Source organism: Coffea eugenioides, chromosome 1 (genome assembly GCF_003713205.1).
Source record: "Coffea eugenioides isolate CCC68of chromosome 1, Ceug_1.0, whole genome shotgun sequence".
NCBI classification, from domain to species: domain Eukaryota; kingdom Viridiplantae; phylum Streptophyta; class Magnoliopsida; order Gentianales; family Rubiaceae; genus Coffea; species Coffea eugenioides.
In genome coordinates this window covers 34175234-34247322 of record NC_040035.1, presented here as the reverse complement: position 1 = coordinate 34247322, position 72089 = coordinate 34175234, and the positions used below count along the sequence as shown (strand labels likewise).

The following is a 72089-nucleotide window of genomic DNA, read 5'->3' as shown; positions in this document are numbered from 1 at the left end:
GGGCGAATATTTACTCTTCCATTTCAATTTTAGGATTATCTCGTTACTTCTCAGAATAGATGAATTGGTCTCCTGTTTGTTCCGCCATCCTGACCGGCGAATGATTAAGATTCATTTTAATAAAATCTTTTGGATTCACAGTTTCCATCGTTCCCATCACTTCTTACTTTAATGTTTAGGTCCAAATTTTACAATGGAGCTTAGTAATGAAATTTGTTTTTGAGTCAATTTTCTCAGTCTTTATTGTCTCGAAGCTTTTTATTTTTTTGTTTTGTTCTATAATGTTCTACTATAAAATGTTCTATAAGAAGAGTCATTTAATTATGGATGAATCAGTATTGATGCTTTATTACACTGCCTTTTATGAGATCACTCATAGACCTTACATATTAGAATTCTATATCATAGATATTTTTTCTCTTTCTCTCATCCTTCCATTTTTCCACAACTTTCTTCTCTATTTTGCTTTCCAACTTAAAATCATATTTATTTTTGCAAGAACATAAAAAAAATTTCAGTTGCTACAAGGATGTGATATATCGGTCACATCTTGACTGGTTCTTTAGCTTTAGATCGAGATAATGCGAAGTGATGAGTTGGTTATTAGGGGGCCAATTTTTTGAATTCTAACCCTAAAAAAATCAATGAGTCACACACTAAGCATAGCAATTTTCTCAAATGATTAATCGAAGTTTTATTCAACCTTATAGAATTAAAACTAGTTTTGAGAAAAAGAATGAAGAGGTTTAGCTTTCTAAATTAGATAGAAGGAAAAGTCAAAGTTTATTTATTATTCCTCGTCTATAAATATCCAAATTTTTATGTCTAATACACCATAGATAGTTCGAACTATATAGGAACAATAATCAATTTTAGCTCGAATGGTTTGTAGAGGAACCCTACCCCTTCTAATCCATTTGACGCGTGCAATTTCTTTTTCGTCGATACAACCTGCAATTTGGACTTGAATTCCCTTTGTATTTGCTTGTTCAGTTAATTCAATAGCCTTTTTCATTGCTTTTCGAAATGAAACTCTATTCTTTAATTGCCCAGCTATATATTCTACAAGAATATTAGGGTTTCCATAAGGTATTGCAATTTTTGTGATAGCAATGTTAAGTTTTCTATTCAGAGAATTCAATTTTTTTTTGTAGATTCGTCTGTAATTCTTCGATTCCTCGTGGTTGATTTTCTAGTAATGGTTTTGGGAATCTCATAAAAATTATTACTTGGATCAAATCGATTCTTTTTTGAATCTCTATACGTGCAATTCCCTCTACCCCAGAGGATATTTTTGTATTCTTTTGAACATAATTTTTAATACAATTTCTTATTTTTGATCTTCTTGTAGACCCTCAGAATAATTTTTTGGTTGTGCAAACCAAAGAGAATGATGACCTTGGGTTGTACCAAGTCTAAAATCAAGTGGATTTATTTTTTGTCCCATACTCCTCCGCTACTATACATATCATGATATACCATAGCTGTATGTTTGTTTTTCCATCTAGGCTTTTTTAGTGAATTTATCTTTACGTATTCATCATCTAAAGATATATCTTTCATTACAATAGTTATATGGCAGGTAGGTCTTTTTATCGGATAAGTACGCCCTCGAGCCCGGGGTTTAAATTTCTTTATGGTAGTACCCTCATTGACTTCAGCTTTACTAATGAGCAAGTTGGCATCTTTGGAACCCATATTGTAACTAGCATTTGCTGCTGCAGAATAAACTAATTTAAAAATGGGATAACATGCTCGATAGGGCATGAGCTCTAGTATTATAAGTGTTTCTTCGTAGGAACGTCCACGAATTTGATCAATGACTCTTCGTGCTTTGTCAGCAGACATAGATATATGTTGACCTAAAGCATATACTCTTGTTTTTTTTCTTTTTTAGCATAAAGTTGCCTCCTATTATTTATTATATTAAATTAATAGTAATGAATTCTCATAAGCATCATTTTATATTTAATATTAACGACGAGATCTATTATCGCTTTTTGTATGTCCTCGGAAATTTAAAGTAGGTGCAAATTCTCCCAATTTGTGGCCTACCATACGATCTATTATATAAATAGGCAGATGCTCTTTACCATTATGGATACCAATGGTATGTCCTATCATTATGGGTATAATGGTAGATGCCCGAGACCAGGTTACTATTATTTCTTTTTCTGCTTTTGTATTAAGTTTATCAATTTTTGTTCATAAATAATTGGCCACAAAATGATTTTTTTTTAGTGAACGTGTCATAGCTTACTCCTATATTTTTTTTTTTTAAAGACGAAAAAAAAACTCTAACTTTTCTCTTATTTACTACGGCGACGAAGAATCAAAATATCACTATATTTATTCCTTTTTCTACTTCTTCTTTCAAGTGCAGGATAACCCCAAGGGGTTGTGGGCTTTTTTCTACCAATTGGAGCTCTCCCTTCCCTACCTTCATGAGGATGGTCTACAGGGTTCATAACTACTCCTCTTACTACAGGACGCTTACCTAGCCAACGCTTAGATCCGCCTCTATCCAAACTTTTCTGGTTCATCCCAACATTCCCTACTTGTTTGACTGTTGCTGAGCAGTTTTTGGATATCAAATGGACCTCCCTAGAAGGTAATTTTAATATGGCCGATTTACCCTCTTTTGCAATCAGTTTCGCTACAGCACCCACTGCTCTAGCTAATTGTCCACCCTTTCCAAGTGTGATTTCTATGTTATGTATGGTCGTGCCTAAGGGCATATCGATTGAAGTAGATTCTTCTTTTTGATCAATCAAAACCCCTTCCCAAACTCTACAAGCTTCTTACAAAGCACACGGCTTTCTGGATGTAGATGATGATATCTATACAGATGGATCTTATATCGTACAATAAAGTACCCCATGGGTGGATATATGAATCCAAATCTGCCGAATGACTCATGTTATGATCTTCTACATCTTAGGTCTTCCCGTTTCGTCATCTGGCTTATGTTCTTCATGTAGCATTCAGACCGAATGACTCTATGAAATTACGTCGATACTTCCACATATTATGGGTAATGTAGGAGACATCTCTATTTTTCCCCCGGGGAATCTTTAGAATTCCCACTGCTTAGCTTTCAATTCGCCTCTGACCATCGAATGAAATGTGAATACCCGTCCTCCTCTCTTTGAAAGAAGGGGCGCTTCCGGTTCTGTCGGTGCTTGAAACAATTTTGTCTTCTCCATATTACTATATCTCTAGAGTCAATAATTTTATATGAGGAACTACTAAACTCAATCACTTGTTGCCGTTACTCTTCAGTTTTCCATTGAGATCTATCCTGTAGAGGTACTCAAATTGGATCAGTGATCGATTTCTAGGTTTTGTCGTAAACCTAATTGGTTACTTCCAATTACATAAATCAATAGTTCAAACTGCACTCAAAGGTAGGGCATTTCCCATTTTTATAGGAACTTCTGTACCAGAAATAATGGTATCTCTAATTAGAGCCCCTCTGGGATGTAAAATATATCTCTTCTCACCATCCCCATAGTGTATGAGACAAATGTATGCATTTCGATTAGGGTCATATTCTATGGTTACGATTCTACCATATATGTCTTTTTCATTCCGTTGAAAATCGATTTTACGGTTTAGACGCTTATGACCTCCCCCTCTATGCCCTGCGGTAATGATTCCTCTGGCATTACAACCTTTACCATAACGATGCTGTCCATAGATCAAATTGTTTCGTGGATTGGATTTCACTTGACTGTCTACAGTTCCATTGCGCGTGCTCGGGGTAGAAGTTTTGTATAAATGTTCGAGTTACAACTCACAAAGTTTGTATCCTTATACATTAGGAAGCAATACTGCTCAGTTTCACGGTCCTTCTACTTTTACATCTGCAATCTTTCCTGCTAAAGGTAATTATTATTTCTCTTTGGCTAATTTTTTACCCTACAAGTATTCAACAGATTTCTTACATATATAGAAAAACCTAAGGCTTCTATACTCAGGTTGATCCACGTGGCGGTAGGAGGGGAGGGAGAAAATTTTGCTTCCGTTTATGCCATGGGAATATTGATTACTTCTCCAAACAGTATGTCATTCTTGAGGACATTTTTGCCCTTTTAGATAAAATAACTGCTCTTTCTAGTAGAAAAAAAGACTCTCAAAATAGTAGCCAACAATTTAGGGATGTTTCTGACTTTTTGCCTACCATTCTTGTCTTCTCTTTGGTAGTGTTTCCGCTTCGTTTTCTTTCTATTTCAGAAGAAGCATGATAGCAGATGAGCTACTGCTACAAACGGTCAAAAATTTGTGTTGAGTTTTTTTGCCTAAATTACGCTTGCCCTTGTGATTTCGAACCGCATTTTATCTCATTTTTTAACCACAACCAAAATGCTTGTAGATTTTTTTGTCTTCATGTTCAGCTCTACTTTTTCTTCTCTATCGCTCTCTCTCTGTTTCCGATTCCTTTCTTTCTCCTTCATTTTCCTTCTGGTTCGGATGAAGAAAAGTACCACTTCAACTCCTCCAATAGTTGGTCAACAAATTGACGATTTTTCCCTAAATGATGGCTTTCTTTTCCTTCTAGTTCAGAGGAACAAAAATACCACTTGAACTCCTCTACCACTTGGCCAACAATTTTATGATTTTTTTCCTAAATTATGGCGGTTCATATCCCAACCGTGAGATTGTTCCATAAAGAGTCAAGTATGAAATATGATTTCTATTCCTTACTAGAGATATAGGTTTGTCCTTTTGTCTTCCTTTTCGTTCCCCAGTTGAGAAATTATCAAGATTAAAAGAAAAATCTCGAACAATTCATCAACTTTGTGTCGTTATCTATTGTGGTCATGATGGCTAATAGCATTACTAGGGATAAAGGTTTGTTCTGTTGTTTTCCTTTTTGTTGGCCAGTAGGCAAATTATCAACAGTGAAAGAAAAATCTTTATACATTAGGAACACAATTACTGCTCACAAAAAACTCCACGCTTCTTCCTTCTTTTCCTTTACAACCTTTCCTACAAAAGGTAACTACTCATTTTCTGTGTCTAATTTTTTCTGCTACGAATATTAAAGAGATTGAATAATCTGTTTACTTTTTGTTTTGGTTGCCAAATTTCTGCAGGGGTTTAATTGCGCTATGAAAGAATTGGTGCAGAAGAGATTCTTATTTAGCGTTCACAGACTTCCATTCAGTAGTTGCTTCAATTTCAGGTCACTCTCTTCAGTTCTTCAGCCCGTGCTGCAATTTTTCTCCATAACTTTTATTGTGTTTCATATGTTAGTGATAGTTTTTCAGTTGTAAGTTCGTTTGGCCTTTTAGTATTGGATCAGTCTCATTAGTTGAATACGATAAGTTCAAACAATTAGTTTGTGTTTTGTATATATCTTGTTCAGGTTCTTCTATTTATCAGTTTGTTGGCCAGTTGGCAAATGATCAAGAGTTACAACTCAAAAAGTTTGTGTCCTTATACATTAGGAAGCAATACTGCTCAGTTTCACGGTCCTTCTATTTTTACATCTGCAATCTTTTTTGCTAAAGGTAATTACTGTTTCTCTTTGGCTAATTTTTTGCCCTATGAGTATTCAATAGATTTCTTACATATATAGAAAATCGAAGGCTTCTATGCTGCTCAGGTTGATCCACGTGACGGCAGGAGGGAAGGGAGAAAATTTTGCTTCCATTTATACCATGGGAATGTTGATTACTTCTCCAAACAGTACGTCATTCTTGAGGACATTTTTGTCTTTCAAGATAAAATTACTACTCTTTCCAGTGGGAAAGAAAGGCTCTCGAAACAGTAGCCAACAGTTTATGGGTGTTTCTGACTTTTTGCCTACCATTCTTAATTTCGGGGTGTTACTGTTTCTACCAACTGTTTAGGGGTGTTACTGTTTCTCTTTGGCTAATATTTTGCCTTACGAGTTGGCCAACAATTTTACGATCCCCTAAATTATGGCGGCTCATTCATATCCCAATTGTGAGATTGTTCCAGAAAGAGTCAAGTATGAAGTATGATTTCTATTTCTTACTAGGGATATAGGTTTGTCCTTTTGTCTTCCTTTTCGTTCCCCAGATGAGAAATTATCAAAATTAAATGAAAAATCTCGAACAATTCATCAACTTTGTGTCATTATCTATTGTGTTCATGATGGCTAACAACATTGCTAAAGATAAAGGTTTGTTCTTTTGTTTTCCTTTTTGTTAGCCAGTAGGCAAATTATCAACAGTAAAAGAAAAATCTTTATACATTAGGAACACGATTACTATTCACAAAATACTCCACGCTTCTTCCTCCTTTTCCTCTACAACCTTTCCTACAAAAGGTAACTACTCATTTTCTGCGTCTAATTTTTTCTGCTACGAATATTAAAGAGATTGGATAATCTGTTTACTTTTTATTTTGGTTGCCAAATTTCTGCAGGGGTTTAATTGCGCTGTGAAAAAATTGGTGTAGAAGAGATTCTTATTTAGCGTTCACAGACTTCCATTCAGCAATTGGTTCAATTTTAGGTCACTCTTTTCAGTCCTTCAGCCTATGCTGCAATTTTTCTCCATAACTTTTATTGTGTTTCATATGTTAGTGATAGTTTTTCAGTTGTAAGTTCGTTTGGCCTTTTAGTATTGGATCAGTCTCATTAGTTGAATACGATAAGTTCCAACAATTAGTTTGTGTTTTATATATATCTTGTTCAGGTTCTTCTATTTACCAGTTTGTTGGCCAGTTGGCAAATGATCAAAAGTTACAACTCGCAAAGTTTGTGTCTTTACACATTAGGAAGCAATATTGCTCAACTTCACGATCCTTCTACTTTTACATCTGCAAGCTTTCTTGCTTAAAGTAATTTCTGTTTCTCTTTGGCTAATTTTTTGCCCTATGAGTATTCAACAGATTTCTTACACATATAGAAAAACCTAAAGTTTCTGTGCTTAGGTTGATCCACGGGGCGGCAGGAGGGAGGAAGAAAATTTTGCTTCCGTTTATGCCATGGGAATGTTGATTATTTCTCCAAACATTACGTCATCCTTGAGCACATTTTTGTCCTTTTAGGTAAAATTACTTCTCTATCCAGTGGGAAAAAAAGGCTCTCAAAACAATAGCCAACAGTTTTGGGGTGTTTCTGACTTTTTGCCTACTATTCTTGCCCTCTCTTTGGTAGTGTTTTCGCTTCATTTTCTTTCCGCTTCAGAAGAAGCATGATAGCAGATAAGCTATTCTACAAATGGTCAAAAATCTGATGAGTTTTTTGCCTAAATTATACGTGCCCTTCTGATTCCGAGCCGCACTTTGTCTCGTCTTTGAACCACAATAAATATACTTGTAGATTTCATTGTCTTCATGTTCAGCTCCACTTTTTCTCCTCTGTTGCCTTCTCTCTTTTTTCTGATTCCTTTCTTTCTCCTTCGTTTTCTTTCTGGTTCGGATAAAGAAAAGTATCATTTCAACTCCTCTAATAGTTGGTCAATATATTGACGATTTTTCCCCTAAATGATGGCTTTCTTTTCCTTCTGATTCAGAGGAACAAAAATACCACTTGAACTACTCTACCACTTGGCCAACAATTTGACCATTTTTTTCTGAAATTATGGCGGCTCATCCATATCCCAACCGTGAGATTGTTTCAGAAAGAGTCATGTATGAAGTATGATATCTATTCCTTACTAGGGATATAGGTTTGCCTGTTTGTCTTTCTTTTTGTTCCCCAGTTGAGAAATTATCAAGATTGAAAGAAAAATCTCTAACAATTCATCAGCTTTGTGTCGTTATCTATTGTGTTTATGAGGGCTAATAGCATTGCTAGGGATATAGGTTTGTCCTTTTGTTTTCCTTTTTGTTGGCCAGTAGGCAAATTATCAACAGTGAAAGAAAAATCTTTAACAACTCATAAAGTTTGTGTGTTTATACATTAGAAATACAAATGCTGCTCACAAAAAACTCTACACTTCTTCCACCTTTTCCTCTGCAAACTTTCCTACGAAAGGTAACTACTCATTTTCTGTGTCTAATTTTTTCCCCTACGAGTATTAAGGAGATTAGATAATTTGTATACTTTTTGTTTTTGTTGCTAAATTTCTGCAGGGGTTTAATTGCGCTGTGAAAGAATTGGTGCAGAAGAGATTCTTATTTAGCATTCACAGACTTCCATTCAGCAGTTGCTTCAATTTCAGGTCATTCTCTTCAGTCCTTCAACATGTGCTGCAATTTTCTCCATAATTTTTATTGTGTTTCATATGTTAGTGATAGTTTTTCAGTTGTAACTTCATTTGTTCTTTTAGTATTGGATCAATCTCATTTGTTGAATATGATAAATTCAAACAATTAGTTTGTATTTTGTATATCTTATTCAGTTGCTACTATTTACCAGTTTGTTGGCCAGTTGGTAAATGATCAAGAGTTACAACTCATAAAGTTTGTGTTCTTATGCATTAGGAATCAATATTGTTCAGTTTCACGATCCTTCTACTTTTACACCTACAAGCTTTCCTGCTAAAAGTAATTATTGTTGCTTTTTAGCTAATTTTTTGCCTTACGAGTATTTAATAGATTTCTTACACATATAGTAAAACCTAAGACTTCTGTACCTAGGTTGATCCACATGGCGGCAGGAGGGAGAAACTTTTGCTTCCGTTTATGCCATGGGAATGTTGATTACTTCTTCAAACAGTACGTCATTCTTGAGGACATATTTATCTTTTAAAATAAAATTGCTACTCTGTCCTGTGGGAAAAAAAGGCTCTCAAAACAATGGCCAACAGTTTAGGGGTGTTTCTGACTTTTTGCCTACCATTCTTGTCCTCTCTTTGGTAGTGTTTCCGCTTCATTTTCTTTCTACTTCAGAAGAAGTATGATAGCAGATGAGCTACTGCTACAAACGGTAAAAAATTTGATGAATTTTTTGCCTAAATTACGCTTGCCCTTGTGATTTCGAACTGCACTTTGTTTCTTTTTGAACCACAACAAATATACTTGTAGATTTCAATGTCTTCATGCTCAACTCTACTTTTTTTCCTCTGTTGCTCTCTCTCTTTTTCCAATTCCTTTCTTTCTCATTCGTTTTCTATCTAGTTCGGATGAAGAAAAGTACCACTTCAACTCCTCCAATAGTTGGTCAAGAATTTAACCATTTTTCCCCAAAATGATGGCTTTCTTTTCTTTCTGGTTTAGAGGAACAAAAATACCACTTGAACTCCTCTATCACTTGGCCAACAATTTTACGATTTTTTCACTTAAATTATGGCTGCTCGTCCATATCCCAACCGTGAGATTGTTCCAGAAAGAGTCAAGTATGAAGTATGATCTCTATTCCTTACTAGGGATATAAGTTTGTCCTTTCGTTTTCCTTTTCGTTCCCCGGTTAAGAAATTATCAAGATTGAAAAGAAAAATTTCTAACAATTCATCAATTTTATGTCATTATCTATTGTGTTCGTGTTGGCTAATAGCATTGTTAGGGATATAGGTTTGTCCTTTTATTTTTCTTTTTGTTGGCTTGTAGGCAAATTATGAACAATGAAAGAAAAATCTTTAACAACTCATAAAGTTTGTATGTTTATACATTAGGAACACAAATACTGCTCACAAAAAACTACACACTTCTTCCTCCTTTTCCTTTGCAACCTTTCCTACTAAAGGTAACTACTCATTTTCTATGTCTGTTATTCTTGATTTTGATGATCACAAAGTATTTTGAAATGTTTATCTAATTCTCTTCAAATATAAGTGTTTTGCTTTTTAGAGAATCAGGTACAAAGGTGTCAAGGAAAGAAAATCAACCAAAAGAAGAAGCAAAAACAGGGCACTCATGTCGGACGTCCGAAAGGAAGTTGTAGGACATCCGAAAGGATGAAGAACATCAAGAAGGAAACTCTGTCGGACACTCGTGAGGAAGCATTGGACGTCCGGAAAGATCGGACGCACTCCTCGGACGCATATCGATCGTGTCGGACGTCCTAAAAATTTCGCAGAGCTTTGATAACTCTCTGACGACGTTCGGACGCAGAAGCTATCGGACAATAAAATCCCATCGGACGTCCGAACAACAACTTGACTGATTTTCAGATGATGGGATCGGACGATGACTAAGCTGTCAGACGTCCGACAGCCCCAACAACTAGCTGACTCTTCATCTGCCTTCTATCCGTTAGAAGTATTAATGAAACCCATTTTTGGTTCCCTTTAAATACAAACGATTTTGAATCAGACAGAGACTTTTGCACACTTTGTTTACAAGATCTCAAGGGATATTTTAGCTAGAAAATAGTCTCCTAAGCAAGATTTGTTCTCCTAGTTGTGTGAAATTTTTTTAAGCACTTCTCTTGTGTTTGAAATTTTCAATAGTGTAGCTGTGTTGAGGGTTATCTGAGTGATAGTAAAACTTTCTAACTTGACTAAGAGAGGCTTGGGGCAAGGAGGAGGTGATCCCTCCATTGTACATTGAGTTGATTATTGTTCATCAAAGAGAAGGTGCTCATCTTTGTGATTGGTCTTCAAATTTGAGGAAAACTTGGTAGACAATCGGTTTGATACTCTATCTTATTCTTTTTGTTTAATAAAATTCTAATTGCTTATATATATCCTTATTTCTGATCAACATTGTTCTCTTCTTTAAAATTACTTGATTGATCTCTACTAGAAAAGAAGGTAAATTTTTATTAAATAAAAAGTGCATAAACTCAATTAAGTTTTTAATCAACCTAATTCACCCCCCTCTTAGGTTATTTTTGGGCCTTACAATTGGTATCAGAGTTTGGTCTCTTAGAGATTAAGCTCAAACGGCTTGGAGTAAAGATGACAACCAATCATGCCATGTTTGTTGAGGGGCAATCTGTCACTAGACCTCCCATGTTTATTGGTTCCAATTATGTTAGTTGTAAAGAAAGAATGATTATCTTTTTGCAATCCATTGATATTGAACTATGGTTTATTGTGAATGAAGGACTGTATGATGCTAACGATCTGGATGCAGATACAGGTTTGTTTCGGTCAAAAACAAGAGTTGAGTTGAATGCTCAAGATAGAACCAATCTCACATTGAATGCCAAAGCCATGAATGTTCTTTATAGTGTCTTAGACTCAAATGAATCAATTAGAGTAAAAGGATGTAAATGTGCCAAAGAAATATGGGATAAGTTAAGAGAAATTCATGAGGGTAGTGACAACGTGAGAGAACAGAAAAAATCTATCTTGGTTACAAAGTATGAATCATTTAAAATAGAACCTCTTGAGGATATTGACAAAATATATTGCAGGTTCAATGACTTATCAAAGATCTCGAGGTGTTGGGCAAAGAGTACACCTTGGGAAAGAAAAACAGGAAAATTCTCAATGCGTTGGGTAAAGAATGGGAAAGTAAAGTGACTGCAATAGAGGAGGCTAAGGATTTGAATTCTGTGCCTATTGAATCTCTCATTAACTCACTAACCTCCTATGAGTTGAAGTTGAAAACTAAAGTGCAGGAAGAAGAGGATGCGAGAGCAAAGAGAAACATAATTCTAAAGGACGCTCAAGGTGAAGATGATCAAGCTCTCTTGGATGATGAAGACTCGGATGGTGATGACAACGATCTTACTGTTATCACAAAAAGTTTCAAGAGAATCTTGAATAAAAGGAAGTTTAGAAGGGGAGGACCTAGCAATCAATTCCAGAATCAGTCTCCAATCGCAAGGAACAAACGAAAACAAGAATTCAACAAGAAACAATTGGACAAATGTTACGAATGTGGACAGTTTTGACACTACGCAAATGAATACTCCCTGAAGAAAAAGAAAGATGGAAAAGCTGATCGAAAGCCAAGGTTCAACAACTTCCAGATTACATGGAATGAATGTAACTCCGAAGGCGAAATTGAAGAAGAAGAAGAATCAGCTCAAATGGCCTTCATGGCTATTGGAGATAATGAGGTAACTTTCATACACTCTCAATCTGAAAGTGATGATAAAAATGATGATGATCTTGAATCCTTTGTTGAAAAATTGTATAATGCCTTGAAGGAATCTTATGATAAAAACAAGCAGCTAAAACAGAAAATTGTCTTTCTCATTCAAAATAATGCAAGTCTTTTTCAACAAAATAAACAATTAAAGGCTGACAATGAGTGCCTTGTAAGAGTCGGATTTGATGTTCAAAATGAACTTGATAGAAAGACAAGTGTTTGTGAAATGCTGAAGAAAAGATATTATGATCTGAATAAAAGGATGGACAATTTGGATGAGACTTTAAAAGCTAGAAAACAAGATTATTTCAAAAAGAACATGTCAACCACCTTTCTTACTGCTCATGAAAGAACATTAGCATACTACAGAAATGCACATGATTTTACAACATATAGAAGGAGTGGATTGAGATTTATCAAAACATTACATGTTAAAGACTCTTCCATTATGTGTAATTTTTGTTGTCAAAGAGGGTATTTGAAAGGAGATTGTTATGTGAAAAGAAATCTGAACAGAGGAATGAGATGCATGTGGTTAGTTAGACACAATTCTAACTATTGTGGACCCAAAAGTTAAAGGGTACCAAACACTCTCTTTTTTCAGGGAAAAGGCTCAAACAAGTCCAAATGGTTCATTGACAGTGGCTGTTCAAGGCATATGACCGGTGATCTTTCTTTGTTCATAAAGCTAAAATCAAAATCAAGTGGAAAGGTGACATTTGGTGATGACGTGAAAGCTAAGACAATTGGAATAGGTGATGTTGGTAAGGATGGTGAAACTTTTGTTCATAATGTGCTCTTAGTTGATAACTTAGGTTATAACTTGCTTAGTGTTAGTCAATTATGTGATAAAGACTTGAATGTGTTGTTCAAAAAGCATGAATGCATTGTTTTTGACTCTAAATATAATGTTGTGTTCAAAAGTAAGAGGTTTAACGATATTTATACTGTTGTTCTTGATAAACTTGATTCATCTAGTTTCCAATGTCTTAAAACCTCAAATGAAGATCCTTGGTTGTGGCATAGGAGACTTTGTCATTTTAACACGGAATTACTAAAGGAAATCTCGAAAAAGGAGCTGGTTAGGGGCTTGCCAAAAATCAGTTTTGAAAAGGACAAAATTTGTGATGCATGTCAATTTGGGAAGCAAACAAAGATTTCCTTTAAACCAAAGAGGTGTGTATCTACTTCTAAACCTTTGGAACTCTTGCATCTTGATTTATTTGGTCCTACTCAAATTACTAGCTTGGGAGGTAAGAGATATTGTTTTGTGATTGTTGATGATTATTCTAGATATACTTGGGTGATATTCCTTGCTCATAAAGATGATGCTTTCAAGAATTTCACTTCATTATTTGCTAAAGTGCAAAATCTGCTTGGTTTAAAAATTGTTAGGATTAGAAGTGATAATGGGACGGAATTCAAGTTTTGTGATTTTCCAGAATTTTGTGATCATAATGGCATAACACATGAGTTTTCTATTGCAAGGACTCCACAGCAAAATGGTGTTGTAGAAAGGAAAAATAGGACACTCCAAGAGGCTGCTAGAACTATGTTGAGTGAATGTAATTTGCCAAAATATCTTTGGGCTGAAGCGGTAAACACCGCATGTTATGTGATGAATAGAATCCTATTGAGACCTATTTTGAATAAAACATCTTATGAACTGATTTTTGATAAGAAACCTACGGTTGGATACTTCAAAGTTTTTGGTTGTAAATGTTTTATTTTGAATTTAAAGGAACATCTTGGTAAGTTTGACAAAAAATCTGATGAAGGAATATTTTTGGGGTATTGTGAGAACAAAAGAGGATATAGAATCTTTAATAGAAGAACTCTTGTGATAGAAGAAGCTATACACATAACATTTGATGAAACTAATGATGATAATTCCAAAAGTTCGAGTGAGGATGATGATGTAGGTGTTCGTGAAGGAATGAAAAAGCTAACAATTGGAGATGAAGGAACCTCTAAACCGGAAGCAAAGGAAATGGAGGATGAAGCTCATGAAGATCAAGAAAAGGAAGATGAAGACAAGAATGATGATTCATTCAATGACCTTCCCAAAGGTTGGAAATTTAGCCAAAATCATCCAAGAGAGCTTATAATTGGTGATCCATCCGAGAAGGTAAAGACTCGTTCCTCATCTAAGATATTGATAGACAATTTTGCTTTAGTCTCTCTTTTTGAACCTAAAAATATCAATGATGCCTTAAAGGATGAAAACTGAATTTTGGCAATGCAAAAGGAACTTAATCAATTTGAGAGAAATAAGGTTTGGACACTTGTTGATAGACCTCACAATCAACCTATCATTGGCACGAAGTGGATATTTAGAAATAAGTTGGATAATAAAGGTATAGTTGTAAGAAATAAAGCTAGATTAGTTGCTAAAGGATATGCACAAGAAGAGGGAATTGATTTTGATGAAACATTTGCTCCCGTAGCTAGATTAGAATCAATTAGAATGCTTCTTGTTTTTGCTTGTTTCAAAGGTTTCAAATTGTTTCAAATGGATGTTAAAAGTGCCTTCTTAAATGATTTTATTGATCAAGAAGTATATGTGGATCAACCCCCCGGTTTTGAAAATATAAAATTTTCAAGTCATGTGTTTAAACTCTCAAAAGCATTATATGGACTAAAACAAGCTCCAAGAGTTTGGTATGAAAGATTGAGTGGTTTTTTGATTGAAAATGATTTCAAAAGAGGTATTGTGGACATCACACTTTTTACTAAGCAAGTGTTAAATGATCTTCTTATTGTGTAAATATATGTAGATGATATTATTTTTTGTGCTACTAATGAGTATCTATGCAAGGATTTTTCCACCATTATGCAAAGTGAATTTGAAATGAGTATGATGGGAGAATTAAATTTCTTCCTTGGACTTCAAATACATCAAGCACTAGAGGGAATTTTTATAAATCAAGCAAAATACACCAAGAAATTGTTGAAAAGATTTGGCATGGAGGACTCGAAGTACGTTGGAACTCCAATATGCACTTCTACAAAACTTGACAAAGATGAAGAAGGTAAACATGTGGATGAAAAGCACTATAGAGGTATGATTGGAAGTCTACTCTATTTAACCGCAAGTAGACCCGATATTATGTTTGCTATTCGCACTATAAAGGTACATTAGACTATGGTTTTTGGTATGCTAGATCTTGTGAATTTGCTCTATATGGATATTCGGATGCGGATTTTGGTGGTTGTCGTGTTGACAGAAAAAGTACTAGTGGAACTTGTCACTTTCTTAGTAATTGCTTAGTTTCTTGGTTTAGTAAAAAACAAAATGCAATCTCTTTGTCTACAACTGAAGCGGAATATATTGCCGCTAGTGCATGTTGTGCTCAACTTTTATGGATGAAGCATACCTTGAATGATTTTGGATTGTTATATGACTGCATGCCTATATTCTGTGATAATACTAGTGCTATCAATTTGACAAAAAATTCAATTCAGCATTGTAGGACAAAACATATAGATATAAAGCACCACTTTATTCGTGATCTTATTTAAAAAGGTGAAGTTTGTGTGAATTATGTTTGTTCCAAAGATCAAATTGCTGATATTTTTACAAAAGTTTTGTCATTGGATCAATTCATTCATCTAAGATCAAAATTAGGGATAATCGAAAAATCATCTTAATTTTTTCAAAAATTTCGGACGTCCGATAGCAGATTAACGGATGTCCGATAATGTTCTTCAGCTGTTTTCCCAGAAAGCACCTGTTCGGACGAAACTGTCGGACGCAAGACTTCGTTCGGCCGTCCGACAGTGCAACGGTACACTTTTTAAAGTAACTTCCCTCCTCATTTGCTTCAGACTCTTCTTCTTCTCTTCTCACTCGGACGAAAAATGTCTTCCCTTTCACTCTCAATTCCTGCTATTCTGAAGCACTTATTCCAAAATTGACTCAACCAAAAACTTTCCGGATCATTGCGAGTTCATTTTCCTGATCTTTCACCAAATCTCATCACATTTCGACAGTTCCCAAATTTCCCTCAAAACCCTATTTTCTCCTAGCCATTCTGTTCAATCATCTTCAAGGCTCGTTTATCCCAAAATTCTTGTGTGATTCACTCCCATACTACTGTGTGCATCATTAGCATCATACATTTCACGTATTTCACACAATGGTGAAACTAAGAGGAGGAAAGGTGACTGCCGGACGCAAACACACACTCAGGGATGAAGATGCTGATTCTCCTAGGGCCAAAAGATCATCCAAACGTGTCAAAAAGGGGGCAGTAAAGGCTCAAATTTCATAGTCTTCCGCTAAGCCAGAATCCGGACAAGGAACCTCTTCTCAACCGCCCTCCAAATCAACCACTGTCTCCCCATTCTTTGATGATACTGCCAAAGAAAAACACTCCTGGATATCCCAAAAAAGGTTTCATTCCTCAACGTACCATAAATCCCTCTGAGTTTCGCAAAATAGATTTAGAGTCCATTCTGCGTCTCTTTGAATTTCAGAAATGGTCACATATCATTTCCATGCCTAACATTTATTACCCTGAAATGCTATATTAATTCTTTGTCAATCTTAGGAAAGGCACTGATCACACTGAAATTATGTCCAGGATAAATGGGATAGATTTAGTGTTTGATCCTGAGATTGTGAATGCTGTTTTAAATACTGTTATTGAACCAGGATGCAAAAGTAAAATTGCCAATTTCTTTTCTTATGAAGAGCATCCCACTGCTGATAATCACTTTGATAGTACTAAGATGATGTCTTATTTTCAAGAGAAGTTTTCTGCCCCTGCTGATGCAAAACTGAATGACCTTACTCCTGTGAATCTAATTGCTTTCTCAATCATTTCAAATTTACTTGTACCTACTGATGGTCATAGGACAGATGCCAATAAAATGGAGCTGTATCTTTTTTATTGTTTTCGAGAAAAAATTCGCATTGATTTTGGCTTTGTCATGTGCAAGTTTTTACTTCGTTTCACCACTGATTCTCGTAGAAAACTGTCTTATGGAAAATTTTTTCAGAAGATTTTTGAGTTTTACAAAGTACCCATCATTGGTGTTTGTCCCAAAGAAACGTTTTCTTCTGCCTTTACTAAGGCTTATTTTGAGCGCAAGAATCTTGTCTTTAGAGATAATTTGTGGGCTTATAAGGGGGCTATGTCTAATGAATCAAGATCTAAGGCTGCACATGATCCCCTTTACACTTTATCCTCTGTTGCACTGACTTCTATTCATCGTAGGAAGACCGCCACTAAGGCATATTCTTCTTCAAATTCTGAAGTGGTTGAGCTCCTTCATGATCTTAAACAACATGTTTTACTTCTTGAACATGGTCTCATGCTCACCATGTCTTCTGAGCAACAAGCAGACTTTTTGGATAAAAAGAGTCTTCTCTTTCCCCCACCTGTGGTTGAGGAAGTTTCTCATGGCAAAGAGCCACGCTCTAATGATCCAAGTTCATCAGCTCCTATTCGCTCCATAAGTCCTGCTCCCATCGATCTCACCTCTACTCCGGTAGCACCTCATGATCCTTCCACATCTGATAAAGGCAAGAAACCAGTTGGTGAACATGCTGAAGATGATGAAGACACTGAGGAGGAGGATCTCTCTCAGTATCTGCTTACTCGAAGGACGCCTGGGTCCACTTAGTTTACCATTTAGGATCACTAGCCATATTAGAATCATTTGCATTCTGTTTGACTGTTTTCTATTTGCTAGGTGTTAGATGGTTGTCTTGAATTTTTTTGTTTTCTTTGATTCTGGTACTTTTAATGTTCAAAACTGGATATGCGGATGTAATGGTGCTTGTAATGTTTTGTGATGCTCGTAAGCTATTTTGTTAAGAATGTTTAGTTCTTTTTTATGTTACTGATTCTTGACATGTCTCTTTATTTTTTTTGACTTTTGTGATGACAAAAAGGGGGAGAAAAGATATAAATTGACTGGATATGTGGATAAATCTGTGAAGTAGCCAAGTGAGGGGGAGTTTCTCAATTGCTTAACTGTTTTTGGATAAATCAGTGAATAAATTGTTTAACTAAGTAAGGGAGAGTTTTTCAATTGCTTAACTATTTTTGGATGATTGAATAAATCTGTGAAGTAGCCAAGTGAGGGGGAGTTTTTCAATTTTTGTTCTTCGATTGACTGAGAAAGGGGGAGCCTATTTGTAATCATCAAATTTCATTTCAAATCATTGTTTTGTCATCATCAAAGAGGGGGAGAATGTTATTCTTGATTTTGATGATCACAAAATATTTTGAAATGCTTATCTAATTCTCTTCAAATATATGTGTTTTGCTTTTTAGAAAATTAGGTACAAATGTGTCAAGGAAAGAAAATCAACCAAAAGAAGAAGCAAAAACAGAGCACTCATGTCGAACGTCCGAAAGGAAGCTGTAGGACGTCCGAAAGGATGAAGAACATCAAGAAGGAAACTCTGTCGGACGCTCGTGAGGAAGTATCGGACGTCCGGAAAGATCGGACGCACTCCTCGGACGCACATCGATCGTGTCGGACGTCCTAAAAATTTCGCAGAGCTTTGATAACTCTCTGACGACGTTCGGACGCAGAAGCTGTCGGACAATAAAATCCCATCGGACGTTCGAACAACAACTTGACTGATTTTCGGACGATAGGATCGGACGATGACTAAGCTGTCGGACGTCCGACAGCCCCAACGGCTAGCTGACTCTTCATCTGCCTTCTATCCGTTAAAAACATTAATGAAGCCCATTTTTTGTTCCCTTTAAATACAAACGATTCTGAATCAGACAGAGACTTTTGCACACTTTGTTTACAAAATCTCAAGGGATATTTTAGCTAGAAAATAGTCTCCTAAGCAAGATTTGTTCTCCTAGTTGTGTGAAGTTCTTGTAAGCACTTCTCTTGTGTTTGAAATTTTCAATAGTGTAGCTGTGTTGAGGGTTATCTGAGTGATAGTAAAACTTCCTAGTTTGACCAAGAGAGACTTGGGGCAAGGAGGAGGTGATCCCTCCATTGTACATTGAGTTGATTATTGTTCATCAAAGAGAAGGTGCTCATCTTTGTGATTGGTTTTCAAATTTGAGGAAAGCTTGGTAAACAATCGGTTTGATACTCTATCTTATTCTTTTTGTTTAATAAAATTCTAATTGCTTATATATATTCTTATTTCTGATTAACATTGTTCTCTTCTTTAAAATTACTTGATTGATCTCTACTAGAAAAGAAGGTAAATTTTTATTAAGTAAAAAGTGCATAAACTCAATTAAGTTTTTAATCAACCTAATTCACCCCCCCTCTTAGGTTGTCTTTGGCCCTTACAATGTCTATTTTTTTCCTACTAGTATTAAAGAGATTGGAGAATCTACATACTTTTTATTTTGGTTGCCAAATTTTCACAGTGGTTTAATTGCACTATGAAAGAATTGGTGCATAAGAGCTTTTTATTTAGCGTTCACAGAATTCCATTCAGTAGTTGCTTCAATTTCAGGTCACTCTCTCTAGTCATTCAGTATGTGCTACAATTTTTCTCCCTAGCTTTTATTGTGTTTCATATGTTAGTGATAGTTTTTCAGTTGTAAGTTCGTTTGGCCTTTTAGTATTGGATCAGTCTCATTAGTTGAATATGATAAGTTACAAAAATTAGTCTGTGGTTTTGTATATCTTGTTCAGTTGTTTCTATTTACCAGTTTGTTGGGCAGTTGGCAAATGATCAAGAGTTACAACTCACAAAGTTTGTGTCCTTATACATGAGGAAGCAATACTGTTCAGTTTCACGGTCCTTCTATTTTTACATCCGCAATCTTTTCTGCTAAAGGTAATTGCTGTTTCTCTTTGGCTAATTTTTTGCCCTACGAGTGTTCAATAGATTTCTTACATATATAGAAACACCTAAGGCTTCTAGGCTCAGGTTGATCTATATGGCGGTAGGAGGGGAGGGAGAAAATTTTGCTTCCGTTTATGCCGTGGGAATGTTGATTACTTCTCCAAACAGTACGTCATTCTTGAGGGCAGTTTTGCCATTTTAGATAAAATAACTACTCTTTCTAGTGGGAAAAAAAGACACTCAAAATAGTGGCCAACAGTTTAGGGGTGTTTCTAACTTTTTGCCTACCATTCTTGTCTTCTCTTTAGTAGTGTTTCCGCTTTGTTTTCTTTCTATTTCAGAAGAAACATTATAGCAGATGAGCGACTGTTACAAACGGTCAAAAATTTTTGTTGAGTTTTTTGCCTAAATTACGCTTACCCTTGTGACTCCGAACCGTATTTTATCTCGTTTTTGAACCACAACCAATATGCTTGTAGATTTCTTTGTCTTCATATTCAGCTCTACTTTTTTTCCTCTGTCGCTCTCTCTCTGTTTCCAATTCCTTTCTTTTTCCTTCACTTTCCTTCTGGTTCGGATGAAGAAAAGTACCACTTCAACTCTTCCAACAGTTGGTCAACAAATTGACAATTTTTCCCCTAAATGATGGCTTTCTTTTCCTTCTAATTCAAAGGAACAAAAACGCCACTTGAACTCTTCCACCACTTGGCCAACAATTTGATGATTTTTTCCTCTAAGTTATGGCTGCTCATCCATATCCCAACCGTGAGATTGTTCCAGAAAGAGTCAAGTATGAAGTATGATTTTTATTCCTTACTAGGGATATAGGTTTGTCATTTTGTCTTCCTTTTCGTTCTCCAATTGAGAAATTATCAAGATTGAAAGAAAATTTTTTAACAATTCATCAATTTTGTGTCGTTATCTATTGTGTTCATGATAGCTTATAGCATTGTTAGGGATATATGTTTGTCCTTTTGTATTCTTTTTTGTTGGTCAGTAGGCAAATTATCAACAATGAAAGAAAAAATCTTTAACAACTCATAAAATTTGTATATTTGTACATTAGGAATAGAAATACTGCTGACAAAAAATTCCACACTTTTTCTCCTTTTCTTTTGCAACCTTTCCTACTAAAGGTAACTACTCATTTTCTATGTCTAATAAAGAGATTGGATAATCTGTATACTTTTTATTTTGATTGCCAAATTTCTGCTGGGGTTTAATTGCACTGTGAAAGAATTGGTGCAGAAGAGTTTTTTATTTAGCATTTACAAACTTCCATTTAACAGTTGTTTCAATTTCAGGTCATTCTCTTCAGTCCTTCGGTATGTGCTGCAATTTTTCTCTCTAACTTTTATTATGTTTCATATGTTAGTGATAGTTTTTCAGTTGTAAGTTCGTTTGGTTTCACTTATCACTTATCGAGTGAATGTTTTTTTTTCCTTGCATTTTGCCTTTTAGTATTTAATTGGTCTCATTAGTTGAATATGATAAGTTCAAACAATTAGTTTGTGGCTTTGTATATCTTGTTCAGTTGCTTCCATTTACTAGTTTGTTGGCCAGTTGGCAAATGACCAAGAGTTATAGAACTATCTCTAACAACTCACAAAGTTTGTGTCCTTATATATTAGGAAGCAGTACTACTCAGTTTCACGGTCCTTCTACTTTTACATCTCACTAAAGGTAATTACTATTTCCCTTTGACTAATTTTTTCCCCTATGAGTATTCAATAGATTTCTTATATATATAGAAAAATCTAAGGATTCAATGCTCACGTTGATCCACATGGCGCCAAGAGGGGAGGGAGAAAATTTTGCTTCTGTTTATGCCCTGGGAATGTTGATTACTTCTCCAAATAGTACATCATTCTCGAGGACATTTTTGTCTTTTTAGATAGAATTACTACTCTGTCCAGTGGAAAATAAAAGCTCTAAAAACAGTAGCCAACAATTTAGGGGTGTTTCTGACTTTTTGCCTATCATTCTTGTCCTCTCTTTGGTAGTGTTTTCACTTCTTTTCTTTCTGCTTCAGAAAAAGCATCATAGCAGCTGAGCTACTGCTACAAACGATCAAAAATTTGATGAGTTTTTCGCCTAAATTATGCTTGCGCTTGTGATTCTGAACCGCACTTTATCTCATCTTTGAACCACAACAAATATATTTGCAGATTTCATTGTCTTCATGTTTAACTCTACTTTTTCTCCTCCATTGCTCTCTCTCTCTCTCTCTCTCTCTGTGTTTTCGATTCCTTTCTTGTTCCTTCGTTTTCTTTCTGGTTCGGATGAATAAAAGTATGACTTCAACTCCTCCAACAGTTGGTCGACAACTTGACAATTTTTTCCCCTAAATGTTGGCTTTCTTTTCCTTCTGGTTCAGAGGAACAAAAATACCAATTGACCTCCTCCATTATTTGGTCAACAATTTGACGATTTTTCCCCTAAATTATGGCTGCTCATCCATATCCCAACTGTGGGATTGTTCTTGAAGAGTCAAGTATGAAGTATGATTTCTATCCATTACTAGGGACATAGGTTTGTCCTTTTGTTTTCCTTTTTCGTTCCCTAGTTGAGAAATTATCAAGATTGAAAGAAAAATCTCTAACAATTCATCAATTTTGTGTCGTTATCTATTGTGTTCATAATGGCTAATAATATTGCTAGGGATATTGGTTTGTCTTTTTGTTTTTCTTTTTGTCGGCCAGTTGGCAAATTATCAAGAGTGAAAGAAAAATCTTTAACAACTCATAAAGTTTGTGTGTTCATACATTAGGAATAGAAATACTGCTTACAAAAAATTCTACTCTTCTTCCTCCTTTTCCTCTGCAACCTTTCCTACTAAAAGTAACTACTCTTTTTCAGTGTCTTATTTTTTCCGCTACGAGTATTAAAGAGATTGGATAATCTGTATACTTTTTATTTTGATTGCCAAATTTCCGGAAGGATTTAATTGCACTGTGAAAGAATTGGTGCAGAAGAGTTTCTTATTTAGCATTTACAAACTTCTATTTAACAGTTGTTTCAATTTTAGGTCACTCTCTTCAGTCCTTCAGTATGTGCTGCAATTTTTCTCTCTAACTTTTATTATGTTTCATACGTTAGTGATAGTTTTTTCAGTTGTAAGTTCGTTTGGTTTCACTTATCACTTATCGAGTGAATGTTTTTTTTCCTTGCATTTTGCCTTTTAGTATTTAATTGGTCTCATTAGTTGAATATGATAAGTTCAAACAATTAGTTTGTGACTTTTGTATCTTGTTCAGTTGCTTCTATTTACTAGTTTGTTGGCCAGTTAGCAAATGATCAAGAGTTACAGAAGTATCTCTAACAACTCATAAAGTTTGTGTCCTTATACATTAGGAAGCACTACTGCTCAGTTTCACGATCCTTCTACTTTTACATCTGTAAGCTTTCCTGCTAAAGGTAATTATTGTTTCTCTTTGGCTAATTTTTTTCCTTACAAGTATTCAACAGATTTCTTACACATATAGAAAAATCTAAGGATTGTATGTTCCGGTTGATCCACGTGACGACAGGAGGGGAGGGAGAAAATTTTGTTTCCGTTTATGCCTTGGGAATGTTGAGTACTTCTCCAAATAGTACGTCATCCTTGAGGACATTTTTGTCTTTTTAGATAAAATTACTACTCTATCCAGTGGAAAAAAAAAGCTCTCAAAATAGTAGCCAACAGTTTAGGGTTGTTTCTGACTTTTTGCATACCATTCTTGTCCTCTCTTTAGTAGTGTTTCCGTTTCGTTTTATTTTGCTTCAGAAGAAGCATGATAGCAGATGAGCTACTGCAACAAACGGTCAAAAATTTGATGAGTTTTTTGCCTAAATTACGCTTGCCCTTGTGATTCCGAATCGCACTTTATCTCATCTTTGAACCATAACAAATATGTTTGTAGATTTCATTGTCTTCATGTTCAGCTCTACTTTTTCTCCTCTATTGCTCTCTTTCTGTTTTCGATTCCTTTCTTTCTCCTTAGTTTTCTTTCTGGTTCGAATGAAGAAAAATACGGCTTCAACTCCTCCAACAGTTGGTCAACAACTTGATGATTTTTTCCCCTAAATGATGGCTTTCTTTTCCTTTTAGTTTAGAGGAACAAAAATACCAATTGAACTCCTCCACCACTTGGTCAATAATTTGACGATTTTTCCCTAAATTATGGCTGCTCATCCATATCCCAACCGTGGGATTGTTCCAGAAAGAGTTAAGTATGAAGTATGATTTCTATTCATTACTAGGGATATAAGTTTGTCCTTTTGTCTTCCTTTTTGTTCCCCAGTTGAGAAATTATCAAGATTGAAAGAAAAATCTCTAACAATTCATCAACTTTGTGTCATTATCTATTGTGTTCATGATGGCTTATAGCATTGTTAGGGATATAGGTTTGTCCTTTTATTTTCCTTTTTGTTGGCCAGTTGGTAAATTATCAAGAATGAAAGAAAAATCTTTAACAACTCATAAAGTTTATATGTTTATACATTAGGAACACAAATACTGCTCACAAAAAACTCCACGCTTCTTCCTTCTTTTCCTCTGCAACCATTCCTACTAAAGGTAACTACTCATTTTTTGTGTTTAATTTTTTTCTAGGTTAAAAACAAAAAAGTACCCTGTGGTATACCTAATATACAAAAAAATCCCCCGTGATTTCAAAACATACAAAACAACACGTCATATTTTGAACTAAATTGTAAACTAACAAAATTCGTTAAATTTAATGGAATCCGGTAAACTTAATGTTAAACTTAACAGAATCTGGTAATTTAAAGGCCGAGACCGTCATTTTCGTTAAATTTAACGAATTCTGTTAGTTTATAATTTAGTTTGAAACATGAGGTGTCGTTTTGTATGTTTTGAAATCATGGGGGAATTTTCTGTGTATTAGGTATACCATAGGAGACTTTTTTATTTTTAACCCTTTTTTTCTCTACGAGTATTAAAGAGATTGGATACTCTGTATACTTTTTATTTTGGTTGCCAAATTTCTACAGAGATTTAATTGCACTGTGAAAGAATTGATGCATAAGAACTTCTTATTTAGCGTTCACAGATTTCTATTCAGCAGTTGTTTCAATTTCAGGTCACTCTCTTCAGTCTTTCAATGTGTGCTGCAATTTTTCTCCAAAACTTTTATTGTGTTTCATAAGTTAGTGATAGTTTTTTAGTTGTAACTTCGTTTGGTTTCACTTATCACTTATCGAGTGAATGTTTTTTTTCCTTGCATTTTGTTTTAGTATTTAATCAGTCTCATTAGTTGAATATGATAAATTCAAACAATTAGTTTGTGACTTTGTGTATCTTGTTCAGTTACTTCTATTTATCAGTTTGTTGGCCAGTTGGCAAATGATCAAGAGTTACAACTCACAAAGTTTGTGTCCTTATACATTAGGAAGCAATACTGCTCAGCTTCATGGTCCTTCTACTTTTACATTTGCAAGCTTTCCTGCTAAAGGTAATTACTGTTTCTCTTTGGCTAATTGTTTGCCCTACAAGTATTCAACAGATTGGATAATTTTGTCTTCGCTGTAATTGGAGTTCTGTAACTGGGGTTCTAAGTTCTGTAGCCATGAGTTCCCTTATGAGTATTAAGTTCGTAGGTTGTCAGTTCACAGGTTCTACGTTCTGGTATTTAACCACGAAAGTCTGCTGGGTTCTGGATTGGATAATTTTCTGTTTGCTGTAACTGGGGTTCTAAGTTCTGCAACCATGAGTTCCCTTATGAGTATTAAGTTCATAGGTTGTGAGTTCACAGGTTCTATGTTCTGCTATTTAACCATTAAATTCTGCTGAATGTATGCTTTATATCACTTTTCTTCTTCACATTCTGCCTTTTATTATTTAATAACTCTGATTCGTCATTCGTCGAATACGACAAATTCATACAATTAGTCTCACCTTTGTATCTCTTGTTCAACTGGTTGTATCTAGTAGTTTGGACTTCATATATATATAACTTAGTTTTACACTCTTCATTAGCTGTAATTAGTCATATTTCCTTACTGCTACTGTCATTAAGATGAAAAGAAAAAGGAATCTAAGTTAAAGGTTTAGTTTAGTAGATAAATGGTTTGATGAATGTTACAATGCTGAGACTTCATTCAAAAGGAACCCAAACAGCTCTCACATAATAGAACAATGTGAAGAGTTATCAAGAAACCTGCTGTTTTCTCAGGCTCATCCTGCTAATGCAATGCATATGCATTCTGACAGTGCATATGCAGATATTCAGACCTCAGGAAATAACACTCATCTAATTGGTCTCAACCTCCACTCTATGACAAATCCAAATAGTAACATGATTAGGAAGGATCATGAAAATTATAGTAGTGGAGTTATGCCTGTTTCTAAGCATTTATCCTCCCCCAATGTCACATCCATGTGTGGATCAAATGGTTCTCATCTAACGACCTTAGATCAATCAAATCATGACCAGCTGCTATTAACCTTTAATATTGATGACGTTTATACTCACTCTCAGGGTTCGCCTTCCATCAATTCAACATGTGTCCCTGAAATCCACACTTCTCATATCAAGAGCTATCCTCAATCTTAGATCAACCTTGAATAGGACATCCTCCTGTGAAAACAGGTTCAATGAAAACTAGTATCTTATGGTCACCCAACTTCATGATATAAATGGAACAGAAAATGTTTCTACTTCTCAACCATCTTCCTCCTTACTACCTTATCTCACAAAGTATGCTCCATGTCTCCCTCTAGGTGTGTCTCTGTGTTGGTTAAGACATCCGTAATACATACTATATAATTGAAATGTCTTCGATGTCATGCACACCATCTCTGAGTTTCCAACTGGAATGAACTGGAATTTTGACATACACTGGTATCCTAAGATACTAGGGGTTATATCAGCATCCTCTTTTGATTGAAAGATTGGGATTTATTAATACAGGTTAGTATCTTTGATTTTCTGAATGTTTCTTGTGTATGCTGCCGGTTTTCTATGGCCATTGTCTTATCCAATTCTATTCGGATCTTTGGAGGATAAAATGTCCATTTGTTTCTGTTGGATCACCTGTTGAGGTTATCAAGCATTTGATGAAATGTTTGTGTCAAACTTGAGATAATAAGCTGTTTTGGTTGAGATGTACATATACATGATGGGTGAACATGCATATGCATTGCAAATGGCAGAATTGCTTGACCCTGGAGATGTCTATTCCAACTCCAGAGTGATTGCACAAAGAGATTGCACACAGAGACACCACAAAGGTCTTGATATTGTTTTGGGGCAAGAAATGTTGTCTTCATGCTTGATGACACAGAAGTAGTAATTCAAATAAGTAGTCCTTTACGGTATTCCATATTTAGTTTATCAAATTTTCTCCTGCCTTTTCTGGTTCTCATTATTTTGTGTCAATTGCTTGCTTTTCTGCTATTATCAATTTGTGACCACCAATGTTTTCCTTTACACTTAGATGTCTTCAATTGCAAATAGTCATTTTATAGCAAGTATTTGCAGAAACCATTAGCCATCAGCGCCAGCAAGCTTGAACAGCAGAGTCCATAAATATTCAAATTAACAAGATGCCATACATAATGCTAAAGTGCAAGACAGCTTCTTAGTGATTTTCCTCCCAGTTTTGTATAATTTCTAAGGATTAATCTTTCCTATACTGATAGTGTATACACTATCAGCGTTGGATGAATGACAACTATACAAGATTTGAATTTGAACATATCATGAATCGAACGGTGATAGTATATACACTGTCAGTGTATATAAGATTTACTCAATTTCTAAAGGGCTGTTGCTCTACACTTGCAAAAAAAATGACCCTCTTCTATGCATCAGAATAGCTTTGGCTATTTCATCATTGGATTATAGTCGATCTTGATTTAATTATGTTTATATCTTAATAAAAAGGCAAGTGTAATGATAATAAACTTGAAGGTTGAAAATTCTTTGGTGTACAAATTTGTAATTGATGACATGTACCTCAACTTTACCTTTGGTTCCAAAAAAAAAATTCCTTAACTTATGATTCTTTTATTTGCATGCCAAGAAGATGTTTATTCCAATGTTTTAAAAATCGGACCGTTAATTGAACCGGTGAAGTGAAAGGGTCGAGGTTCAACCGGTCGGATCGGTTCAACCTCGGTTCAATGAATTTTTTTAAAAATAATTTATATAAATATATATATGTATAAAATAAGACATGTAATGGACTAATTTAATATTTTATATGATGAAAAGTTTACTATTTTTTAATAACTTGGATTTTTAAAAATAAATTTTTTAAATTATAAGTTAAAACAAATAAATTTCATCTCAATTTCAATTATATCTAAATCCAACCCCAAAATATCACAATATTTTGAAATTATACAAAATTCATGTCTCTGAGAATTTAGATATTATGAACTTAAATTTTAATTTACGTTTTGGGATTTAGAGATTGCAATTTAAAAAAGAAAATTTGGAGTTCGAAGGAAGTCAAGAAAATCGAAAATAGAAATGTAAACTTGATAAGAAACAAAAAATAAGATAAAAGTGAGTGGTTGTGGCATTAAATAATTTGGGTTAAAAAAAATTCTTTTTTAACTTTTTTCAATTTAATGGACAAAAACAAAATTAAAAGATGGAAGAAAACATCAATAAATTAAAAATAAAGAGGTTTGATTAAAAAGGGAGTGACAAAAGAAAAGAGGATAGAGAGAGAGAGAGAGAGTTGAAAATTAAAAAGAAAGAGCCATGAGGGGATGAGATTTTGTAAGAAAAATGGAAAAAAGAAATATGAGTGTTTGCTTTATATAAATAAGTTATCAAAAAAAACTAATAAGATGTGATGGTGCAACGGTTAATACATTGGTCTTTTATTACAAAGGTCTTGGGTTCGAATCTTGATAGCTGCATTTTGCAAAAAAAAAAAAAAAAAAAAAGAGGGAAAGCTGAAAACCGGAAAACCGCCGGTTCAATCCGGTTCGGCGGTTTTCACGGTTCAACCGGTCTTTGACCGGTTTTCTAGCAAAGTCAACAATATCATTGAACCGGACCGGTGCCATGGCCGGTTCGCGGTTCAACCGGTCGAACCGGCCGGTCCGGTCCGGTTTTCAAAACATTGGTTTATTCCTATCTATTCTTCATATATGAGCTTTATGCATGTAGAATTGAGGCTCTTGTTTATGATTATAGAAATCAATGCTTTTGCAAGAAAACGCCCAGGTTGCTCATTAGTGAAGATCTTTCATACGTGCACAACCGGTGTGGAGTGGGGCCTCCTCTCTCGGGCCGTAGGGAATTAGTCGGATCCCGTAAGGATAGATTCGGACACTCCTATGTTGACAAAAAAAAAAAAATTTCATATGCGCACAACCATGTTGCTAAAAGCAATTTGTGTGGGCACAAGTCGTAGCAAGGAATTTTTCAATATTTTTTACACAATAAATTGGGCATTAGCACAGCCAGAAATACTCTAGTGGCTAATATACAAACCTAAAGGAAATTGAGATTAAATGAAACTTCATGGCGGACCAGGGTGAAAATTACCCCTACCAGTGTTGGGCGAGGACCCATTTGAAGACAAAATTATATAGTTGAAAATCAATTTGTACAAGTTTGGGGACCATTAATAATATTCCATCAATTGGCAAAAATACTACAAAGTCAGCAACAAGAATTTAAATTAACTGAACGTGAAACCATGCAATTGGAACCCAATTCCCAGCTTGTTTGATGCAAGTCAGAGCAGAGAAATGTTACCACCTGCATTACCAGAAACAGATTGCGAAAGAAGCAGAAAAAAGAAAGAAAAACCAAATACACCACCGAGGAGCATAACATAGTGGCATGGCTATATCATTATGCAGCTGTTCTTTTCTCTTCTATTCTTGTACTATACTTCTTACAACTGATCTCAATACAATGATTCTGAGGACAATGTCCTTTTTTCTTCTATCCTTGTACTAATACTTTTTGTATATGCATATAACTGATCTCAATACAATGATTCTGAAGACAATGAATGGCTCTTCATTTTGAGTTTCTTTTCGTATAAAACATGGTAGTCTTACTAGACACATCAGAATGCAAGAGGAGAAAACAAAATTTCCCCCTTGCTTTATCGTTTATAGAGTATAATATTATGTTAATGTGATGTTCCTTATATCTTTGAAGCATCTGCCGTTTTCCGGCTGAAAGCAATTGCAGTTTTCGACCCAGATTGGCGGCCCAAATGCTTGTTGATGAACTCTCCAGCCAGTAAGAGCTTTCCCAGATCAACATTTGTTTTTATGCCAAGGCCATTCAGCATGTATACCACATCCTCAGTAGCTACATTTCCTGAAGCTCCCTTGGCATACGGGCACCCTCCAAGACCAGACACTGATGAATCCACTGTGCTAATTCCCATCTGTTGACAATGGCATATCACATTAATGTTCTGCATCTGCAGAAACTCAAAAGCCTTGTGAAGTTCTTTTAGTATCTGTGTTTTTCAACAACCTAAGTACAGGATTATTTATCTGACTACCCATTTCTTACACATCATTTCTCTCTTTCTTACACTTGATATTTCACTCTTCATCTCTGAACACTTGATTTATCCTTGACTGGGAGTGAAAGTATGAGCAAGGGTGTGTGCCCTTGTTAAAATTTATCGCTTATGGAAAGCCTGAAAGGTGTGTCTAACCCTCAGTTCTGGATGTAACTTCCTTACCCTACCTTTTCATCGGACATTCAATGGTCAAAGACAAAATAAAATTAGCATCTCAGAGATTTGCCAACTATGAAACAATTCCAACTATCCGACAATGGACAGAAGCAATCCTCATGATATCAAAATCTATGCTTATTGCATTTATCGTGCTGAAAAAAGGTAACTTACTTGAAGAGACACCAGTATATTTGGAAGGGACTGCCCATAAGTGTCATGGAAGTGGACAGCAAGCTTCTCAACAGGAACAACTACCATGACAGCTTCAAGCATTGGAAGAACAGTACCTAGGCGCAAAAATTAATAGATAGTGAAAAGGCAAAGAATGATAAGTTAATCCAAAAAGTTAGAAGGAACAATAGTAAAGGTGCAGAATGATAGGCTTATTTGGTTTATTGAAAGTAGTAAGGTATAAGTGCAATTAAACGGGATTAAATTGTCAATCCTTATTCCATGTATGGTTGATTTTGGTCATCAAACTAATATCCCTAGTTGAAAACTATTACAGAATGTTCATTGAATTGAATTATTTTCTCAGGACAAGAAGTGTGGGAAAAGATTATGAAATGACTTATCAGTCCCTAAAGACCACTGTTACACATAATTTTCTTTAGACATTTTTTTTTAAGTGTAAGTGGAAGGTCTCAAACCCGGGACCTCTCACTTACACTCCCTCCCCCCGACCCACATCATTTAAGATAACCCAACTATATATTTGGTTCTATTTCTGGACATCCTGTCCAGTGCAAAACCTAGGATTAGAGATGCCAAGACTCTTCTGAACACTGGAACCATTTAACAACCTAATCTATTCAGTGATCAGAACGTGATAGAAGTATAATAACAAGACAAAAATACTTCTTTTCCAGAGTCTAAATTACATAGACAGACTAAGACAAGTACAAGGTTAATCAAAAGAAAACAAATGGCCTCAAAGTGGATACGATGGTTGCATTATACTCGCACATTTTACATTCACAGTCAATGAAATGCTAATAATAGCACAAGGACTCAGTATCCTGTTGGCTAACAGAGTTGCAGAGGGAAAATGAAAAAGAACAAGAAGAACATGAAAATGGGTAAAGAAAACAACATTGTGAACCAGTATATGCGAGCTCATGATGTATTTGAAGTCATTATATAAACTAAGAATACTATTTGGCTAAAGTATAACTGATACCTAGTGTACCAACTCCTATTGTATCGCCAAGAGAGATCTCAAAGCAGCCCATGTCATAAAGTTCCTTTGCCACATATGCGACTTTGGAAGGTGGAACTGCTCCCTCAACTGGGCATCCAATAACACAAGATACATACCTACCAATTTTAAGCACATGTACATGAATTTTTAAGCATATTGCTCTCAATGTATAAATCATAAAAAACATGAAATTACAAACTCAAGACAATTATCAAATGACTATTAACCACTTAATTTCCAACTATTGATACACCTTAGCTCATCTGTTTTTACTTTTCCTCAACACTTCAACAAACAGTATCTTTTACTACAAGGAAATGATGGACCATATATAAACGGTTAACTGTTTTTCCTTTACTTTTCCTTTACACTTTCACAAGATGTAGAGACATCAATTCGAAAGTGCTCCAACCAAGGTGGATAGGTGAATCATTTCACAGTTTATGTAAACAGAGGGGTGATTTCTTTCCAGAAAATTCTCTATAGATATTGCAATCAAAATGGTAATGCTCATTAAACACAAGAAGGGATTACTCAACGGTAACCTTTTTAATTGATTGTCTACCTAGTTGCATATCCTAGAATTACATACAACCAAAATCTCTGGATTGAGGTAAACCCACTCAAAGTAAAAAAAAAAAGAAGATATTTACAAGTCGTATTCTGGTGAGCTAATTTATAATTAATGTAAAACTGAATTATTTATTAGTCAACTATGAGATATACAACGGACATATTTCTGGTATTGGATATATAAAACCAAAATTCCTTGTGTTCTCCTGATATAGAAAAGTCCATAAATGCAACATGCATGTAAACCATTACACTGTATAGGTAAAAGCATACAAGTCTCAGAGCAAACTAGCTCATGATGGGAAAGTAGTGAGATAATCTCCAGAACCTATCTTTTACAGTCTATGCAAGTCATTTACTTATGGAGCAGTGTTAAAGGGAGTTGATGTGAGAGAGAGAGAGAGAGCACCCTTACCCACGAACCGGGATTGAAAGCTTTTGAGCAGCATGGGTGACAGCACGATAACGAGTAAGACTTTCCTCAATGCTACAATTGATGTTTGATTTTGAAAAAGACTCTGAAGCTGATGCAAAGACAGCTATTTCTTTTGCCCCAGCAGCAATAGCAGCTTCAAAGCCCTAAAGGGTAGTAACACCAAGAGCAAGGAAAGATTAACATGACAAAGAAGCAGCCAAAAAATGTGCAAAACCAGCTACTTTAAATATGTATTACCCACTTTTAAATTAGGTGTCAACACAGGTAACCTGGTACCCTCCAAATTCTTCACTGCTTCCATTACTTCCTTTGCATCTGACAGCTATTTCAGAAGGGAAAAGGAAAAACCAAGAGTCAGAGAAATATCAACAGGAACCTTCCAACTAAAGAAGGAAAAAAGAAGGTGGTGGTGGTTTTTGTGTTTTTTTTGTGGGTGGGGGGGGGGGGCGCATTCCAAACAATAGCACACAAGTGACAATGAAGACGATGCAATACTATTTGCCAACAGAAATTTACATGGCAGGCTCCCAACAAAGTGTTTGTAATGTAAAAATGAGCTGGGAAGTGCAATTATCCTTACCCATTCCCACAAGTGGAGAGTCAAAACTTGGACTAATAATTCTGTCATCATACAATCCAGCACCTATTTACCGACATCACTATTATAAGCCAGGGATTGTTATACTTTTATAGGCCAATTAGTCGACACAGTTCAGAATAGTCTATGACATACTGCAAACAGTTTATTTTCTTTGACACATTAGTAGACATATCAAGCAATCTCTTCTAAATTTCTTTTATTTCAGACAACATCCCTGTTTTAAAAGTTATGTTGACCACTCTTATATGTTGCTGTTCCTATAGGGCCATCTGAAATATCAGCAGAGGTTAATGTAACTCTTTATATGTTCAAAGGGAAGTTCTGTAGTCACAGAAAGACACAATGTCTCTGCAAAATAATGACTCATTATTACACCATTGATAAAACATTGGATCAATGGTGACAAAAAAAAAAAAAAGAGTTTACTCCAGCATGGGAGATCTGAACTCCAACTAAGAGAAAGTTTCCTCTTACATGTTAACCAATTACAATGAATTACCTGAGGTACCCATTTGGGTGAAACAAAACTCGTTGCTTCAATGACAGCCAATCCAGAAGACACCAGTTTTCGAATTAATTCAACCTTTATGGAGGTTGGGACAATGTTCTTCTCATTTTGCAACCCATCCCTTGGGCCTACTTCCACTATCTTCACATACTTCGGTATGTCTCTGAGTAACTGCAATTCAGAAAGAAAAAATCAGCTAATGGAAAACATAATCTTGCAAAGAATAGAACAAAAGAAATGAACCTGAATACAGTAAAAGTCAAATCCATGTTAATTAGATAATTGGGCAAAATTGTTTCTTTTAGCTCCCCTTTTTACCATGCTAGATGCTCATTAGGATCCAGCACATTTACAGTATCAGATCCAGAAATGGTAAATATTTGATAAATATATCATGTCTACAGGACAAATATAGAAAATATTACTTTCTAAACAAATCACCTTATTTGGCATGTCCATGGTGTAGTTGTAGTTACAGGAATTGTATTGATCATCAGGCAAATAAAGTGAGTCACTGATATTTCCATTTGGCACTTGATTCCTGCCCAAACTTAATGTCCTTCCATTGGAGATCCCTCTTCGTGATGTGCCTCTTCTTTGCTTCCACCACATGAAATTCTCTCTGTTGTACTCTTCAAAATCTTCCCTGGACATATTACAAGACATTCGTATTCATTTACTGGAAAAACCAAGTCCTCTAAAAAAAACGTAAGGAGACTTGCACTTATGAATGCTGAAGGAGGAAGTAAATCAAAAAAACATGTATTTTCAGATTCCTTGAGCACTATAAGACAAGATACCAATAAGTAGCTACAACCTGATAATCAATCTAACTGAATATCACCGTCAATTTAACTCAGACATGAAAATGCTGCTGAACAAAACCAAAACACTAACATGTTATGTTTCAGACATCTCTCAATATCATGCAGCATGAGTCTTAAGAATAAAAATGGACAATGTGAGTTATTGATTAATGCAACAAGAAATCATAGAAAAAATCTCCTCAGATCTGTCTTTATGGAAAGAGCAGGCAAATGGTATTACTGCAATAGGAACTGAAACTGTTTATACAAGAATAAAGCAACACACTCGTGCACATAGATTAAGTTGGAATGATTTCAGTCAATGGTATGAAGCCAGGAGGATAAAGTTTATTTAAGAAAGCTCACTCCAGAGCAAGTACAGATAAAATGATGGTGAAAAACTTACTCGCAGCTGTTGGATGTGCTGCAGCTTCTCCCTTCAATCCAGCGGTATCCCATTCCCAGATCCTCTCCTCTGGGTCTGCAAGCAGTGGAGGAGAACCTATGATGATCAATGTTGCTCAAACTTGGCAACCTGTCCAGACTGATGGGCTCCTCCAAGCTTGACATCTTGGAAGCGGATGCAACAACTCAAGCTGGAATAAAGATACAACACAAATTGAACGCTCAGATATGAACATTAGAAATGCAACATTTGAGGTATTTGACACATCTCAGACAGCCCAAACTATTTTTGAACAAACACCAAATCCTACTGAAAGACAACAAGTATTTCATTGCAACCCCACAAAAAGCAGCACTCTCCAATTCAACAGCTTAAAACCAAAAACATACTATTAAAGAAGCTAACTTAAAAGAAGGAAGCACTTGTCAGATAAGAAGACTTCTACAAAAGGACAAAGTGAAAAATGATGGCAACATCAACCACGTAAATCTTCAAGATCGCAAAGAGAACTTATAGTCATGTCCAATAAACAGCTATCCAGCAATAGAGGCTTCTGAATGGATACTTCCTGCTGCAAATAATTGTAATCTAGAAAAAGATATCTCAGAAATAAAGACCACTATTAAGATTGAAGATTTGATTTATTGTTTCATAAAATAGGCAAAATCGAAGTTTCTGCATGTTGTTCCTATTGTCCAGATAATGAGAACACAAGGCGAAATTACATTCTGTGGTAAGAAAAGATAATATTTGCAACATCGCAAGAATATGGAATTCCATCAAATGAAATAGCTAAAATCTTGTCTCTCTCCGGAGTGCCACTAGTGTTCATAGGACTCTACATAAAAGTTACCGCAGTTAATCACCTACTTGCAGAAGCTTATATTCTCCAATATTTTATGCCGATATACTTAAGGAATTCATGTAACCCTTTAATTCTCAATCAGCGAGAACCTGTTCTTTATTCAACCTGATTCCATTATAATCTCAATCTTTATAACAAAGCCACTATTGAAGGATGAGCATGCAAAAATGTTCCCCTTCATAGGTATTCAGAATGCTGTTGCCAAACTTAAATGCATCACAGCCTAAAACCAGCTTGCCAGAGGAAAATCACCATTCTAAAGACACAAGGAACTGCAGGCAGCAAAATACAAATGTACCCAGATTTCCATCCTATTTACATTTTCTTCCATCTTTAACACCTGATAATCAACAGATCCTCATACTTCTAAACACTTGGATTATACAAAAGACTGATTATGCTACATCCACTAGAGCACAAATTTAGCTTCTCTACACATAAGAGACAAACAATCAGCACTTAGTATGTCCTATAACGAACTTATTTGAGCCCCAAAGAATAGTACAGTAAAAAAGACTGATCAACCATCAATTGATCTCAAGTACATAATGCAGCACACAAGAATGTGATTCAACCAAAATTTAACAAGCAATTAAAAGCAATCCTCCATTCAGTTCCAACATCATTAATTTCAGAGTCTCAAACTTTCGTATTCTAATACGACCCGTCCAAAAACACATCATTGCACAAATGGGATATTCAAACTCTCTTTGTACGGTAGAATGCTAAGCATTATTTCCAGAAAGCACCTTCTTTTCAATAGAACCATTTTTTTTTTTCGTTTCTTCTTTCTTACAAAATTTCTACCAAGCATGAAGCCAATACTAAATAACAGAAACATCATTAACCCAACTTTTCCCACTCCGAAGTAAAAATAATATAAACAAATAAAATTTTAAATTTCTCCTTCTAAAATCCAGAAACTATGATGAAAAGACTACAATGCTAAAACTTCAGCTAAAATTTTCTCGCCCTCTCTACAGAATGAGCTCATAAATCAAGTTTTTGCAAAAGAAAAATAAAAAAATTTTATCGTTTCCTTTTCTTTCACTCAATTCTTTGCTTTTCCAGTAACCAACAGAGCATCAACTTTCCCAACAAAATATCAAGAAAAAATGGAAACCCACAAGCTAAAACAGGAGGGGAAGCAAACAAACCTCAAATCAAGAAAGAAGAAGCTAAAAAGTACCAGAAAGCAAGAGTCTTTGCACTATAATTATCTCAAATTTGAAGCAGAAAAAACAGAGAATTCCTCTGTTTTCTGCTTTTTTATTTCAGTAATTTCCTTTTTTATCTGGGATAAAGGGGTTTTTTGGCCAGTCAATAACTATGATCAAGAAACGTGACGGAGAGTTCGTTGCTAACTAGTCTTTGTCTTGTTCGGTAGGAAAAGGTTTGAATGTAGGAGAAGACACGAGCTTGTCTAGATTTTACGTTTCTGGTTTCTTGTTTACCTTTTTTTTCAATACAATATAATTCTTATTTTACCTGAATCCCACTAGACCAGATGAATGCCTCTCTGCAATTAATTTTAGCGAAATTTGAAAAAAAACGCAACTCTTTGTTTGGATTATGATTTTTCATAAAAAAAATTTTGATATTTGTCATGAACATATTTTTTAATTATTTTTATCTTACACACATTAAACTATTACAATATATTTTTCTATAAAATTTTTTAAAAATAATAATTCAAACGGATTCATTTTTTGTTTAAAATTTTCTTTTCGGTGTGTATTTAGTGGTAGTAATTTTTTTTTAAAATTTGTGAGATATTTAGAGATGGCTTTTTTTATTAAAATATTTTTGAATGGCCAAGATTTTGGGGAAAGGAGAAAAGAAGGAAGGTGGGGAACTGGGAAAGGTTGGTTAGCTGGTTAGTAGTTGGAAGTTGAAAAGTTTGGTAAACTTTCCCTGTTGGCTTATTGGTTTTTGATTGGGCTGCCTTGGCCCTGTGGCTACTTGATGAATTCTTGTTCATTTTGCCTTTGAATCCTTCCACTTTTTTACACTGGGGGTGATGGTGGAGGATTTTGAGTGCTACCTCTTTTTTTTTTGGTTGAATAAGACAATTAGTATAAACAACTTAGTACTTGACCGTATTAGTCAAAATTTTCTTCCAAATCTTCCTAAATATGATGATAGAAGCAAAATTTGATCATTTCAAAGGTTTTAGGAGTGATGGTGATGGTGAATTGAGTTTAAGGATGAAAGTCCTTAAATGCATATAATTAGATATGTCAATGGTCGAGTTTTTGGTGAAAGTGCCTAAACTCAAATTAAAATCTATAAATTTATTCCGACCAAAATTTGGATCCAAAATTTGATGGCTTCAACATGAATGAACCACACAAAAAAAAAAAAAAAAAAACCCAACAAGTCTAGATAACCATAAGCATTATTATATTTTAAAATTTATTAATTTGAAAATTGTGTAGTAATATGTTAAAAGTGTTAAAATTTTGTAAATAACTTCAACGCAACGTTTAAGAGGAAAAAAGAGTTATTTTTAAGTTTCTAACAAGAAGTAATAAGGCTATATTTATTCATTATTAGCTAGTAAGCTATTTTTATTTTCAATATGTCCGTATTACACATAAGTGAATATGTACATGAAAAAGGTCTTGCAAATCTTAACGAGATCTTACAATTTACTGTCCTCAACAAGCACAGTCCCCAACTGTTTATCCCAACAACCAGTTGGATTGACATATATACATGATTTGTAACTTTATTATTGATTTTTTTTATGTAGAAAATAAGACAAGTTATTAAAAGAACTTAATACTAGGTTACATCCTTCAACACTTTATTTTCTTGATGGTTTCCTAAATTGTTACACACATTTTTTTATAGACTATTTTAGCTATTCAACTTGTGGAAAATTTCGGGGGTAGAGTAATGAATAATGGTGATGGTGATGGTTACTTCTTAGTGTTCTTTAAGCCAGAGGTCTATTTCAAGATTTATGGCATACATAATTCAACACTAATTTACTATTATTACATAATTCAACGAAGTATCTGGTTACACGAGAGAATCGATGGGTTGGGTGATTCGAGAGAGTGTGTGTGTAAATGAGAGGTTTCGATTCAAACCCTTCTACTTACGCTATATAAAAAAAAATCTGTTTACATGATTGTATGTATCTACTCAGAGATACCATACAATTAATAATTGCATATTGTCATTCTAATGGAAAATATATGCCATTTTATTATTATTTGAAAAGAATATAATAGTAATTAAGTATTTTTCTGACTTAGTTTCTTCATTACTGTTGGTTTAATGTTGCTTCATTTTGTAGGGTTGACTTGGGATGCTTATTATATACTTTATCATGATTTTGACCTATGGCAAGCCTATTACTATTGTTTTTTTTTTTTCCTTGGATACATGATTTCACTTTCTTAATTATAAGAGCTTTTTCTCACTTTGTTCTTTTGTATTTCTGGAGTCTAGTGTGGAGATGATTTGGACTTTGGAGAATTTCTATACTGCATGCTTTCTTGCACCTTGTGTATATTGCCCTTTTTCTCCTTGCATTTTCTCTCCTTTTTCTTCGTTTCCCTATTGATGAGTTATTCTTCCAAGTTCTAAGAAATTGTAATCTTTAAGCCAGTGCCACGGGTGTATTCCTCAGCTGAAAAACTTGAAATTAAGTATATTCGAGCAATCTTATTTAAACATTTCTTTTATATCACAAGATTGTAAATTATTATGAGCTAGCAAGTCAAGCCTAATTGTTGATGACCATAGACAAGGTGAATTAAGGTGCTGATTCTCCAAGGTTCTATAGTAGACTAGCTTTCCACAAAATGCTAATAAAGAAAAGCTAAATTCAACTCCAATGAAAGGTTAAATCTACACTCCCATTCTGAATCCATACACGTGTATTTAGAATGAAAAATTGAAGATTTAACCTATTTCATATATATGGGATTAATTTAATCTATGTTAGCGGCGTATAAATAATAAACTAATAGGAATCAATGCATGTTATATGTGCAAAATTTGGAATATGAATTCAAATTGAAATTAATTATCATACATAGTATAAAAAATTTAGAGTTAATCTTATATACACTGATAGTGTAAATACTATTACGGTTGGATATATGACACATATGTAAAATTTGGATTTTAAATTCAAATTCAGATTATGTGTCATGCGTCTAATGATAAAAGTGTATACACTATCAGTGTATAGAAGATAAATCCAAAAACTTAATCTGTATAATTCGAAAGTCTTCACCTAGGACAACTATTTAATGAGCTAACTTCGTTCGCACTTCATGGAATTCAGCCATGAGTCCTAGTCCAACAGCTTTCGCAGTAAGTGGGAAAAATACGTTCCACCATTTGATTATGATGCAGGATATATCCTTAATTTGAATGCACACAGAATATGCAGTGAACTGAAATAAAGTATTGAATAGTGATAGAACTCTAAAAGTAACGTAGATTGAGATTTTGAAAGCAAATGACTCATCGTGAAGTTTTTTTTGCATATGGCAATCCAAGTTCTTGACACAATTTATGTTTTACAACTGAATAGGAAGAAGAGTTACTATGTTCGTATATGAAGAAGAGTTACTTCAGAAGATTAAGTTTGTTCTTGTTTAATTTATTATCTGATTTTAAATTCTGATTTCGAAAAATTAGATTTTGTTTAGGTAATTTTTTCCTGACTTTTGCATTTAGATTATAGATTTTTTAGTTGTAAAAAAAAGTAAAAAAAATCTTAATCTACCTAAGAGTAGTTTTAACTGATTCTGATTTTTCATTTTTCATTTTTCATTTTTTTTGAATCAGTTTTTAACATCTACACTAATCCTGTGCTAGCTTATATTAAAGGAGGACCCAATTAGATTAAGTGTTTTTTGCCCAGTTGTTTTTGCTATTCGAAGATGGCCTTAACTCGTTTGCTAACATTTTAGTCAATATAATAATGTTTTCTGTAACTTCTATTATATGAGTTGAAGATATAATTTCAGTAATAATTTCTTCGTTCAACTCTCAACGACTTTAAAAAGAGAAAATTAGTTAGTACTAATTAAGTAATTAGTAACCTCCATGTGATTTTATCAGATTCTTGCCACTTTCAAGCCCAACCAGTTCAAAAAATTTAGCTTATTTTTTCTTATATGGTTTTATCATAGTTTAAAACTTGGTGATTTTATCGTGGCTTAGTTTGGGAGTTTAGGATAGAAAAGAAAAGAAGGGAAAGCTTAAGTTATGAGAGAAGAGATTGTTACGTTGTTTGGGAGTTTTGAAAATTAATGGAATGATTTTGGATATGGAAGTCATTAAGTATTTGTTCAAGGCATTTTTTAAGGACAAAATAGGCATTTTAGAAAAATTAACAAGCTTTCTCCAAACTTTCTCTCCATTTCTTTCCAATTTGGGAGGAAACATTTTTGTCACTATTCATCCTCCCATTTTCTTTCTTTTCTTTCCTACTTAAAACTATCAAATAAAGGAAAATCAGTCTTTCTCTTATTTTCCCTTCTTTTCTATCCAAATCATTCACTCCCAAATGAAGCCGATGGTTTCTTCATCTGAATTTTTTTTTTTTTGATAATTAAGTCTATAAAATGTGGCCTTCCATATAATCTCTAAATCAAATAAGGTAAATAACTCGTTATTTCTTTTCCGTAAGAAAAAGAAAAGACAGACAAGCTTTTTTCTTCTTTTATCACCAAAATAAAATAAATTTACAAACTGATTTACATGTGGAAGCAAAATTGTAATTCTCTCCAACTCCATCCACATTCCACAACCCTGCCAAAAAAAAAAAAAAAAAGCCATGAAAATGAGATGTGGGTTTTGGAAAATTTTCTCTGGTATATTCGAGAATCCCAGAATGGACCAGCCACACATGATCAAATGATCCGTGAATCAAGAACAAATGGCTTATTATTGACCATGAAAGAATATGTCCATTTGCGGTCCACATAGCATAACGATTCCATTGGTCCGAAATATCCAAGGACAAGATTTTCTTATACGTCTCTTTCTTTCTTTTTTTTTTTCCCACTTAACAGTTATATATATTTGATAACCCTTGATAAATACAGGAATTAATTACAAAAAGGGTGCTTCCTCACTAAATACAGGAATTAATACAGGAATTATACGTCTCTTTCAATGATGCACAATTCGCAACATCGAATTCTTCACATAGCCTAAGATGCAATTCGCAGTATTGCGCTTCACATCCCAAATCTGCAAGTATGGGGGTGATTTAAGAGGATGTTATTAAACAATTTGATCATTGAGAGGACAAAATATTATTTCAGTAAAATCATCCTATTTAATAACAACAAACATTCTTGAATTCCACACGTTTTGGGATATATCATTCCCCCTTCCCACTTCTTAAATTCCACCATTCTACTACTAAAAAAAAAATGAATAATAACTCACCTTCTTAAGGCTTTTTTTGTGTAACCAGATTGACCACCAACTCAATATTATCCCTTATCGCCTTTCCACCATTAGAGGTCAAAAGATCATGTTTCCGAGTTCCGTTGCTGATGTGAGAGTTGTGTTAATGGATAATTTATAAGAAATTCTGTAAACAATCTATGGTTCCAGAGGCATACCCTAATCAAGGGTGGTGACAGGAGTTGAATCCATCCAAAATTTTTCTTACCAAAAAAAATTAGAGGTCAAAAACTTACCGTCAGCAATGGTTCATGAATTTGGTGCCGAACAATTTTTCAAGTTACTTTGCTAGATTTAGATACAAATGCATGAACAAAGCATGATGTAAGAATCTATTAAGCTTAGCGGGGCTATATAAAATGTACAGTTTAGATATGAACTTTTATAATATTAATGTTTGTGGCCCACTGATTTATTGAAAAAGAAATTTTATGTACATATTACTATTATTATAATTTGATAGCAATTGTTAAAACGTGGCTGGATGTGATTTTATAATAACAATGCTTTGGAATTTTGTCCTCCACTCGTGGATTTTAATTCAAAAAATATGATTATTATTCATGTGTTGGAGTCATTAGAATTCTTCAAAACCATTTTTTTTCTCAAATGAAACTTTCTTGAATAATTTTTTTATGTTATGTTACTATTTATTAGCATATATTGCTTTTACTTACTATTTTAACACATTGTTATAACTATTCTTTAGAAAAAGTAAGAAACCTTCCAATTGTTATTGAAAGTTGATGTTAGCAGTTCCATACTTGTTGATGATACAACTCACTTTTTTTTTTTCTAAATAATGTAAACACAAAAAAGCACACTACTGTGTTTTGTTGTAATAACACAGTGCATTAGAATGTCTCGGCTGCCTTGTACAATTAGTATTGGAAATTTCTATCACTAGTGCATTTAGAATGAAAGAATGTAGATTTAACCTATCTCATATATATGTGCCAAGGTTAATCTTTTTTGTACTGACAATGTATAAATAATGAAACTAACAGGAACAGATGCAAGCCTTATGTGCACAACTTACAACACAGATTCAAATTGAGATTAATTATCATACATTTAAACTCAGTAATGTATATACACCGTCAGTATAAAAAAAATTAATCTGTATAGTTCTAAAGTCTTCACCCAGGACAACTATTAATTGACAATATGCAGTGATTAATGTATTGATTAGTGATAGAAATCTGAAAGTAACCAAGATTCAGATATTGAAAGAGAATGTCTCATCCTTGAAGTTTTTAGCTGGGATATTGAAGTTTCAGTACTTCATGTGGCAAGCCAACTTCTTGACACATTTATGTTTTATTTATAGCTGTTTACAGTGATTCTATGTTAGTATATGAAAAAGAGTTACTTCAGAAGATTACGTTTGTTTTTGTTCAATGGATTTAACCTATGAGTATTTTTAACTGATTTTGATTTTTCGTTTCACGTTCCATAATTTCCTTTTTTTTTTTTTTGGGTTAATCATCAACATCTACACTAATTTTAAACTAGTCTACTAAGGAACAACTCAATTAGGTCAAGGGCCTAATTGAGCATAGGGTGGTCGGTTAGCATTTAATTTAGGAGTAATTACATTTACCTCCCTTAAGTTTATTTTTGTAAACTTAAATTGATACTTTTGGTAGAAATAAGTAGACAGAATTGTGTGGAACCATCTTGAATTGGAGCCTATCCACGGCAAGATAGAAATGGCGCTGTTGGCTGCGGTAGCATACAAAAAAAAAAATTTAGACCACTTTTTTTAAAAAATAAATTTTTAGCATGCTTTGAAAGACAAAAATGGAAATAAGAAACAATAACGTTGAAGTACCTGAAATTGGAATGGGATGGGGAGGTGGATAAGGGAGTTTCGGTTGAATCCATCTTCCGCTGTCCAGAGATGCTGACCGGTGACGAGGAAGAATCTCCGCAATTTTGCCTCGCTTTCTGCCCTGCGGCCTTTTGTTTCAGCGCGCCAACGGCGTCGTAGGTCACTTGGGCTTGGGCCAGGTGATGAGTTTTTTAAAAAGTTTTTGTTGGTTTATAGAGTATGGGAGGGTTACTAACTCCCTCCTCCCGCCAGCCTACCAAAACAAAAAAAAAAAAGAGCATAGGGTGGTCGGTTAGCATTCCTATTTCTAGCAATTGGGGTTGAGAAGGTTATGAGAAGGGATGGGAGGATTTAAGAAAAGGGGCTAAATCACCAAACAGCAAGCCATCAAAATTATTGGTTAGATTTAGATTGAAAGACATGGTCTTAAATCTTGATAGTTTTCCAATAGGGCAATTTGATGCTTGCCTTGCTAGCTTGTGGAATTACCAGTGCTTCCAATGGGGGCATTTTGATCGAGCTTGTAGGTCTAGTAAATATAACGATGAAACATAATTCGAATTTGAATTTGAAACTCAAATTTTGCATATGAATCGTGTATCTAATCGTGATAGTATGTTTACTATTAGGATTAATCTTTTCTACACTGACAGTGTATACACTATCAGCATTGGATGAATGACAACTATGTAAAATTTGAATTTGAAATTCAATTTTTGCACACATGTCATGAATCTGACGATGATAGTGTATACACTGTCGGTGTATGAAAGATTTACTCTTACTATTAATGTATATAAGATTTACTCTATATCATATACTGTCAATGTAAAGCCTTTTTACATCAGTAGTACTAGATCTATGTCACCTGTGTAAAAATTAAATTTTAAATTCAAAATTAAATTATGTAACATACATTTAGTACCACTTGTTTCGTGTAAGTACTCACAGTGCATCAAAAAATTATCCATTTTTTTAAGCACCCATGTGTTTGAGCACAAGTCATATTTTTTTCCCCTATTATAGACTAGATTCACCCGTTGACCATGTCACTAGCATTCAGTGCCAAATGAGTGGACCTGTCTACAAGAGACCCTCTCCACTGTTAAAATTAGAGAAGGTTGTATGCTCTGATGACTACTAGATATGTGCTGGTCTAAATTGTAGAACTCATGTTTTCACAATCCTTTACTCTTTCTCAATTAATATGAGAATTAGTAGCCCAAGAGTATGTCACATGAACAGCAGCAGCAATGAAAATCCTATCAAAATCCACCATTATTCATTATACATCTTTGTAGATACATTTGATACATTCATCAAAATGAACCATGTTGCTTATACTAGTGGAACTGGTATACTAGCAAATTATTTGTCTAGTCATCATTCAGAAAATGTAAATCATGGTCACTTGAAAGTACAGATTGAAGTTTTTCATCTACCTGGGTGCAGATAAAGCTGAAGGCAACAGCGGGCTGGCAATATGAAAAGCTTCTCTTCCTCGATCACCAGCTGCACCTGTTTCAATTACTGATGGCTTTGTAAAGTCATAATCCAGATTGGTTTCAAGTGCCACCAGACCGTTAAGTACCTTAACTACTAATGACATTGAAGGCCTCTTGGTGAAATTGCTCTGCAGACACCATACAGCAGTCTGCATCATCTTCAAAGCTTCCTGAACGTGGACCTGCACGTCCAAATTTTTCTTGTCAACCATGTCTTCAAGTCTTTCTTCTTCTGCTTTTCTCTTGAAAACGCTGAGCAAGTGCCTGTCTTCCTCGATCTGAAACCAGCCCAAATTCTTCCGCCCACAAAGGATTTCCAACATCACAATGCCAAAGCTGTAAACATCCACTTTTTCCGTGATCACGGAGCTCAACCATTCAGGAGCCACATACCCTGGTGTTCCTCTCATCCTTGTAATAACTCTACTCTGATCCTTGTCAACTAGCTTTGACAATCCAAAATCAGCAACTTTTGCGTTGAAGTTTCGATCTAAGAGGATGTTTTGGGGCTTGATGTCAAAATGAATTATTTTCTGACTGCAGTCTTCATGGAGATAAGCTAATCCCTTAGCAATGTCTGTGATGATTCTTCTCCTTGCATTCCATGGAAGAGATTGGTTGTCCTTTCCTCCATAGGTCCATTTATCCAAAGATCCATTAGCCATGTATTCATAAACCAAAAGCCGGTGCGATTTCTCAAAACAAAAACCAACAAGTTTTACCAAGTTAACATGGTGGATGCTACCAATTATCTACACTTCCACTAAAAAAGAGTCCTCTAGTTGACCCAAACCATCAAGACACTTGACTGCTATCTTCGTGCCATTACTTAATGCCCCTTCATAAACAGAACCAAATCCTCCTTCCCCAAGTTTTTTGCTAAAATCTGCTGACATTGCTTTCAAGTTCTCATAAGAGTATCTTGTAGGCATTCCTGGTACCTTGCTCAAAAAGTCCCTCAATTTCTTTAGATTCCCTGATAGTTCTGCTTAGAAGAACCAGGGAAGAAACGATTAAACATATCACACCAAAAAAAGCCCCAAATGTAGAGGCCATTATAACTGTTTTACGTCTTGACGTGTTGACATAAGCATTTTGCACCTTAACAAGGAGAGTTGTATTATAAGCTGATCCGACATAATTCTCGTTGTCAATAATAGAAAAAACTTCATTTAGCAATAAGCAACTTCCGTTGATTCTTAAATCTTTATGCCATAGATCTGTATAATAAACACGGCTGTTTTGCATGAACAGTTACTTAGACACCTACTTTTGCAGTCCTCCATGACCGTATGTGTTTTGTCCAAGCTTGAATCAAATGCAAAGTAATATGTATCCTTTAGCTCCAGAAGACTGTGATCTTGGGCGTGATCACAAGAAATTGGAGTGAGCAGTGAACATCCAAGATCGAGTTGTCTGAAATTTGAAATTTATTGGGCTGTAATAGCTCTCTTGGCCAGTGGTTGTTTGAATGCAACCACATTGCTCATTTGAACATATTCCATAGTTGCCACATACCATAGGGAAGCCACAATTACCAGTATATGTGTGCAAAAGATCAATTACCTCCATAAATCCCCATGGTCCCCACTATTATACCTTTAAATGCCCATCAGGCCCAAACTTCATGAATTGAGCTACAGATACAGGCGGAATCATAAAGTCATTGAAGCTACCGTTTCTGAACTCATAATAAGGATACCTATTGAGGCCAGTAATAAAGTATGTTTGAGGTGGATCAGACTCTACATAAGCTGACAAGCCATCAGATCCAACAGCCAGAGAAAGCCGACCTTGACTCTGATTGGATGCTGAAACACTAGCTGTCAGCTTCTGCCCACGAGCCAACTTCTGTCCCAGAAGTAATGAGTCGGTGGGATGGTCAAAAGACTGCCAAATGGATCATTGTTTGGCCCAAATAGCACCAGGTTTCCCATTTCTGTCAAGTTTAAGCCTGATACAGGCTTTCCCCTCGTATTGGTGGACCATATTAAGGTGCCGTCAGAGTTTGCCAAGACCAAATCTCCATCTTCCTTAAGTTGCAATATGGCGTTCCTCTCAACAGGATTATTCCTGTTGGCAGACCAGACTAATTTTGAGGACTGCAGATATCCATCAGTATTAAGCCGACCTTGGAAAATGAGGATTCCAAAGAGGCATTCACTACCTCCTGTGGTACAGTAAAAGCCGCACACATAACTTGGTCCATCATTTCCTCTCAGGAGGATGGGTATCATTGAATGACTACTATCTTCGCAGTTGATCATCATGGACTTAGAGACCTGGTTGATCCACGAGGAGGGAAGATAGGCAGTTGAATTAAAAAGATAATTCACGGTTTGGGCATTCATGAATATTGATGATGAAGACAGATGCAGACAAGCAAGAAAAATGGCATAACTTAATAATCTCTGCTCTACAGCCATTGCTTCACTTAGAGAGGTTGTTCTGGCTTTTGGGCTTGCACAAATATAACATGGCAAAATACAAACTGAACCAAGTTGGGATAGACAAGTCTCTTTGTTCAACATATGTGAATTCTCTGTTTGGCTGTGACTGTGATTCGCATTGATCTTCATTTTTCAGCTGGCCGTTGATTGGTGCTTGTTCTCACTGTAATACTACCTTGCTAAGCTTGACTTCTCTGGTGTTTACTTTGACGAAACAATAATCGAGCATACAGGAGTTAATGCGCATTTGGCTTCTCAAATTCTTAGTTGAAAGACTAGGCCAAAGGAGATGAAACAAAATGGAACGTGTCCAGATGCAATCAAATACCAAGAAATACCGTATGCTGGCGACCACTTAGGATAGTAGAGGAAGGGACAATTACAGGATTGATCTAGAGGTACATAGCATTTGCAAATTTTCCCGTAAGGAATGGAAAAATGCGACAACTCCCTTTAAATGTAATTGTGTGTAAAAAAAAGTACCGAAATTAAAACAGATAATAATTATAAATTTGACACGTGTGGGGGAGAAGAAATTGGAAGAACAAAAACTGGACGTTAATGTACTAGTTGTGCATCAACTTAAAATAGAAAAGGATTCACACATGTATATAATATATATATTTAGTACCCAAATATTCAGCCTAAGCATATGATTGAGCTTTGAATTGTCCATTCTTTTTTTCTCAATTTTTTTCAATTGATTTGAAACGATCGAAATATCATTAATGTCTTTTGATTTGCATTGGAACTAAATATGTGCTTTTATTCGTTAAGTATAGTTTGTGAAAGTATACACTTGCAAATGTGGTATTTGAAAAATAGGAAAGAAATATTATTTGACTATAATTAACAATAAAAAATTGTGTTTGTTAGTAACGTTACCGAAATTAAAATCAACAATTAAATTTTATAAACCGATGTTGAGGAAACCTCCCTCAATTCATTTAGGGTCCGTTTGGTTCATGGGATGACACAGGATTGGATTAATCATCATTTGTCATCCCATGTTTGGTTGCATTTTATACATGGGATGATACATCCTACATAACCGAATTAATCCCCTATTCATGGGATAAAATAATCCCATGGGGGAGATGGGATTAGTTATCCCGGGATGACTAACAGATAGGATGATAAAATTTTAAACTAATTTATCCTTATAAAAAATACAAATTTATAGTCTTATAATTATATAATCCTATTGTCACATGATAATATATATGAATGGACTAATTTGCCCCTACTATTTAATTTTAAAGTTTTTTTTGACTAATTTGCCCGTACTACCAATAGAGCAATATTTGGACTAATTTATCCTTATGAATGATTCAAATTCAAATTAGCTATTATACAACCATACTCTCACATAATAATATCATAATGAACAGACCAATTAGCTCCTATTAATTCTACTAAAGTTTTTGACTAATTTGCCCCTATTCATTATTTTAAAATTTTGACTTACCCCTATTAATTAATTTAAAATTTTTGACTAATTTGCCATACTAACATCATAATAAAAAGGACTATAGTGCCCTTGGACTAAATTACCCTTACTAACCTTATTTTCTAAAAGAAATTTATATAAATATATAATCTTATTAATTGGACTTTGTGAATGAGGACTTCAATAAGCGCAAACTCGATCCAAAGAAAAATGTTCTATATTAGCCAGAGCTCGGCTCATTGAAAGCTCCTAAATGAGTTAGGTTTTAATCGATTTAACCTTAATTTAGCCAAAAGTTGGCCCATTATTTAATTGAATTTCAAATTTAGGTTCAAAAGATTGGTCAAAATCTATTTTTTAAGGGTTCGAATGGGCTAAGTTTGAATGAATGAAAATTTTTATATATCAAAACTCTTGATTTGCTTTATAATTTTAAAGTTTTAAACTACTATATTTTAATAAAATTTATAAATATTAAATTATTTATTAGATTATTTTATTAAATAATATTAAATTATTTTATTTAAATTTTATAAAATATTAAATTATTTTATTAAAAAGAATCTACAAATTAAGGGATGCTTTGGTCATTAAAATAATAATTCTTCCTCATCCAATCTCCAACCAAACATAGGATAGAATTATTTTTCAACACATCCTATCTAACCGAGAACCAATCAAACAGTACATAACTTGGATTATTTATCCGGGGATAACTCAACCCAGGATTAATAATCCGAGGATGAGTCATCCCATCTCATCCAGTCTAATCTTAACAAAAGTAAGCATGACAATCTAAGAACTGTAATACAAAACTAAGGAGATATATTTGCAATTGGTTGATTTCGCTAAAAATACCCATGAACCATTTAATGATTTAATGATACCAACCTTGTGTGAAGTAAAATATGTATCGTCTCGCCATGTGGACGTATTTAAAATTTGTAATCTTTTATTATGTCTATATGTTTTTGATTTAAAATAAATCCCCTCTTTTTCACACGCTTCCCAAATCCATGGTTCGTCATTTATATTCAATTTGATCAACTTTATTGATGACCGACCTCATATAAATTTGTAATAATCGTGTGTTCTATATTTGTTATCCATGAAATCGTATGCATTATTGTGTAATGAAATCGGTAGCAGTCCTTGACTAGTAGTACTGGTTTGTTTTTTATGTCTATTACTAAAATTTGGATAAAATATGTGTAGTTAATGCCGAGGTATTGGCATCTTTTTCCACTCTTTCATCTTTAGAAGAGTGATATAAATACATACATTTAGAGACAGACATACATGTGTTGTGCGTGTATTTGAAGACAACTTTTGCATCCTAAGCCAGCCTTTGAGCTTTTGTGTCTCCATTATTGTTTCTTAAGTTTTTAAATTTTTGGAAATGTTGAAAATGTCACTATTAGTTTTGTGCTTGGATTGAATTGAAAAATATGGTTATATTAGTTAAGTTTAGTTGGCAAAGGTAAAGTCTTCCAAACATACCAAGGCAAGTAGTAGGAAACATTGGCAATGATTTTGCAATATAATTTCATTTTCAATAATTTACAACAATAAGTTTACCAAAATGATGGTAAAATAAGAATTGGTACCATGCTTCAATTTCATGCTTGATATTGGTTAAGTTTACCAAAATAAGAATGCACCATTAAATGCTTCAACCTAATAATAAGGAAACCTTCCTCAATTGCTTTAGTCTTTGTATTAGACTTAACAAAAAAATTATTTTGACGTATTTAGTTCTTATAAAACAAAGTTATGGAAATATCATTGCAATTGGTTAATTATATTAGAATTAAAAACGAACATATTAATGGGCTGAACATCAAATTAAGGAAATTGTAAATGATATGATTTGGAAAAAAATATTATAGTGTCACCTTTTTTGTATGCATCACGATTTCACATATTGTGACCGTTAATTAAAAATTTTTGGTACTCGTCTTAGTGAATTAGTTTTGTTTTTCACTGTACTATCGTTAGTTTGAATGGAAAAGTTAGTTGCACGTTCTTTGTGAGCAAGTTGTAAAGTAACTATAGAATCCTAATTATTGTTATGATTGCTTAGTATTTTTTTGTCATACGTATATATTGTTGGTATGTTGTTATTCTTTTATATACATTTTTTGGTATATTAGGTGCTGATAATAATAGTTTCAGAATGTATTTAATGTAATAATGTTATGACGAGGATAAGTTTTAAGGTGAACAAATGTTATTGACAAAAATTTATTTATGATTACGAGCATGCATTCGGTTGCTTAGGCAATTTCATAGTTTGTTTGAAGTGAATGAGTTGGGAATATTTTTTTTGCTTTGTCTTTTACTCAAAATAACACATCATATATATATATATATATATAATAAAGTCGTATCATCATTCCTATTCCTTCATGTTTTCTCTTTCTTACGTGGCTTAACGAGACGGCAAGTAGTTTCCTACGTGACTTGCTCCTTTTTTGTTTAGATATATATCAATTCTTATTTCCTATAAGAATTCTTAATATTATATGATTCTTATTTTCTACCCAAAAAAGGAACTGGAAAGTAATGCAATATAAATAAAAGAGACATAAATATCTCTATTAGATATATCTCTAAATTCATGTCAAGAATTTGTGTACTACATAGGGAACCGAAATAAATAAGAATTGTTATCATTACAAGAAGTAGAAAAGTAACTAATTTCAAAAGGAACCATTAATAACAGAAGTCAATATCTGATGTTGGAAATAGGATTCTTAATAAATTTTATTATTATGTGCGTTATCAAGACATAGTGCATAGCACGAAATTTATGGAAAAGGAAATGTTAATTGAATCCAATTAACTATATGTATTTGACCCGTAAGGTCAAATATAAATTCCTATTTGAGCACGGGTTTGTAAATTCCTATAAACCCATTCGTTGTTAATCAAAACATGCAGGTTATACTCATTGCTAGGTTATAGGATTCACAATATATCTATGCTCAGATAGTGGGAGTATTTAGTGTGTGGACCCAAACCATAGGAGTCCATGCACTTAAAGGACTCGATATAGTTGATGTGGTCTTTCAAGGTAGGTAAAATCTATCTTGAGAACACACTTTTATTTCCTATAAAAATTCTTAATATTATAGGATTCTTATTTCCTATCCAAAGTTATGTACTTTAAACAATTTAAATCAAGATAAACCTACTTTTAATGTTCTTATCAATATCTCTTTATATTCTTATCAATTCTTATTTCTTATGCCTACACTACATATAGCCTCTAATATATTGATTTTAAGCATCAAATTCATGGTTAGGTATTTTTAGTACAAGTGGTTGGCACATTAAAGTATCGATTTTGGGTTTTCACTCCCCTTGATTATCGAATACATCTTCTTTCAATACATTTTTTTTAAAAGGCATGTTGATCTTCCATTGTAAAAGTTTAGTAACATATCTTGAATTTTGTTTTGTTTTGTTTTTATTTTATGTTTGTTTTTTTTATGAACACATAGGATTAGTAATATATCTTAAATTAGTAATAAATTTCTCTTATATTTCACATATTATATCTCACATAATATTTTTGCCTTTAATTTTGATAAATAATTATCAGATTAGTGGAATCGACAACCAATACTAACTTGAAGCATCTTCTTCCCAGATCCCAAATAGTATAACAGATGATTCTAATCAACAACATTTCAATACATTTCATATGAATCATTCATCAAAGAGTTCAACAAAAAACACAGAGGAAGGGAATCCTCATAAAAAGATTTACATGAGAAAGTAGATTTAATATACTATTTTACTTTCTTAAATTATAATCTTTACGTATTGTTATACACAATCTTGAATGCAATAAATCATTTATTTTCTTATACTTAGTTATCCTGCTTTGCTATCATGCAGTGATAATGGAAAATCAATAAATACTGATTTGCACGGACAAATCGAAGAGAATGTTCAAACAGAAGAAAAACTAAAACAAGTTTGTGAAGAGTGAAATATTATTTGATACTATTTACTGCACTTTTTATTTATTTTCAAGTTTGTGAATGTTATGGTATTGTCGAATGCTATTTTTTTCATTTTTGAATTATTATTTACTGAATTAGATGTTCAAATTTATATTATAAGAATACTTTATATTACAATGCACATATAGTAATATACTTAAGAAAGGTTATAATAAAATATACATTAACTTTGTATTTCATATCGACATTTTTATAAAATTAACTAAATAGTTTATTATTTTTCAAAAATTTCCGTTCAACGAACGAGTACAAAACTAGTTTTGACATAAAAAGACACAAATATTGACATCATCTTAAAAATTTTTGCTTTTCCTTTGCAAATACCATGTTTTAACAAAAATATTTTAAGTATTTCGATTTGAAATGTTTATGGATGGGTCAAATGACTAGTGTATAAAAATAAAGTAAAAAGATGCATTTAATATTGTGTTAGTAATCATTTGAATTTTATAAACAGCCATTCCTTCGTATAAATTTTGTATTAATTCTTATGTTCTCTCCTTTGGAAATGGATGTTTTTCCTACTGCGAACCTTTTATGCTTATGTGAAATTCTGTTCTTTAGTAGTGAGGAAACAATGAAATAATTGGTGGGAGGGAAACACATGCACAGTGAAAGGAGGGGAACATACACGGTAATTAGAGGGAAAAAAATACACAGCGAATGGCGGGAAAAGCATCACTAATGCCTGGAGCCCACTGCGTAAATGAGAAAAACGTTAGCTTGGGGGACCATTGAGCTGAACAAAAAAAAGGTACAGCTAACACACAAAAAGTTTGGTTAGCAGGAGAGGCGGCAGTCCATATCCACTGCGAGCTTTACTTCATCGCCGAAACTGTGGGAAAACAACAGCAGATTTTTGTTGCAGCGGTGAGCGGACGTGTGAGATTCATTGCTACCTTGCCGTTTGCAATCATGTAAGTATTCAAATATTTTAAATCCTAGTTATACGACTACTAGTTATTCAAATATTCAAAAAAATTTACCACTGAATCCTAGTTGTTTTGTCTCCAGGGTACAATAAAAGGATGAAGTTATACTACACCCACATTCTGTGCTTCACCAATCAACAATGTCAGTTGATGCTGCTACATAGCTATTAGCAACACAACCTGGTGGTTTATCCACTTACCCAACATGGTCACTTCAAATGTAAACTACCCTGAATCCAACACGATTACATACAAATTTATTGTCTACTGCATATGCCAAATCCAAAATATGCGATGATGTTGCTAAATACTTAATACAAGGAAGTGCCCGGTGAATTGAGCAGGTGTCCAAAAAAGCCATCCACACTGTTCGGTCCACCCTAATGCAATTAAAATAATGGTGGTCAATTGATAAACCCTTTAACATGGTACACGAATAACACAATGAATGTACTAATACGGCTTTGCATGTATTAGTAGCAATTACCCATTCTTTTTGTTTTTCTTCTCCTACCACATTCGCTACTGCCACCTCCGTGTCCTACAACCAATTGCAAAGGCCATGTAAGCGCATGCACTCCGATAAGCGTACACCTGTAAATGGGAAATATTTAAAGGAAGGACACAATTTGTGTTCACATGATTCCTTATCGCGTCAATCTTGACATAAACCAATACAAATTATCCTTAACGCCAAATGTCATCATATTATGTTCATTGCAATAGCTTACTTCAAAGTTTAACATAATAACCCAACACATTGTCAACTTGATTACTATTTGATGATAACATTTGGGTATTACTTTGGAGGATATGAACAGGGATTTTGTGTAGAAAAACACAGCAACATGGGTAAGGGGTGATGTATTTAGATCGTAGTCGTGATATTGCAGGTAGTATACATTCCAACCTCATGCCTAACAACGCTCTCCATTGCTCCCTGCTGGTCTTGTTTTTTAGGCAGACTGTTTCGGCCAGTAGATATCGTCCCCGTATTGTTTTGTTGTGAAAGGGTACTGCAGTTAGCGTTTACAAGACCAACATCCTTGGCTGTGGCTCTGCGCTTTGATGACCTGTTTCGGCCATATCCTCTTCCCCTGCTTCAATAACAAAATATGCGACTCAACTTGCCACTCACCCTTTTTGTACCATATGTATAACGTATGATATGTGTGGCTATATATGTATAGACAGTTTGAGTGTGTACAGAAGTGCATTAAACATCAACTGATCCAGTAATACCTCACCGACATTCTTGCTTGTCTCCCTTTCCCTCGACCCAACTCTCGTGATGCAATGATTTCGGGGTCCATAATCCATTCCCTTTCACCCACAGGTTCACTGCTCTCTTGAACAACTGCATGGCCTTCACCTCTATGGCTCTTCAATTGTCGAACTATCTCATTCTGAAACAATTCCAATGCATTTGCGAATCCATTGGCTGTCTTGCATGCATGCATGCATAATCCATTAGTTGCCGAAACTAGTGTAGAATATTTGGGCATCTCTGTTAGGCGAGGGCTGGTTGTTTAGTCTTCCTAAATACTAATTACCCCTTTTTTTGCCTGTCGAGTCCACCTGTTCATGGTGCAGTTAGGAGGAATCCTCTTCAATTTCTCAAATAGCATTGCACGAAACATGTGACAACAAAGCAGCCCACGCATTTCCATTTTCAAGCATGAGCACTTTATATGTCCGGTGGACCTGTTATAGGCCATAGTATAATATGAGTATTGGTAGAGCTGTTTCATGAAATGGACGGAGGTGATGCCATCATCCGTGCCATTAATCTTACAAAATAGCCCTTACTTTTTCATTTCCTTACGAACCACAAGGAATGTGGACCTGGTAAAAACATCAGTTGCATGTTTTTTCAGCGCATGTAATTGTGTTGCTGGCACAAGAGAAGTGTGCTCTGTCATAACCCTATGACGCCTCTCCTTATGCCTCAAACGGGTTACAGCCAAGTGATATGTTTGAAGGCACTCAAACAGGTTCAATTAGGAGAGGGGGTAAAATGTAACTTTAAAATTTGATGCATTTTCTCACACCGTTGGATACTCCGCATACCGCCAAAGAAGTTGCCTCTTAAGAAAGCCATACATCATAACTCCCTCTTCCAGTGCATCTTCTGAACCCATTCGTTATCTTCAAACCCAAAACGACTAACAACCTTTGCCCACCTCGTTTCAAACTTGTCCGGTGTATAATTCATAAACATGTATGTCTTGAACGGCTCCAGGAAGCCTTTATCTCTTATATTTGTGGATGCATTCATCTGCAAATGGAAGTTGCAAAGTCTATGCTTAGCCGTCGGCATGAATTTTTTAATGAACTTTTGCATAGACTTGTCCCTATCAGTTACAACTACTATTGGTTTCCTTCCGTCCATTGCTTCCAAGAATGTACTGATTACCCAATCATATCCCTCATCTCCTTCACGAACTATCAGAGCACAGGCAAATATGCATGTTGAGTAGTGATTGTTCACCCCATGTAGGACAATCAATGGAAATTTGTAGTGGTTGGTATTATAGGTGCTGTCAAACACAAACACGTCACCAAAACATCTATAGTCATCTCTAGACACTGAATCAGCCCAAAGCAGCCGATTCAGATGGCCATGGCCATCTACTGCATATTTGAAATATAAATTGAGATCACCACCTTGCTTGCCTGACAAGAATGCGATTGCTGATTCACCATCCCCATGAGCAACTGCTATTTGCCTTTGCCGATTTAGCTCATTGTACATATTTGTTACATGGAATCCTAAGTTATGATAGCCTCCAGCCTGTACAACAAGTAGCCTCATTATGTGACTTGGTCTTATGCAAGCTTGTTGCATAACTATTGCCTGATGTAAGTCCGACTTCCCAACCTTCCTATGTGACCTCATGAACTACACACTTTCAGGGCTGCACAAACGGTGGCAATGTCTACTAACAAATTCTTCAACAACGTACTTCTGTTTCACATGATCAAATCGAATCTTGAAACGTGCTTTACAGTTTACTCTTCTTATTGCCTTTGGTTCCCTTATTCGATCCCTTTTATTTATGTGCTTTTCATGTCTTTCACCTTCCTTATTACAAACCCATGATCTGAGACAGACAATCCCATTCTTATCTTTTCTCTTGTAGCCTTTGCGCACCCCAATACCGATTGCTCTTGGGTATAGCATATAGAACGATTCCGCTTCTTTAGTACTTTCAAACACCATGCTACATACATCTGCATCATCAATAACACCAAATGCGGCTATTTCATTTCCCCCACCTATACTGACATGCTCCCCTGCGTCCCCTTGCCCTGTTACCCTATCTGCTATGCAACACGTTGTCGAATTTATAATTTTGCATCTGTTACCATTGTCTTCTACTTTGTCATTCAAGGCAATATACCGGCTGCTTGATGCTTGTCCTATAGCCATTTTCATTTGTAGTGCGGATGTTATCTACCATTCAGAATGACTGTAACCCATGTGCCACTCCTCCCAAAATTTATATGGAGCATTCTATAATGCTTCCATCTACAAAATTGATAACCCAAGCATCCCCAACCAGCTAATCCCAACTGTGTTTGCAGTTACCCATCAACCTAATGTCATATCAAAAATGGTCTTAACAAATTATAATGGCACGCTTATTAACCAATAGGTTCGATACTATACATTTGAATGCTTTCAGTTATTATGCATCAGGGCTTATGTAACACCATTTAAAATGCTTATACTAGACAAATTCTAGTACTAATGAATATTTGGTACTGCAACACAAATAAATAATCGTTAGTACTCTATCCAAAAGGCTCCAACCAGTACATGAACCACAGAGCAAACGTTGTCATGCAGTTGAACCTTTGTGTCAATAGTCAAATATTATTATTATTTCTTCTAGCAATCATATGACTAGGACTACTGCTAATTGTGCTTAATTAATACCGGCCATCTTTCCCTAAATTATACAAATTAATAATCATTCCAAATTATATGATATGTGAATTATCAGAAGACTTGAGTACACAAATGATTTGGGCCATCAATTTGTATATTCAACCTCCTTAGGTAACTAATTAACCGATAAATATCCCATCATGCAGAGTCCAGTACCCATTTACAATTGCAGTCAACAACCTCTTCATTTCCTACATACCCAGCCAACTCAATCAAGTTCATTTTGACCAAACAAACAAAAAAAGGTTAGGATAATTAGATAACATCACTCTATCCCGATTCTGCTTACTCTAACAAAAGCCCCAACTAACTTGCCTGTGATTCTATTCTAAATATTTTTTTTTTTGTTTACATGGGAGAGGTCGACCCTTTTAAGTAGGGACAAAACGTGGGGTCGCAGCCCCCAAAATGTCTGCTCCAATCAATTCCCGCAATTCCTGTTGAAATTCAGTTAGAATCTGCATTCCTTGTTCATTGTTAACACTCATTTTAGCCAGCCAGTCTGCACACCTATTCCCTTCTCTCCAAACATGTTGTAGTCAACATTCCTAATCCTTACTTGTGTAATTCCTGATGAGAGGTATCAGATTGGATAATGGTGATTCCGAACCTGCTCCTTGTATTAGATCCAAAGCTGCCTTTGAATCAGTTTCCAAAATCACTCTTCGTTCTCCAGAGTTCCAAGCCATTTCTAACCATTTAGGTATTCCCCATAGTTTTGCTGTCATATTATTAGTTAGCCTAAGATTCACTTTAAAACCAGCTTTCCACTTCCCCCAACTATCTCTGAGGGTACCTTCGGCTCCTGCCCTTCCAGAGGTACGGTTTGCAGCTCCATCCATATTCATCTTGCACCAACCATCTAGAGGCCTTTCCCATCTGGTAAACTTTACCTCTTTTCTCCCTAGAACATTTGCCCTAAGTAACGCTTCTTTGGCTTGCCCTATGCGTCTGCAAATGTCTTCTTTCTTGATATCCAATTTCTGCTAATCTCCTGTGGCACAGAAGGAATTTCTGGCTAACCATGCAAGATACACAATCTGTTGGAATGTCAGCTGCCATTCCTCTTTCCCTTCCCCTCCAATTCTTCCATCCTTTAGATTCCAATCCACCCAACCCTGCACTAGTTTGTTCAAAAACTCCTCCCATCTATTTTGCCTGACAAACTGTTTCCATATGCTCTTTATCCATTTGCAGTCGCGGATAGCATGGATGGTTGATTCAACCACAATTTCACATATTGGACAGCAAGGGTTCCGGCTCAGCTTCCTTTTAGCCTTTTCCTCTTACGTTAATAGTTTACCATACCTCACTAACAAGAGTAGAAACTGCCATCGTCCTGGACCTTGTGTTTTCCATATCTTCTTCCAGTTTGCTGACTCCTCCTTCAACTCCTCTTCCAACCAAGTCAATTCGTATGCCGATCTGGTGGTGAATACACACTTTGGCTCAAGTTTCCAATAGAACCGGTCAGGGTTTACTGCGCCAGGGAGGATATAAAAGCCTATGAGCTTCTGTATCTACACTGGTTTTAGCCAAGCTCGAAGTTTATCTATATTCCAACCATTGCTGTTCCAGTAGTTCTTTACCTTGTTCTCCACATCTTCCTCTGGAATTTCCCCCTCTATGTCATCCAATAATGGAACATCCTCTAACCACTTATTCCTCCAAAATCGTATTGTCTCTCCATTCCTAATCCTCAACTGCACTCCCTTCTCAAGTAATTCAATACCCTTTGCAATGCTCTTCCACACATGGGAATCCCTAATCCTAGACGAACACTTGATTCCTGTTATACCTTTACCATACTTTCCCTTAACCATTTTCCCCCACAAAGCCTACTCATCCTTAAACAGCCTCCAACTCCGTGTAGCAAGCATTGCCACATTCACTTTCCTCATTCTTCTAATCCCTAAATCTCCCCTCTTTTTTATTTGAGTCACTGTATCCCAGTTGATATGGTGAATCCTCCTGTTCTCCTCGTTATCCCCCTAAAGAAAACCTCTAGCATACTTCTCCAACTCATCCAACACCACTACCGGGATTAATGCTGTCTGCATGTGGTACGTTGGTATAGCAGACAGGACTGACTTAACTAGAGTGGCTCTCCCTGCAAAGGATAGGCTTCTTTTTTTCCAACCAGCTAGCTTCATTCTGACACGATCCAACAAAGGTTAAAACATGCCTTTAGTAACTCTTGAGTGAATAAGTGGAACTCCTAGGTACTTTCCAAGATTTCTTGTCTCGTTTACCCCTATAATCTTACTTATCTCCTTGACTACCGATCTTTTTACATTCTACGAGCAGAAGAACTTGGTTTTATCCATGTTGATTTTTTGTCCTGAGATACCACAGAATTCTGCCATGATGCTATGAACTATTTGACCTTGTAAAGGCGTGGCTTCTGCACACAACAATAAGTCATTCGCAAGCATTTGGTGAGTTATCATCGGTCCAGCTCTTGATGTCTTCACTCCTCTCCATTGTTTTCCCTTCATGGCCTGCAAGATTAAATGACTCAGACGCTCCATGCACAATACAAAAAAATACGGTGAAAGGCGATCCCCCTGTCTCAAGCCCCTAGACGGTACAAAACTCTCTGATTTTTTCCCATTCCATAGAATTGCAGTTGCCTCCACTTGTATACAATTCATAATTGGCTTGATTAGCTCTTGAGGAATACCAACCCATTCCAAAGTCTGATGTAAAAAATCCCACCTAACTCTATCGTAAGCTTTTTTCAAATCTATCTTAATTATCATAGCAGCCTTTTTGTCCTTCATCTTCCTCATTGTGTTTAATAGTTCTTGGATAATTATCACATTGTCACACGATTGCCTTCCAGGAATAAAACTTGCCTGTTCTGGACCCACTAACTCATTTAGCAAGGGCCTCAATCTGTTGACAATTACTTTGGTCTCTACCTTGTAATTCACATTACATAAAGAAATTGGTCTCAAATGTGCCACGACTTCCGGACTCTTCACTTTTGGTATAAGGGATATTAGTGCGCTATTCACTCCAGGCGGTGGCTTCTTCCTCCTGAAGACGTCCTGAACCCATTTGACTAGTGAGCGTCCTATTTTTGACCAACATCTCTGATAGAAGCCCGCACACACTCCATCCGGTCCAGGTGCTTTATTGCTTCCCATATCAAACAGTGTCTTCTTGACTTCCATTTCGCTAACCCCGTGTGTTAAAAAGCTTTTCTGCCTATTAGTTAAACCCTTGAAACCATTAGCACCCCCTCTATTCAAAGGCTGAGCATTCTCCCTACTATATAAATTTTTGAAAAATCTACCACAATGTCTCTTACCAACTCCCTATCTGTTTGCCACCGGCCCTCCTTGTCCTTGAGGCTCAGAATTTCATTGCGTTTTCGTTTTATGATTGTAGAGAGATGGAAGAATCTAGTATTCCTGTCTCCACACCTCAACCATGTCACTTTTGATTTCTAAAACACATCCTCTTGTTCTAAAATTTTATTATACTCTGAAATTAATTTTTCCTCTAACTTTTCCAAATACTTCGATTCTTTTTGGGAAAGTGTCTTCTGTATGCCATTCAACCTTGTTAAGCATCTTCTCTTCCTATGGAAAATGTTCCCAAAGACCTCCGTGTTCCATATTTGAAATCTCTTTGAGAGTTTCACCAAGTTCTGTAGTAAATCGTCCTCCTTCCCCCAGCATCTCTCAATTTCTTTCATAAAACCTGGATGGGTCGTTCAAGCCAACTTGAATCTAAAAGGCTTAGGACCTGCTGGCTTCCTGCCTCTGACAGCATCCTCCAACAATAAGGGGTGGTGATCCAAGTGTGCCCGGGCCAGATGTGTAACTGCTGCTTCTGGAAATTGAAGTCTCCACTCCTCATTACATAGTGCCCTATCTAGATGTTTCCTAACTCTTGCTTCTCCTTCCCAAAGATTGTTCCATGTCAAGGATGGACCATTAAACCCAAAATCAATTAACTCACAGCTATAAATACAATCCCTGAGCCTATTTTCACCGACTCTCCTAAAAATTTGTCCGCCCTTTTTTCATCTGCTTCTACTATCTCATTGAGATCCCCAATAATCAACCAGGGATAGTTTATACGGGATCCTACCAATTTAAGATATTTCCATAACTCTCGACGCAAACCCCTGTCGGGTGATGCCACTCCCGTTGAGAGGCATCCCGGACCATCGCGTGAATGAATTGCCAGTTTGTACCTATTACTTCAATCCCCAGCTCTAAGCTATTCCAGAACATCCAAATGCCTCCAGAGAAATCGGCTGCCTCTACACACATCCTGCTATATAGTGGAAACTACTCATAATTCTCGTCGCCTTTTCACTCACTATTCCGAATACTTAACTTATCGTTCAACTTTGACATTGTAACACCTTACCCTAATGTTACAACAAACGAACCACAGGTTGATGATTCGGCAAAAATTTTGTTGTGCACAAATACAAATTAGGGCAACAAAGTTTGGGAATTAAAAAATTAATCATGTAAATAACCATACAAAGTTCATTGCACCCAAAACTCAAAGGATCCGACAACAATTTCGACAAAAATTTTCTAAAATTTTAAAAAGGTAAACATTACGGCAAAAATATTTGCAAACCAAATTAGAGAGAAATACAAGAAAGAAATAACGAACCTTTATTGCAGACAGTTGAAGAAAACAATTGGTTTTCAACACTAGACAGTCAGAGTACATCGGCTGATTTTGTTGAGAAGGTTGTGTCTTGGGGTTACAGTGAGAGGAATCAAGTGATAGAGCAGACACTTATAGGCTTTATTTCGGCCTTTGTTTTTCGAATCAATTCTGCTACTTCTTTTTTTACCTTTCATTTCAACAAAATTTCAACTTCACTAAATCACTCCTTCCGGTATAATTTTTGACAAAGTTTTTGTTTTTTATTTTATTTCAAGTATAGATTGTACTGTTATAATAATATTCATTATTTTTATGACACAAAAATAAAAACTTTCATCATCGGTGCCAAAACTTGATAAATTTATTGAAGTCAAAAATAATTTTTATTAAACTTGTAATTGTTCTTATTGCTATTAAAACTTATAAACAATTCTATTGTCCCTTTTGGGTACCATTCCCTTAACTTGTATCTCTCAATATACATAAATTGTTTGAAAATTAAAAATTTAACAATATTGAATTCAAGTGTGAATAACAGGGTCAATATTTCATTTAAGCCGAGTTGTTGATTTGAGTAGCTTGCGAATTTGAGTTGACCTACTTAGTTTAACATCACCTCTAATGCTTAGTGGTTGGGCTTTTAATTGTATCTAAAAAAGCGAAATTAAATGGAAAAAAAGGATATTTTGACGGACCACGAAAAATATTTTTAGCGATAAAAATATTTATGCAAACGGTCATTTTTAGGTTTTTCAAAATTTTGCTTTCAAACTAAATCAAGAGAATGAAGTACAATGTAAGTTTTTGAAATTTTTATTTTTCCCTTTTTATCCTTTCACCCCTTCCAACACCTAATTGATAACCATAACATTTAAACTCCAAACCTGACAATAACAATGAAAACCCTAAAACTCTAAATTTACTCTAACAATACTTTTCATTATTTATTATAGTTTAATAATGTAAATGAAGCTAAATAATAACAACCCAATAGTCTATCACAATTACTATCAACCATACTTAAATTAAGTATACAATTTATCAAACACGAGTATTACATTCATTTTGACTTTTAATTATTAGGCAGCATAAAACAAAGTCCATGATATATAAATATGCTAAATATAGTATATAGATTAAAAATTTGTTGTAATGATAAAAACTACATATCTGCAAATTTCAATGATAACCACTAAACATATCTACATATCTATATTATTTACAATCATAACCACTAAACATGTTTAATCTATTTAAAAATTTCATAATTTGTCCATTTATTGATATTTATATTTATATCTCAATTAATAATCAGTTCACTTCCATCTACATTTCAATGAACAGCATAATTATGTTTCAATTAATTAGGCAATATTCATACTTATTGCCACATCATATGAAAACTATCAATAAATTTTTTACATTTTATCACCTATTGGACAAATCGTGATAAAAGTGGCCTATTTATCACAATAATTAAGCAATGGTGGTAAGAAGTAACATAATCACCACGGTATGTTACTGTGACAAAAGAAAGTGTAGTCAAAATTCTTTTTTTTTTTTTGGAAAAAGATTCCAATACCTTGGCATTAACGTCACATATTTTATCCAAATTTTAGTAACAGACAAAAAAAAAACAAACCAGTACTACTATTCAAGGACTGTTAGCGATTTCATTACACAACAATACATACGATTTCATGGACAACAAATATAGAACACATGATTAATACAAATTTATATGAGGTCGGTCATCAGTAAAGTTGATCAAATTGAATATAAATGATGAACCATGGATTTGGGAAGCGCGGGAAAAGGAGGGGATTTATTTTAAATAAAAAAATATAGACATAATAAAAGATTACAAATTTTAAATACATCCACATGGCGAGACGATACATATTTTACTTCACACAAGGTTGGTATCATTAAATCATTAAACGGTTCATGGGTATTTTTAGTGAAATCAACCAATTGCAAATATATCTCCTTAGTTTCGTATTACAGTTCTTAGATTATCATGCTTACTTTTGGTAAGATTAGACTGGATGAGATGGGATGACTCATCCTCAGATTATTAATCCTGGGTTGAGTCATCCCCGGATAAATAATCCAAATTATGTACTGTTTGGTTGGTTCTCGGTTGGATAGGATATGTTGGAAAATAATCCTATCCTGTGTTTGGTTGGAGATTGGATGAGGAAGGATTACTATTTTAATAACCAAACCATCCCTTATTTTGTAGATTCTTTTTAATAAAATAAGTTAAAATTTTATAAAATTTTAATAAAATAATTTAATATTTATAAATTTTATTAAAATACAGTAGTTTAAAACTTTATAATTATAAAGTAAATCAAGGGTTTTGATATATAAAAATTCGCATTCATTCAAACTTAGCCCAGTCGGACCCTTAAAAATAGATTTTGACCAATCTTTTGAACCTAAATTTGAAATTCAATTAAATAATGGGCCAACCTTTGGCTAAATTAACGTTAAATCAATTAAAACCTAACTCATTTAAGAGCTTTCAATGATCCGAGCTCTGGCTAATATAGAACATTTTTCTTTGGATCGAGTTTGCGCTTATTGAAGTCCTCATTCACAAAGTCCAATTAATAAGATTATATATTTATATAAATTTCGTTTAGAAAATAAGGTTAGTAAGGGTAATTTAGTCCAAGGACAATATAGTCCTTCTATTATGATGTTAGTATGGCAAATTAGTCCAAAATTTTAAATCAATTAATAGGGGTAAGTTAAAATTTTAAAATAATGAATAGAGGCAAATTAGTCAAAAATTTTAATCGAATTAGTAGGGGCTAATTGGTCTGTTTATTATGATATTATTAGGCGAGAGTATGGTTAAATAATAGCTAATTTGAATTTGAATCATTCATAAGGTTAAATTAGTTCAAATATTGCTATATTGGTAGTGAGGGCAAGTTAGTCAAAAAAAACTTTAAAATTAAATAGTAGGGGCAAATTAGTCCATTCATATTATATTATCATGTAACAGTAGGATTATATAATTATAAGACTATAAATTTGTATTTTTTGTAAGGATAAATTAGTTTAAAATTTTATTATCCTATCTGTTAGTCATCCCGGGATGACTAATCCCATCTCCTCCATGGGATGATTTGGGATTATTTTATCCCATGAATAGGGGATTAATTCGGTTACATAGGATGTGTCATCCCATGTATAAAATGTAACCAAACATGGGATGACACAGGATGATTGATCCAATCCTATGTCATCCCATGAACTAAACGGACCCTAAATGAATTGTGGGAGGTTTCCTCAACATCGGTTTATAAAATTTAATTGTTGATTTTAATTTCGGTAACGTTACTAACAAATACAATTTTTGATTGTTAATTATAGTCAAATAACATTTCTTTCCTATTTTTCAAATGCAACATTTGCAAGTATACTTTTACAGACTATAGTTAACGAATAAAAGCACATATTTATTTCCAATGCAAATCAAAAGACATTAATGATATTTTGATCGTTTCAAATCAATTAAAAAATTGAGAAAAAAGAATGGACAATTCAAAGCTCAATCGGATGCTTAGGCTGAATATTTGGGTACTAAATATATATCTTATATACATGCATGAATCCTTTTCTATTTTAAGTTGACGCACAACTAGTACATTAACCTCCAGTTTTTGTTCTTCCAATTTCTTCTCCCCCATATGTGTCAAATTTATAATTATTATCTGTTTTAATTTCGGTAGTTTCTTTACACACAATTACATTTAAAGGGAGTTGTCGCATTTTTCCATTCCTTACGGGAAAATTTGCAAATGCTATGTACCTCTGGATCAATCCTGAAATTATCCCTTCCTCTACGATCCTAAGCGGTTGCCAGCGTACGGTATTCCTTGGTATTTGGTTGCATCCGGACACGTTCCATTTTGTTTCATCTCCACGCGCGTTGGCCACAAAATAACGTCTCTGTTGCTAGCACATTGCAGTACAACACGGTCCTTCTCTGCGTTCCTACCATAAAGGGATCCCATGGTAAAGCAGTTTCAACCATTTTATTGACTCACTGATAGCAACTGACAAGTCTAGCTTGACCATGAAAATGAAGCACAAACTATGATAAATGACTTATTTTCCCTGTCATTTTATATAACGCCAAATGACATTCCTCAAGTTTTAAAATAACCACATAATCCCTTGTAGTTTTATATAAAGTGGAAAATGGACGGAATACAAAACCAATTACGATATTCATACAAAACGCACTTTAAAAGTATGTGCAATAAAATCTTAATATCTATGTAACTCCCTTATAGTTTGTATAAATATCCACTTTACCGCCTTGTGATTTTTGCATTTATCCACGTAATCTCCCTATAATTTTATACAAGATGGCTAAATTGTCGATTGATTTAACATTTAAATAAGGGCACTACTGATATTTTAACTAACGATGTTGCATAAGTTATTTTTTTCAAGTTTATATTTTACAAAAAATCACATGAGGTGAAGTGGATAGTTTAAAATATTAGGATGTCATGTGGCAATAGATGAAATGACAGGGGATTATATGTAATTAACCCCACAACTAAGACAAAAGAAATATTCCCTCCCTCCCACTTTGATAGCCTTGATTTTTTCTCACATAGTTTAAGAAAAATTAATTAACTTTATTGAAACAATAAATCTAGTCTAATATTGTTTCTAAAATACCCTTACATTGATATTAGGAGTATCACTAACCACTATATCTTTACATTAATTATAATAATGATAATGATTGTATATTGCACCATTCAAGACATGTATCAAAGCAATTATTGGTGAAAAATTGATTGTATTAAATAAGATAGGCTATATTTACTAATAACAAAGTATATTAAATAAGGGTATTTTAGAGAATTTAAAAGTTGACTATATTCTTAAATTGGAAGGCGGCCTATAATCTGGGATGGTTGAAAAAAGAAAAACAAAACTATCAAAATGAAATGGAGTAAAAAATTATTGATAAACTGATGAAGAGGATTGCTGAGAATGGTGTCATGGGATAGGTTGGTTATATATGTGGAAAAATTGTCCAAAACATCCTTCACATTTTATCAAATGAATTTTTTCATCATTCACTTTTAAAATAGTAATTTTACGTCTTTTACAAAATCAAATCGATAAAATTTGGTACCAACCTAGTTTTTCGATCATTTTTTACTCTGAATCCATAACATGATCCACCCATAATTATTTTTTTGGGGAAAAAAGTTAGATTTCATTTGTAGTTAAATAAATGACCCGATCCATATTCATTTTTTACCCCCTAAAAAAATCCAACAGGAACCATACGCATTTATTTCCTAAAAAATTGGAATTTCATCAAATTCGTATTTGTTGCTAAAAAAGTTGAAATTGGACCTCTTTGTATATAAAAAATGACTGCATGTATATATATCACATGGTGATTTTAGGCTAAAAAATGGTTTTGAAAATTAGGTTGGGAGTGAATTTTGCTAATTTAAATTTGTAAGAGAAGCAAAGTTAACATTTTAAAACTGAAGGATGAAAAAGTTTATTTGGAAAAAGTGATAGACGTTTTGAATAATTTTCTCTATATACATGAAAAGGTAAAGTAAAATAATGCAATTGGGTCCCCAATATACAGTTTGTATGTCAAAATGGTCCCTGATGTTTCAATAAAAACATATTTGGTCTAAAAAATTTTAATTTTAAGTACATTTAGGACAATTAACGGAAACTCATTGACTAAAGGTTAAAATCTTTTCAGCAACAAAATCCCATTCCAATTTTCTTTATACTACAACCTGCTTTATATTCGATTTAATAGCGACACCTCTTGTTGGAAATATTTTCCCGTTATCCAAGGGCACATTTTTAGCCGTATTTGTTCCTATGTTAGCCGCTGAAAGGTGTTTGCTAGTGGCTCTTTGTAGCTTTCTGGTACTGATGATAATATTTTAGGGATAAATGCACTTTCATCTTCTAATGTTTGGTATGTGTCTCAAAATGGTCCCTAACATTCCGACCAAAATAAATTTGATCCTTAAAATTTCTAAATTTAAGCATGTATAAAACGATTGACTGAATTTTATTCATGACTAACTATAAAAATCAAATTCTTGTTAGTCATTAGTCAATAGCTATGATTTTGCACTTTTGTTCCCAATGTTTGAAGTATCAATCAAGATGGCACTTAGATTTCAAATCGTTACAGTTAGCATTTTAAGATAAATAGACATGAGATGATTTAAATATATGAGATACATGTGTACCTAAATCCCTATAAAATTTCTAATAATCAACTTGAAATTATCATTTAGACTATAAAAGCATCTCTATATTGAGTTAGATATAATTGGGGAATGCTAGTGGAAGAAAAAAGAAATTGCTAATTTTAATATTCGAAAAAATACTACGCAGATTTTGGTTTGGCTTGTGGACAAGGGTTTGAAATTGTTGTAACTAATAGTTGTGATTATAAAAACTAGAGAACCTAAGTATCAATATTAGATTCCAGGATTTAGTAGTTTTTGGTTCAAATACACGAATAGGACAACCTTTCGAACTATTGCTGAATCCATGGGCATAAAAACTAGACTGAGCAATAGAGTACCTCGTATTTTTCCCTCTGTCTCGGGCTCCTTATCCCTGTTCTTAAATCTCGCCCCTCTTCCATTGAAAGAAATTAAAATAAGTTCAAATATAAGGTTCTTTTAGGAATTTTTAAAAAACTCTTTTTTTATTTCTTTTTTGTATTTCCTATTTATTAGAGTATAAAATTCCAATAGCAAAGTTTTAAAGAATTTATTTTAAGGTTCTTTTAGGAATTTTTAAAAAACTCTTTTTTTATTTCTTTTTTGTATTTCCTATTTATTAGAGTATAAAATTCCAATAGCAAAGTTTTAAAGAATTTATTTTAATGTTTGTGTACATTGAGATTATTGAAAATAATCTACAAAATACCAACTTCAGTTTAAAGTCAACAGATAACTTAGTGGGATGTAGAGGAAAAAAAAGAAAAGAAACAAGGAAAGAAATATGATCAATTTATGTTACATTTAGTATATAATTATAGTTTAATGTGGTGTTTAATTCTCAACATAAACAAAAAAATTGACAAAATTCATTATTAATTAATTATTCATAGTGCAAAACAATAAATATGCATATTAAACCCAATTTTGAGACAATAATGCCAAAAAAGAAGAAGAAATATAACAGAAATTAGAGGCATGAATAAATAACGTTAAAAATAATAGGAGAAGAAAAAGGAATTTATTTAGTATGAAATTCCCTTAGTACAAATTATATGCAAAACTCAATCACTATTTTTCTTTTCCCAATTTTAAAAGCTTTTATTTTTTTTTTGGGCTTCCAATGTTTTGTACTAAGGGTCCGTTTGGTTGGACTGAAAATATTTTTCTAGGGAAAATATTTTCCATCGAAGTCATTTTTCTGGAAAATCACTTCCTTCCCCGTAATTTTCCAGTGTTTGGTTATTAAGTGAAAATATTTTCCGAATTCCTTTCTTCATAATTTTTCGGTGTTTGGTTTGTCAATGAAAATATTTTCTGATATGTTTGTTGATATATTGCAAATATTTTTCTACTCTTAAAACATTCATTTCATTACAAGTTAATTTTAGTTTCTATCCATTATAATCATATTATCATTTTTATAAAATATTTATTCATATTACACCATGAATTCTTGAATTTTCCAACTCGAATTGGTAATAAGCTGGAACAATTCAATGTATACAGAAGCAAATATATGCCAAAATATAAAATATTGCTCAACAAAAACGAAAATCCATCTCCAAATGGAAAACGGTCCCAAAAATAGCAAAAGAATCAATTTTTCTCCGAAAAAACTTCTAAAAGGCAAGACTCACTGTATATCTAGATTTTTCTGTATCTTCATAGATGTTTTTGTGTAAGAGTATAGAGAAAAGGAATAAGATAGCAAAAGATAAAAAAGAGGGGAAGGTCGCCAACCATTATTACTTAAATTCCTGGCGGTTCACCATTCATGCAAGGCATTATACGATTCATACTCCAGAAATATCAATAGACTTGTGCCAAAGGAAAATCCTTTGTCGTTACATGATGCTTCTTGCTGATGATGGCATTGATGCAGAGGAGCAAACTGATCACCTTTTGGCTTCCCGAATGTGGAAGCATGGAAAGAAGCAACGAAACAAATGAGCCCTGAAGGCAAACATGCACCCAAAGGTTCCACCCCTCCTTTCTCTTCGAACTTGAGGTAGAAGTGGAACACCGTAAGCAGGATTTGGCACCATGTACTGCTGATAGGAAGTAATGCTGGCAGCAGCTGGCATTGTAGGATCTTGCGGTCTGGGTTGTGGAACCGAACCGAAGTCTTGTGGACCAAATGTGGGATCTTGAACTTGAGCTGGGTTTGATGAGGTAAATGAGATAAACTTAGAGTTTGCATAGACGGTGTCTTGAGCCTCGTGATCGTACTCAACCCATGATGATGAAGATGATGATGTTGGTAATGGTGGAGCAGAGGGCTCATACGGCGGACAGTAATATTGGTACTGACAATGGCATGGTGGTGGTGGTGGGTTATCAATGAACAATGCCTTCTTCTTTTTCTTCCTCTTCTTCTGCTTTCTTGACCAGAACTTGAGCTTCTTCACGGCCTTCATCATCTTCATGGGTGGCCTTCTTGTTTTTCGTGGAGAAAATGAAAAAAGTCCACTGGTGCTGTATTGTTCAGCGGAATCTTGTAAGTTGATTTATTCAAATAGAAGAGATAACTTGGCTGTGGCAAAGTACGGATCTGGAAGTGGAAGCGAGATTTGATAGTCTTACGGAGGACACTTGACAAAGCATTCAAAGACAGAGAAGTTAAAAAACTTCTACAACTCTCACCAGCTCCTTTTTCATGAGTCCTGAAGCCGTCGGAAATTAACTTCAGGAAAATTGTTGTGGAAGTCATTTTCCACCCGGTGGCGTGAAAACATTTTCCAGCTGAAATAATTTTCCAACCTCTTTTGCTTCCAAACACCAGAAATTCTGGAAAACC

The 72089-nt window shown here is 34.5% G+C and overlaps 5 protein-coding genes and 1 pseudogene across 6 annotated transcripts; all 6 read right to left on the bottom strand.

Annotated features, from left to right (window-relative positions):
- Positions 1-29472: 29472 nt before the first annotated feature.
- Positions 29473-37204, bottom strand: LOC113779052 (hydroxymethylglutaryl-CoA lyase, mitochondrial). Of its 2 annotated transcripts, none has more exons than XM_027324471.1 (9): positions 36927-37204; positions 34905-35094; positions 34134-34338; positions 33684-33863; positions 32825-32905; positions 32563-32726; positions 31554-31690; positions 30545-30660; positions 29473-30070 (listed from the first exon to the last, which is right to left on the bottom strand). In XM_027324471.1, the coding sequence occupies exons 2-9, from the start codon at positions 35066-35068 to the stop codon at positions 29822-29824; spliced, it is 1296 nt and encodes a 431-aa protein (XP_027180272.1). In that variant the 5' UTR covers positions 35069-35094; positions 36927-37204; the 3' UTR covers positions 29473-29821. The 2 variants fall into 2 exon arrangements, with proteins under 2 accessions (XP_027180272.1, XP_027180279.1); XM_027324478.1 differs by having other exon boundaries at positions 36959-37204.
- Positions 37205-45308: 8104 nt separating this feature from the next.
- Positions 45309-47840, bottom strand: LOC113748836 (annotated as a pseudogene).
- An 8688-nt stretch (positions 47841-56528) lies between these two features.
- On the bottom strand, positions 56529-57323 carry LOC113770995 (protein FAR-RED IMPAIRED RESPONSE 1-like). The gene has a single exon (XM_027315630.1). It carries the CDS (start codon positions 57321-57323, stop codon positions 56529-56531), a length of 795 nt encoding a protein of 264 aa, XP_027171431.1.
- Positions 57324-57326: 3 nt separating this feature from the next.
- LOC113770990 (protein FAR1-RELATED SEQUENCE 5-like) lies at positions 57327-57857 on the bottom strand. Its single transcript, XM_027315625.1, has one exon. It carries the CDS (start codon positions 57855-57857, stop codon positions 57327-57329), a length of 531 nt encoding a protein of 176 aa, XP_027171426.1.
- Positions 57858-58750: 893 nt separating this feature from the next.
- LOC113770981 lies at positions 58751-59221 on the bottom strand. The gene is made up of 2 exons (XM_027315617.1): positions 58939-59221; positions 58751-58845 (listed from the first exon to the last, which is right to left on the bottom strand). The coding sequence occupies exons 1-2, from the start codon at positions 59219-59221 to the stop codon at positions 58751-58753; spliced, it is 378 nt and encodes a 125-aa protein (XP_027171418.1).
- An 11966-nt stretch (positions 59222-71187) lies between these two features.
- Positions 71188-71718, bottom strand: LOC113770971. The gene has a single exon (XM_027315608.1). The coding sequence runs from the start codon at positions 71716-71718 to the stop codon at positions 71188-71190; it is 531 nt and encodes a 176-aa protein (XP_027171409.1).
- Between the last annotated feature and the right edge of the window lie 371 nt (positions 71719-72089).

Coding starts and splice junctions, on each gene's coding strand:
- LOC113779052 (XM_027324471.1), bottom strand. CDS start 35,068: ATGTCAAGCTTGGAGGAGCCCATCAGTCTGGACAGGTTGCCAAGTTTG. Junction 33,864..34,133: donor CCATGGACATGCCAAATAAG/GTGATTTGTTTA, acceptor TCTGAATTGCAG/TTACTCAGAGACATACCGAA. Junction 30,071..30,544: donor ATATACTGGTGTCTCTTCAA/GTAAGTTACCTT, acceptor CATTGTCAACAG/ATGGGAATTAGCACAGTGGA.
- LOC113770995 (XM_027315630.1), bottom strand. CDS start 57,323: ATGAGGTCACATAGGAAGGTTGGGAAGTCGGACTTACATCAGGCAATA.
- LOC113770990 (XM_027315625.1), bottom strand. CDS start 57,857: ATGGCTATAGGACAAGCATCAAGCAGCCGGTATATTGCCTTGAATGAC.
- LOC113770981 (XM_027315617.1), bottom strand. CDS start 59,221: ATGGATGGAGCTGCAAACCGTACCTCTGGAAGGGCAGGAGCCGAAGGT. Junction 58,846..58,938: donor TCTCATCAGGAATTACACAA/GTAAGGATTAGG, acceptor ACAATGAACAAG/GAATGCAGATTCTAACTGAA.
- LOC113770971 (XM_027315608.1), bottom strand. CDS start 71,718: ATGAAGATGATGAAGGCCGTGAAGAAGCTCAAGTTCTGGTCAAGAAAG.